The sequence below is a fragment of the Macaca nemestrina genome, chromosome 1, assembly GCF_043159975.1.
Source record: "Macaca nemestrina isolate mMacNem1 chromosome 1, mMacNem.hap1, whole genome shotgun sequence".
Lineage (NCBI taxonomy): Eukaryota > Metazoa > Chordata > Mammalia > Primates > Cercopithecidae > Macaca > Macaca nemestrina.
The window spans coordinates 23,743,317-23,815,405 of NC_092125.1; the positions used below are offsets into that span (position 1 = coordinate 23,743,317).

At 40.0% G+C, this 72,089-nt stretch overlaps 1 protein-coding gene and 1 long non-coding RNA gene across 3 annotated transcripts; one reads left to right on the forward strand and one right to left on the reverse strand.

Moving 5' to 3' along the window:
• Positions 1–2,909: 2,909 nt before the first annotated feature.
• LOC105492966 (transmembrane and coiled-coil domains 1) lies at positions 2,910–43,953 on the reverse strand. 2 transcript variants are annotated; one of them, XM_071074892.1, is made up of 8 exons: positions 43,821–43,953; positions 43,329–43,406; positions 34,592–34,651; positions 29,940–29,986; positions 28,168–28,235; positions 17,452–17,596; positions 6,333–6,369; positions 4,120–4,312 (listed from the first exon to the last, which is right to left on the reverse strand). In XM_071074892.1, exons 1-7 carry the CDS (start codon positions 43,888–43,890, stop codon positions 6,358–6,360), a joined length of 480 nt encoding a protein of 159 aa, XP_070930993.1. In that variant the 5' UTR covers positions 43,891–43,953; the 3' UTR covers positions 4,120–4,312; positions 6,333–6,357. The 2 variants fall into 2 exon arrangements, with proteins under 2 accessions (XP_011758659.2, XP_070930993.1); XM_011760357.3 differs by lacking the exon at positions 6,333–6,369 and having other exon boundaries at positions 2,910–4,312.
• On the forward strand, positions 21,649–44,990 carry LOC139357480 (uncharacterized). The gene is made up of 2 exons (XR_011610703.1): positions 21,649–22,047; positions 43,541–44,990. It is a non-coding gene; the product is annotated as an uncharacterized lncRNA (long non-coding RNA).
• The last annotated feature ends 27,099 nt before the right edge of the window (positions 44,991–72,089 follow it).

The window sequence follows — 72,089 nt, forward strand, 5'->3', positions numbered from 1 at the left end:
CATACTTCACTATTTCCAAATGTGTTGATTATCATCCTCTCATACTAAGCCGAATTTATCATGGCATTATCTAAATGAGTTTGCAAAGCAAAAGAAAAAAAAAATTGGAGAAACTGTTTTCAAGTCATGCAGGAAATACACAAGATGAGCCTTAGAACATCTTGTTATATCACTTAGCAAGGATGCTACCAACGACAACGAGGGGCATGCAAATAGACTCAGGAGCCAAATGAAAGAGGCTCTCACTGGCCAAAAATGGGCCAATTTGAGCATTCATAAGAGAAATAGCTTCAGTGGACTGAAGTACATCAAATATATTTAAATGCACGAATAGATAATGACATACACATTAATTATTCACTATTGGAGAATATTAATAAACAGCTCATTATTTTGAAGACCAAGGAGTTAAGCATTTATTCTTAATTTTCTCCCAAAAAGTAGATGAGGGGAAGTTTCTATCTAGAGGCATTTTAGATCATAAATGAAGGAATACTAGAATTAGAATACCATCATTTTTAATACCTCATTAATTAATAGACCAAAAACTCCTCACATTACAGAGACAACCAAGAGTATGAAAAAACTAGCATGCAATCACCAAAATCCAAACTAAGAAAAACTCTACAAGGTGAACAACACTTCTTCAACAAATATTGTAAGAGGGCAGAGAGATGCTGATAAACCAATAGGTGAGTGAACCCAAACCTGCAGCTTCAGCATCACCTGGGAATTTGTTAGAGATGCAAATTCCCAGACTCCACAGCAGGACTTACAGATCACCAACTCTGGAGTGGGGCCCAGCAGTTTGTGTTTGAACAAGGCTCTAGTGATTCTGATACACTCTAGTTTGAGGACCACAACAATAGAAGAAATTTAGGATGCGTATCAGCCAGCTGCAATATTCAGTACCTTATTTGGTTCCTTATTCCAAAAAACTGCCAAAACTTTTTACATCTATAGACAACATATAATATTAAGAAACTGTCCATTTTCTTAGGTGTAAAAATGGTATTAAGATTATACATATTTTTTAAAGCCCTAAAATATTTACAGATGATAAGATTTGCTTCCAAATAATACAGGAAGGGCAAAAGCAGGTGGGGTTACAGATGACACAAATTAGCTAGGAGCCAATAATTGTCAAAGGTGGAGGATGGGTTACCTAGGTGTTCTTTATTCATTCATTCTCTCCCTCTCTCTCTCTCTCTCTCTCTCTCTATATATATATATATATATATATGTATATATAATAGTATATTTTTGAGATTTTTTTATTCTAAAATTTTTTTTAAACTCAAACTAGAATAAATTAAAACAAAAGATTATGACTTAAGCAGAATTAATCCAAAAGAAGAGAAAGCATATAGTACTTTTACTTAAAGGGCAGTATTGAAATACATAAAATAAGTATAAATAGACTGAAAAAAACCTATTCCATACTAGTTGTGGCAAAATGCTTTTGTTTAAGAAGTAAGCGAGATCTAGATGCTCTATCAATTGTCTGATGTCATTTTAAGTAACTGGCCCCATTGGAGAAAATGACTTACCTGGGAAGAAAGAGGTCCAGTCTGGTCAAGGGCATATGAATACCTACACATATTTGTTTTCCAATTTCCAAACTAGCTTAGCTTTTAGAATGTAACCTGTTAATAAACTCAGGTTTACCATCATTTTTAAAAGTTTACCACTTTAGCATATTATGATTGCAACCTGAGTAGACTAATGCAGATATTATTAACGGCTGTTTTTTTTCCCTAGACAGGAGACAATCCATCTCTTACATAGGGAAAATAACCAAATTATGTGTTATGAGAGAGGTTCAGAGGCCTGTCTTGAAATGTCATCTCCAGTGATCTGGTGATGCTGTGGACCTAGAGTGTCATCCAAATAACTAGTCTTGAAATTTCTTCAGGACAAGAAATTTTTAAAAAACTAATTGTGAGGCTGCAGTAGCCCTTAATAACTCCCTGAATTTAATCGTTGTGATAGGTTTACTTCCTCTGTAATATATCTTTGTTATTGTGCTTTTAAGAATAGAGTGAATATACATAAGCAGAATGGTTTAGAAAAAAATTCAAAAGAATTTTTTAATGATATAGGGTGAATAGATATAATCTCTCCTTTTTAACTTCTCCCTCTTATTTATTCTTTAGCATGGAAACATAATTTGTATATGAAAACCTGGTCCATAAGAAATCTGATTAGAAAGCACCAACTTCAAAGCCTCAGGGTATGAGTGATAGAGTGTGCTATACATTCTCACTTTAAAAAGGTGATGGCAGAATTCTGAGGAGGGTTTCATGTTTTACTTTAGATATTTCGTATTTGTCATTATTGTTATTATAAGCATAATTTTCTTCATTATCATTCAAATTATTATTTTGCTTAGAGTGGTCAATGATATGGAGAAAAGACCATTAAAAGTCATCACCATCCATTATCAGACATCACTCTGATAAAAGTAGTCTCAAAATAGGGACTTCTGTTCCCTTTCATCTGCTTTGAGCTCCTGCTGTGTTCCCACCCATGTTGACTACTTTGTAAAAAGGAGAAAAAAAAGACAAAGTCCAACTTTAGAGAGCTCTAGTTGAGGAGATGAGGTGATGAGAAGAGAATCACCACATACCTATGAGGAGGCTGTAATAGAGAGCTTGACAGCCTGGACTATTCGGCTTTACACTGGTTGAATTCAAATCCTGACTGCCACTCAATAGCTCTGTGATGCGGAGCAAGTTACTAACCTCCCCTGCCCCAGTTTCCTCATCTGGTAAATGAAAGTAAGAACAGTAATTACCTTGTAGAGTTGTCTTGGGATAATCCTTAACTTAGATAATCCATAAAACACTCAAATTTATCCATATATACATCCATATATTTTATTTCTCTGTTGACCACTGTTTCTTCTATCCCATACCTTTGCCTTGGGCAGACTCTTCTTTTTTGTCCTTGAAATATAACCTTTAATAATTCAATTCTCTTAGTTTTATATGTCTAAACATGTCTTTATTTTGCCTCCAATATTGTGCATAAAATTCTAAGTTGACACTTATTTTCCTCAGCACTTTGAAGATATTTTTCCACTGTCTTCTGGACTTTACGGTGCTGATAAGAAAGAAGCTTGCTGTTGGTTTAACAATGATTACTTTGAAAATTATGTGTTTTTTTCTCACTGGTAGAATATTCACATTTAAGTAGACATTTGATGAATGTGCATATTTATTGATAAGACTCCACACAGGACTCCTAATTCCATAGATTATAGGGGAGGATCATGGTACAAACATCCTCCTCCCTTATGAAGGGGCATGGCAGAAACTGAAGGCTATTGTGACTAAAAGGAAGCTCTGCAAGATTAATAACATATAACTATAACCTTGCCTCCGAGGGGTATCTAAGACTGTCCCCACAAGAATCTGAGATACTGTAAGAGGATATGAAGAGAACAGCTGAGGACCCTTATTTTTATTTATTTATTTATATTTAATTTTTTTTTCAGACATCAGTGTTACCTGCCAAGACCCTCATTTTTAAACTCCCACGAGTTATTACGTTCCTTTCCACTCTTGCTTTCCAATTCCTACACTAGGACAAGTCTGTATTTTGAGTATATGAGTCAAGTATGGCAAAAACTACAGTAAAAACTTTTATTTTAGTCCTTCCTGGCCCATGCTAAAACTTACATCTAGAAATATGGCAAAACAAAATGAAACAGATCTCTCCTTGTACATAAAATAGCTAAAAATTTGGCCTCTTTATTGATCTTATGTCATATATTTGGCTTGAAATAAAACAACAACAAAACAAACAGTTACAATTAAGGGTTATACAAACTAAATTTTTCTTCTAAATCTCTAAATGCGCTTAGAGAGCAACTCGCAGGGCATACACAGGGCCTTGAGAGTCGGTCCCACAGAAAATACTTATGTAAATGAAACAAGAAGGATGCTATTTGCTTTTCATTACATAAATATCACCTGAACTTAACTAATCAATCCACTTATTTGATAAAAATCATCTAGGACCAAAAGCACTATCAAGTTTGCTGGGTGCCATTTTCACTCTAATCATACCCAAAAGGCCTAGAAATAATTCGAAACTAGAAAGAGGCCCAAGTAGTAAGGCTACCTGTGGCTCTTGCTGAAAAACATTTGCCAGTCTGATATGCGTGTGTCTAGAAAGAATGATAGAAACTAAAGAGTTCTGCTTGAGTTCAGGAGAACTTCCCAGAAGGAGGTGGTGGGCCAAGAAATCCACCTGCCTGCTTGGTGGCGGCTCGTGAAGGGGCAAGGCCGAGAATCTTCTGAATGTTCTGTGAAGAAAACAGAGTAAGGATAGGGTGTTAATATCAAATATACAGATGATGTATTTTATGTAGCTCTCAGGCAAAGGAAACTCATATAGATTAAAGGTATCATTATGACCTGCAATAGGATGATTATCACTATGTTAATTTTAAAAAGGCCTACAATGTAATGAAAATCACAGAACAGTAAAAGCCTTCCTTACCTGATGAGACCTTGGTCTACTAATGAAAGTGGTTGATTTTTTTCAAGCAGACAATGATAAAAGGAGATAATCTTTTTAACAAGAAGCATATGAAGAATATTCATTAGCTATTTCTTATGGGCATTTTCTTTGAGTATGGGTCTGCTGGCTGGATTTGTCATTACTGCACTGTCTATAATTTTCAGTTTCGGCCAGGTGTGGTGGCTCACGCCTGTAATACCAGCACTTTGGGAGGCCAAGGCAGGTAGATCACTTGAGGCCAGGAGTTCAAGACCAGCTTGGACAGGATGGTAAAACCCCATCTCTACTAAAAATACAAAATAATTAGCTGAGTGTTGTGGCGTACGCCTGTAGTCCCAGCTACTCGGGAGGGTGAGGCATGAGAGTCCCTTGAACCCAGGAGGCAGAGGCTGCATAAGCCAAGATTGCACCACTGTACTCCAGCCTGGGCAGCAGAGTGAGATTCTGTCTAAAAAATCAGTTTCAGTTTCTTTACAGTGTTGAAAGTACTTAGAAACCTGCAAAGCACTCTGAGTTCAGAATTCTCTTAAATTTTCAGCACCCCCCATCTTTTTCCATTGTTTCATCTACATCTAATGCAATTTTTAAAGAAACTCACTTTTATTCAGTTTTTAAAAATGTATTTCGTTCTCATAATAATGTTTGTTTTTTTTTTTTTTTTTTTTTTTTTTTTTTTTGAGGCGGAGTCTCACTCTGTCATCCAGGCTAGAGTGCAGTGGCGCGATCTCGGCTCACAGTAACCTCTGCCTCCTGGGTCAAGCGATTCTCCCTGCCTCAGCCTCCTGAGTAGCTGGGATTACAGGCGCCTGCCACCATGCCCAGCTAATTTTTGTATTTTTTTTTTTTAGTAGAGATGGGGTTTCATCTCTACTAAAAAGTTCAATTGGCCAGGCTGGTCTTGAACTCTTGACCTCAGGTGATCTGCCTGCCTCAGTCTCCTAAAGTGCTGGGATTATAGGCGTGAGCCACCATGCCTGGCCAAAACCCCTCCCCGCCCCCCCTGCTTTTTTTTTTTTAAGATGGTGTCTGGCTCTTGTCGCCCAGGCTGGGGTGCAATGGCATGATCTCAGCTCACTGTGACCTCCGCCTCCCGAGTTCAAGCAATTCTCCTGCCCCAGCCTCCCAAGTAGCTGGGATTACAGGCATGCACCACCACGACCAGCTGATTTTTGTATTTTTAGTAAAGATGAGGTTTCACCATATCGGCCAGGCTGGTCTCAAACTCCTGACCTCAAGTGATCCGCCCGCCTCAGCCTCCCAAAGTGCTGGGATTATGGGCATGAGCCACTGCGTCCAGCCAATGTAGCGTTTTATAAGAGGAAAAAAATCTTAGAGATCCTGATTATTTTTGCCCAATTCCTTCATTTTATATCTGAAGAAACTAAAACTCAGAAAGGTATGATGGACGGCTTATCCAGAATTACAAAGCTAAATTAAGAGCACAGTTAGAATTTAAACCTATTGTGTTTTGACCCTAAATCTAATGGATTCTCTTACACAGTAGTTTCTATGTTAAAGTTTTGCTCTTCAGAACAAACTCCATTCTGTGGTAGGCAGGTTTACATGCACTATTCATCCAGTAGTTACTGAGTACCTACTGGATACTATGAGAATATCCATTCCCAGGCTTCTCTGCAAGCATACACACCCTCAATCCTTCATCATGAAGAATGATGACTATTATGGATAAGAGTGTGTATTGAGGTAACACTGTTAGAATACAACAGAATGTTTAAATATGGAGGACATAACTTTAAGGACTCATCTAAATTATATTTACCATAAAATATTTCAATACATACATTCCACAATACTATAGCTCGTGCTTTAAGAAGACATCTGAAACAGGTGGAGAAAAAAATCAATCGTTAGTACATTAGGATACTTCTCCTTAGTAAAGATGGAAAATGGTGTGACTTTGTATTTCTTTTTCTGAGATGTGGTCTTGCTCTGTCACCGAGGCTGCAGTGCAGTGGTGTGGTCACAGCTCATTGCAACCTCCACTTCCCGGGCTCAAGCATTCTTCCCACCTCAGCCTTCCGAGGAGCTGGGACTACAGGCATGCCACCATATCCAGTTAATTTTTGTATTTTTAGGAGAGTCGGGGTTTTGCCATGTTGGCCACGCTGGTCTCAAACTCTTGGGCTCCAGTGATCCGCTCACCTCAGCCTCCCAAAGTGCTGGGATTATCGGGGTGGGCCACCATGCCCGGTCTACTTTGCATTATCTTTTTTTTTTTTTTTTTTTTTTTTTGAGGCAGAGTCTCACTCTGTCGCCAGGCTGGAGTGCAGTGGTGCGATCTTGGCTCACTGCAACCTCTGCCTCCCGGGTTCAAGCGATCCTCCTGCCTCAGCCTCCCAAGCAGCAGGGACTACAGGCGCGCACCACCATGCCCAGCTAATTTTTTGTGTTTTTAGTAGAGACAGGGTTTCACTATGTTGGCCAGGATAGTCTCGATCTCTTGACTTTGTAATCCACCTGTCTCAGCCTCCCAAAGTGCTGGGATTACAGGCGTGAGCCACCATACCCTACATTACTTTTATAATAAAAATAGCTCCTTAAAGCTCACCTCCAAAAAACCCATTACACAAAGCAGTAAAAAGACCAAATGATGTCACTAATTTGCAATTTCTTTAGTTAATTAATAAGTATTTCCTGAGCACCTACAATGTATTTAGCACTAAACTAGGCATTAAGGGAAATTGCTTTAAAGATAAAATTTGAAATAGTAAGACATACAGAATTAGCTGCTGATAAACATATTTGTCTAGTTAACAAATACAGTAATATAGCCTAGAAAAAATACACAAGGGATTCTTGCTCAGTTATTCTGAAGGGTCAAATAGATGAGTCCTTATAACTTTAGAGATTAAAAACCAACATAAAAATGTTGGATGCCCTTTATAGGTTTATTGCGATTTAAAGAAGATGATTAAAAAAATAAAAAATAAATAATATTTTGAAGAAATGAGAAACTGAACTGGTAGTCTGTTGAATTTCATTTACTAACTCAAAATATTTAAATGACTACTGAGGGTAAGCCACCGCTCTAGACAGGAATATCTCAAATAGCAATAGCAGCAACAAAAAAGTGTTAAAAACGAGACACTTCAGTAGCCACAGTCAAAGTACATGGAAATTCAGGCAACTCTATCCTTTCCTTGTGGCTCTTGCCACAGACCCATTTTGGGAACACTAAATTAAATGTATCAGTGTTACATTACGCAAGTATTTGTATTTTAACACAAACGCTCTGCATTTACTGCATGAAATTTTATCCTTTAGTGAAATTCTAAACTAATCTGTTTAAATTCCTATAGTCTCACGGGTGAAACCTAGGTCTTCTATTTTTCTCAGATAGATTTCCCCTGCTTTCCCATCAGTAAAATCTTTGTAGGAACTAAGTGATGGTCTCAAGATGCAAGAGCCACAGGTAAAAGGACCAGAGGTCACTAACATCTCTATAGTAGTAACATCCTACATTTCTACACACTTTAAAGTTTGCAAACAGTTCTAAGGACTAGATAGTAGTCCTTAGTTATCCCTGCTGTTGAGATGAGAAAGTTGATGCAGGGAGAGGTTACAAGTCAGAAAGTGAACTGATACAACTCAAAGTGCAGTTTTCCTTTATTAAGCCACCTCTCTGTAACAGACTGTTACCTTAGGAATAAGAAAGTCACATAAAGAAGTAAAAAATAAAATAAAATATCGTATAACAGGCCTATTTTTAAAAAATCACAATTACGTTGTTAAATGAGCAAATGCTTTCTCTCTCTCTCTCTCTATATATATATATACACACACACACATATATACACACACGCATACACACACACATATATATATACCCATGCACATATAAAATATAGTTGCTATGCAAAAAACCCGTGGAATGTACAATGCAAAGAATGGACCCTAATATAAACTATGGATTTGGGGGTAATAATGATATGTCAGCGTAGATTAATCAATAATAACAAACGTACCACTCTGGTGGAGAAAGTTGATAGAGGGGTGTGCTATGCATATGTGGGGGCAAGGCATATATATGAAGTCTCTGTACCTTCCACTCAATTTTGCTGTGAACCTAAAACTGTTCTAAAAAATAAGGTCAATAAAAAGGAATATAAAGTATTTAAGAATATATAGTAAGATAATAGTTGTATTAATAATAGTTGTATACTTTTTCTCATACCTTGCCTTCCCCAACTTTCTGAAATACTGCTAAGTGGAATACTTTTAAAATAAAGAAAAATATTCTTGTGGGTGCTATTTTAAAGTGAAGGTCATAGTATGAAGCGAAAAAAAAGAATAACAACAATAATAATGGTTAACAGTTACTGAGAACTTACACTCTGCAAGGCATTGTTCTAAGCACTTTATGTGTATGTTCTCATTTAAATCCTCACAACTTAATGAAGTGGACATTATTATCCTTGCATGCAGATAAGAAAAATAAGATACCAACTGTCAGGCTATAATTCAATAAATAAACTCACTGAATATCACACTGTATAACAGGCACTTTTGTAAATATTATCTCATTCCATCTTTCAACAATCTCATCCATTAAACTTAACCTGACTGCTTTCCTATAATCTCTCAATTTTTCTTTCTTTCTTGAGGTCAAGTCTTCAGGCCTTGTTAATTAGCAAGATTTAGTTTAGAAATATGCATTTAGGCCAGGACTGGTGGCTCACGCCTGTAATCCCAGCACTTTGGGAGGCCGAGGCGGGTGGATCATCTGAGGTCAGGAGTTTGAGACCATGGTGAAACCTATCTCTACATGCGCCTGTAATCCTAGCTACTTGGGAGGCTGACGCAGGGGACTCATTTGAAACCTAGGAGGCAGAGGTTGTAGGAGATCGTGCCGCTGCACTCCAACCTGGGTGACAGAGCAAGACTCCATCTCAAAACAAACAAACAAAAAGAAATATGCATTTAGCTAAAAGTTAGGAGTTTTAATATATAATAAAGATGCTATGAAAGAAAATACAAATGCAAAATATAGTAAGATGCAATCAAGTTTTGGAAAAATGTAAAACAATTATTTTGAATTCCTGTCCAGTCCTGTGTAACAGGGTAACAAATGAAGAGTGTATACGCAGAAGAGAAAAACAAAGGAAAACCATCTTCCTGTAATTGTGTCTTCTATTGGCAGGAAAACCAGAAAAATACCACCACAGGATTTGTGTTCTTTCCTCTTTACAAAGATTAAGAACCAGTGATCAAGAAGAGGAAGTTGTTGGTTGTTAACTGGATATTTTGGGATGACTCAGGTCAATGGCGATAAACACATTCTGTGAAATGTTATTCCTTAGTCATTTAGCTAAAATAACACACCTATGGCAATCTTCAGTTCACTCTGTTAGTTTCTCTCACATCTGGCAACCAGTCTTCACTTCCAATTAATCACAATATCTCATTAATTCCCGTAATACAATCTTTACTGTATCAACAAAGCTCTGTATAAAATCTAATCACCTCAAAACGACCCTTTTCAATATCACCAGGGCTCTCACATTATATCTAACTAGACTATTTCGGAAAAATAATGTAGAGATTAAATATTTACTAAAAAAAAACCCCGACAGTACAAGTTTGATATCACTGAAATATTATTGGGTTAGCAATCAGAAAACTTGGGTTATAGTGCTGACAAACTATACAATAAAACAACAGGAATGATCTTTTCATTTTACCAAGTCTCAATTTCCTTACTGTTAAAAAAAGAGGGTTGATTAGATCAATCATTTTCAGACCCTTAAAGCCTTTAACAATTCTTTTATTTTTTAACTTTTAAAATAAATTTCTATTCTTTTTTTTTTTTTTTTTGAGACGAAGTCTCACTCTGTCGTCCAGGCTGGAGTGCAGTGGTGCGATCTTGGCTCACTGCAACCTCCACCTCCCGAGTTCAAGCAATTCTCTTCCTCAGCCTTCCGAGTAGCTGGGATTACAGGCGCCTGCCACCATGCCCAGCTAATTTTGTATTTTTAGTAGAGACAGGGTTTCACCATCTTGGCCAGGCTAGTCTTGAACTTCTGACCTCATGATCCACCTGCCTCGACCTCCCAAAGTGCTGGGATTACAAGTGTGAGCCACCGCACTCGGCCCATCTTTTTTTTTTTTTTTTTTTTTTTTTTTTTGCACACAAGTCACAGAGATTAAAAGAAGCTTTTTGAAAAATAAAATGTGATGTAAAAAAGCCCAATACAGAAAACAAATAAAATAAGGTAGAAAACTGAAGCTCCCTTCTGGGTCCTTCTTAACACATATATTACAGAGTAGAAATAAACATTCTGAAAGGTAAGCACATCAAATCTGCACTAGAGTAATGTCACTTCCTTTGTAATGATCAGTGAATATTTTCTGTTTTAGGTTGACCAAAGGTCCTCTGTAATAGAGGTCTTTTCTGCTGGGGTCAGGGGATTAAATGACAATCTCTTTCTCTCCCTCTCACTTCCTCCTTCCTTTCCTCTTTCTCTTTCTCCCGTATCTTTCCAATGAAAATGTCCCTAGATCTCTTTTAGCTCCTTCTTTGAGGATCAATCAAGGAGAATATTCTGAATTTTAGTTTAGTACAGAGACAAAATGTTTTATTTTTTGAAAATCTCATAATGGAGGGAATAACCCCAGTCGGCACTGTGAAGAGTGTCTAAAACTCAGAATAAACTACAGTCTTACTGGTTCGAAGAACCAAAAAGCAAGGTTCAGGAAAACCACAGCTACTGAAAATAGAGAAAGAATCCTGGAAAACAGAGAGACAATGAAACAGGAGCCTCACATTTTGCGTATAAACTCTGCCCCCAAATCTCTGCTTAATTTTTTTTTTTTTTTTTTTTTGGAGACGGAGTCTCGCTCTGTCGCCCAGGCTGGAGTGCAGTGGCCAGATCTCGGCTCACTGCAAGCTCCACATCCCGGGTTCACGCCATTCTCCTGCCTCAGCCTCCCGAGTATCTGGGACTACAGGCGCCCGCCACCTCGCCTGGCTAGTTTTTTGTATTTTTTAGTAGAGACGGGGTTTCACCGTGTCAGCCAGGATGGTCTCGATCTCCTGACCTCATGATCCGCCCGTCTCGGCCTCCCAAAGTGCTGGGATTACAGGCTTGAGCCACTGCGCCCGGCCTTTTTTTTTTTTTTTTTTTAAGACAGAATCTTGCTGTCACCCAGGCTGGAGTGCAGTGGCGCAGACTCAGCTCACTGCAACCTCCGCCTCCCAGTTTCAAGTGATTCTCATGCCTCAGCCTCCTGAGTAGCTGGGATTACAGACGTGTACCACCAAGCACGGCTAATTTTTGTATTTTTGGTAGAGATGGGGTTTCACCATGTTGGCAATGTTGATCTCGAACTCCTGACCTCAAGTGATCTACCCACCTCGGCCTCCCAAAATGCTGGGATTACAGGCATGAGCCACCACACCTGGCTCTGCTTAATTTTTAAACTATGTGCAAGGCAGCCTATAAGCAGCCCAGTTAAGACTAAAATAACTGACCTGAGACTTCAGCTGCCATCTACCACAAAGGAGAGTTTGGAGTTTGAGTGCTGCTATGGTTTGAATGTTCGTGTCCCTTACAAATTCATATGTTGAATCCAAACTACCAAGGTGTTAGAAGGTGGAGGCTTTGGGAGGTGATTAGGTCACAAGGGTTCTGCCCTCTTTAATGGGATTAATGTCCTCTTTAAAAAAAGGTACCAGAGAGCTGCCCTGTGCCTTCCACCATGTGAGGATGCAGACAGAAGGCACTCTCTATGAAGCAGGCAGGAAACAGGCCCTCACCAGACACTGAATTTGCCTTGATTTTGGACTTCCCAGCCTCTGGAAGAGTAAGAAATCAATTTCTATTGTTTGTGGTATTTTGTTACAGTAGCCCTAATGGACTAAGACAAATGCCAGGTTAACTGCCTGCCTAAACAAAAATATCAACACTTCTTCCAAAGAATAAAAGAATCCAGAATCTCTCCAACCTATCATTTACATTATCCAGGATATGATCCAAAATTACTAAATATATCAAGAAACTGGAAAATAAACTGTTACTTAAGAGAACAGGCCGGGTGCAGGGGCTCACGCCTGTAATCCCAACACTTTGGGAGGCCGAGGCAGGTGGATCACCTGAGGTCAGGTATTTGAGATCAGCCAGCCTGACCAACATGGTAAAACCCGGTCTCCACTAAAATTACAAAATTAGCCTGGCATGGTGGTGGGCACCTGCAATCTCAGCTACTCAGGAGGCTGAGACAGGAGAATCACTTGAACTGGGAGGTCTAGGTTGCAGTGAGCTGAGATCACGCCACTGCACTCCAGCCTGGGAGACAAGAGCAAGACTCCATCTCAAAAAAAAAAAAAAAAAAAGAGAACAGGCAATGGAGTCCAAATTCCAAATGCTGGAATTAGCACAGAAGGTGTTTTTGTTTTGTTTTTCAGACAGGGTCTCGCTCTGCTGCCCAGGCATGAATGCAAAGGCGTGATCACAGCTTACCTCAAACCTGACTTCCAGGGCTCAAGCAATCCTCCCACTTAAGCCTCTATAGCCCAGCAGCTGGGACTACAGGTACATGCCACTGTGCCCGGCTAATTTTTGTATTTTTTGTAGAGACGAGATTTTGCCCTGTTATCACTTGGGCTCAAGTGAGCCTCCTGCCTCAGCTTCCTAAATGCTGAACAGGCATGAGCCACCACACCCAGCATAGCAGACAAGGTTTTTAAAGCAGCTAAATAATTATGGACATAAAATATGGCTCATAATATATTAACAAACAAGAAATCTCAGGAAGAATGCCAAATAAAGCAAAAATTCTGAAACTGAAAAATATAATACCTAAAATTCAAAAATCGTTGGGTGGGCTTAGGGTTAACACAGATTAGAGGAGTCTATGAACTTGAAGACAGATCAACAGAAATTATCCCATCTGAAGAACAGAAAAAAACAAGAGTAAAAAAAATTCAATGTAGCTTCAGTGTTCTGTTGGACAATACCAAAAAAGACTAATATATAAGCAACTGGTGTTCCAGAAGAAGAAGAGAGAGAGAATGAGGCAGAAAATAGTTAAAGAAATAGTGATTGAAATTTCCCTACATTTAATGAAAACCGTTAAGTCTTAGCAGGAAAAACTTTTAAAAAAATACCCTAGGCACATCATAGTCAAATTTCTGAGAACCAATCTCAAAGAGAAAATCTGAAAGTAGCTAGAGAAAAGTGACATTACTTACGAGGACACAAAGATATGAAGAACTTTTCAGAAACGATGGAGGCCAGAAAATAGGAGAAAGGCATTTAAAATGCTTAAAGGTTAAAACAAAAAAGCCAACCCAGAATTCTATGTCCAGTGAAAATATCCTTCAAGAATGAAGATAAAATAAAGATATTTTCAGATAAATGAAGAGTAAGAGAATTTGTCACCAGCAGACTTGTACTATTAGAAGCACAAGAAAGAAAAATGAAATTGCTTCATGCTATACCGTGAGGTAAAGATTCGGGCAATCCTTCTCAGTGACAAGCTTCACTTCCTGTTACATCTCACCAACAGCTCTAGATTCTGTAGTCCCTAGATCCATTACAAACGTTCATGCCTCCATGTTTCCTATGCCAAGAACACTTAAGAATGGAAAGCTGCCAGGCGCTTAGCACTTTGGGAGGCCCAGGTGGGTGGATCACCTGAGGTCAGGAGTTCAGATCAGCCTGGCCAACATGGCAAAACCCTGTCTCTATTAAAAATGCAAAAATTAGCCAGGTGTGATGGTGGGAGCCTATAATCTCAGCTACTCAGGAGGCTGAGGCAGGAGAATCACTTGAACCCGGGAGGCAGAGGTTTCAATGAGCCGAGATCGAGCCATTGCACTCCAGCCTGGGTGACAGAGAAACATTCTGTCTCACAACAACAACAAAAATAAACTCAGAATTGCTCTTTGTTGCTTAAAGTGAAATATATACATTGTGGTTTATTTTATTTATTTATTTATTTATTTATTTATTTATTTATTTTGAGACAGAGTCTCGCTCTGTCGCCCAGGCTGGAGTGCAGTGGCACGATCTTGGCTCCCTGCAAGTTCTGCCTCCAGGTTCACACCATTCTCCTGCCTCAGTCTCCCAAGTACCTGGGACTACAGGCGCCCGCCACTACGCCCGGCTAATTTTTTTTTGTATTTTTTTAGTAGAGACAGGGTTTCACAGTGTTAGCCAGGATGGTCTCAATCTCCTGACCTCATGATCCACCCACCTCGGCCTCCCAAAGTGCTGGGATTACAGGTGTGAGCCACCGCACCTGGCGCGTTACATCGTGTTTTATTAAGATATCAACCCAAGCCACAATTTTAAAATCTGAGACTTAACAAATTAAAGAGCAATATTCCACAGAGATCAAAGGATCTGTGCTAAACCAAGAGAGATCTGTATTGTCATTACCTTAGCTTTCACTAGGATAAACTCCTGCTATGGTTTGAATGTGTCCCCGAAAAGTTCATGTGGTGGAAGTTTAATCCCTCTGCCCTCATGAATAGATTCATGTCATTATCACGGGAGTGGGTTCCTTATCACGAGTGGCTTTGCTATAAAAGTAAGCTCTCTCTGGTTCTCGCTCTTGCCCTCTCACCATGTGATGTCCTCTACCACATTATGATGCAGCAGGAAGGCCCTCAGCAGATGCCAGCACCATGCTCTTGGACTTCCTGCAGAACTGTGAGCTAAATTGTCTTTATAAATTAGCCAGGCTGTGCTATACTGTTACAGCAATAGAAAATGAGCTAAGGCAGCTCTATTACAGAGACCATTTCAAAAATTTAAGTATATACCTCAGCTAAGCAAGAGTACAACTTATTGGTGGACATAATCATTTAGCTATTCAACAAACACTTCAAACTCAGCGTGTCTTCTAACCAACATACTCTTCTTTCTTCTATTCCCAACCTCTTAGTGCAACTAGTCCCCATTTGGTCACCAAAATCAGAAACCTGAAAGTCATCTTAGTTCTTCCTTTCTCCTTCACATTAAATCAGTAAGTTCAGCTGGTTTCCCCTTCTATTTATTTCTCAATCTTGTCCCATCCTTTTCATCCCTTTCTTCACTGTTATAGTTTATAACATAATGATTTTTTGCTAGACTATTATAATAGTCCTTGGTATTTCTGTATTTTAGTCATGCTCCTCTTATAGCTAACCTTCACAATGCAGTAAGTGCCAGAAAATATGTGCCAGAAAAGGAAGCCTTGAAACTTGATTGCGTTTAAAAGGAAGAAGAGGGAGGCATTCAGAAATAAGGAAAAACAGAAGCAAAAAGTACATCTGAGTGAGTGTAACATGAAAACTATTAAGCAAGCCAGAATGGGCAAAGTGCTGTATTTGTGGGGATATGATGGGATATGAATTGAGAAAAATATTAAGCAACACAATGACAAAGATCTTGGTGAGCCATGAACTATAATTCAATTTCCCATTGATTCTCACATGCGAGGGTGATAATGGTTTGAATCTGTGTCCCCACCCAAATCTCATGTCAAATTGTGTGGTTTAGCACCATCCCCCTTGGTACTGTTCTTGTGACAGTGAGTGAGTTCTCACGAGATCTGGTTGTTTAAAAGTGTGTAGTATCTCCCTCCTCTCTCTCTTATTCCTGCTCTGGCCATGTGACATACCTGCTCCCCTTCTGCATTCTGCCATGATTCTAAGTTTCCTGAGACCTCCCCAGAAGTTGAGCAGATGCTAGCATCATGCTTCCTGTACCAGCCTGCAGAGCCATAAGCCAATCAAACCTCTTGTCTTTATAAATTACCCAGTCTCAGGTATTTCTTCATAGCTATGCAAGAACAAACTAATACATAGGGCAACAAAAACTCTTCTGCCACAGACAGTATTCAGAAGGAGGGGAGAAAAAGAGAATCACTTGTGTAACAAATACTGAAAATGTTATGTTCCTATTTACTGCCTGTGCAAACCTTTCCACTACAAAGCCTGCCAAATGGCAGTATGTTCAGAAACTGAATAATGCCTTAAAATAAAGAATTATTCAGCCAGAGACCTTAATTATCTTTTTTTTTTTTTTCTTTTTTGAGACAGGGTCTCACTCTGCTGCCCAGGCTAAAGTCCAGTGATGTAATCAAGTCTCACTGCAAACTCAAATTCCCAGGCTTTTGTGACCTTCCCACCTTGGGTAGCTGGGACTACAGGCACATGCCACCATACCCAGCTAATTGTTAAATTTTTTGTAGAGATGGAGTCTCACAATGTTGCCTAGGCTGGTCTCAAATTCCTGAGCTCAAGTGATCCTCACGCCTCAGCCTACCAACGTGCTGGAATTACAGGCATAAGCCACAGCACCCCGCCACCCTTTCACTTTCATAGTTCCATCTCAAAAGCCACTTCATTCTCTAAACCTTTCTGCCTGAACCCTTCCCCACTAATCGAATGTTATAGCTCTCTTACGGGCCTTCATAACCCTTTTACTTCCTCAGTTCTCACTCTTTTTCACTATGAATGTCAAATTACCAAGTTGGCCAAATGTAAATTCTATAACCTAAACTTTATCTCTACTGCGAATAACCTAAAATTACCACATTGTTAAACTTACTTGTGCTCCTGAGCTGCTAAACGGTGCTGGTATATAACAAAGAAATGATACTGGGAAGACCAAACGCACTCTCTACTTTTGTAGCTTTAGGCAGTTGTAATAAAGAAGGAGCCTGAGAGCTCTAAGAATGGGATGTGGAATCCATGTTTGGTTTTATCACTGCTTCTCATCCCTAAGGATCAGTCATCTAGACCTACAGCCACTTAAAATGGCTTTTGGAAGATACACTGAAATTCTAGAATGAGCAACTGAAAGAACTCAGTAACAATGAGTAAACATTTCTAATATTTTAAAAGTAAAAGCTAATTGGTATGACAGCAAGGAAAAATATACATATTAAATGGTAGATGTGATCACTCACCTGTCGAATTGACATAGTACAGAGAATATACAGGAAAATGAAGGAACAGTCTGTGGTATCATCTCCCAGCAGATTTCGATGAGACAGTCCTTGGATGTAAGAAAGAGGGGTAAAAGGAAGCTTTGCCACCACTCTACCATCAAATCTAAAAGAAAAAAAAAAAACCAAAGAATTGTTATTTTTGGAAGACTGACAAGTTTCTTACTTCTAAAGAAGAATCTGGGACAGAAATAGAGCTTTAAGTCTCTGATCTCTGAAAAACAAAGAGAGGGTGACATGATAAAAATACACATGAACCTGATGTGCCACGATGTAAGGAAGAGCCTAGATTATTCTCATAAATCTTTTCTTAAATTAGTGGTTCTCAATTCTTTTGGTATCAAGACCCCTTTATATATTGACAAATTATTTAGGACCCTAAAAACTTTGCGTTTATGTAGCTTATAGTTGTTAATATTTACTGTATTAGAAATTTAAAATGAGAAATGTTTAATATTTATTTACATTTTTTGAGACAGAGTCTTGCTGTGTCGCCCAGACTGGAGTGCAGTGGCACAATCTTGGCTCACTGGAACCTTCGCCTCCCGGGTTCAAGTGATTCTCCTGCCTCAGCCTCCCAAGTAGTTGGGATTACAGGTGTGTGCAACCATGCCTGGCTAATTTTTGTATTTTTAGTTGAGACGGGGATTCATCATTTTGGCCAGGCTGGTCTCCAACTCCTGACCTCAGGCGATCTGCCTGCCTTGGCCTCCCAAAGTGCTGGGATTACAGGCGTGAGCCACCGCCTCCGGCCAGAAAATCTTTTATATCTTGTAAGTCATTTAATTATATGAAGTTGAACATGCATGAGACCTTAAACCAGCAGCAAATCTGAGAAAACTTCTGATAGTTCTTTTTTTTTTTTTTGAGATGGAGTCTCGCTCTGTCACCCAGGCCAGAGTGCAGTGGCACCATCTCAGCTCACTGCAACCTCTGCCTCCTGGTTCAAGCGATTCTCCTGCCTCAGCCTCCCGAGTAGCTGGGATTACAGGCGTGCACCACCACACCCAGCTAATTTTTGTATTTTTAGTAGAGGCGGGGTTTCACCATGTTGGCCTTGATGGTCTTGTTCTCTTGACCTCGTGATCTGCCCGCCTCAGCCTCCCAAAGTGCTACAGGAATAGAAGCTTGTTATAAGGAACAGAAATTGGTGTCTAGGATAATAAAGAAAAAAATTGGGAAGAGAAAAAGGAAGGTGCAAAGAGAGAGATGATTTACAATAGGTGGATTATTTCTTTAAGTGCACTTACTCTGTGACTCCAGAGGGTAGGACCACTGCTCACGAGTACAGATATAGGGAGGCATATTTTGGCCCAGTAAAAGGAATTATTTTCAAACTCTAAAAACTACTCCATAAAAGTACTAGTTATCTCAGAAACCACTAAGCTCCTCATTGTTGGAAATAAAGGATGACAAATTATCTGCTAGAGACATTACTGATGAGCTTTCTGTATTGGGAAAGAAGTTATATGTTAAATGACTTTTAAGATCTCTTTCAGGCCAGGCGTGGTGGCTCACGCCTGTAATTCCAGCACTTTGGGAGGCTGAGGCAGGCGGATCACCTAAAGTCAGAAGTTCGAGACCAGCTGACCAACATGGAGAAACCCTGTCTCTACCAAAAATACAAAATTAACCAGGCATGGTGGTACATGCCTGAAATCCCAGCTACTCGGGAGGCTGAAGCAGGAGAATCACTTGAACCCGGGAGGCGGAGGTTGTGGTGAGCCGAGATAGCGCCATTGCACTCCAGGCTGGGCAACAAGAGCCCAACTCTGTCTCAAAAAAAAAAAAAAACAAAAACAAAAAACTCTTTCAATTCTAATATCCTGTTATTTCAACTTTATGTAAATGATTCAGGAAGAGATGCCAGAAAGAACAATGAGAAATAAGTAGCTATATCTAGTCCTTTTTCTGGCAATCTGGGAGTTCAAGTCCTTCCCTTCTTAATCTAACCTTAGATTTTTTTCCTTAAAGCATCTGCCAGCTGTTAACAAATTTTAAGAGTGTAAGGTTATTTTTGTTTGTTTCAAACAGGGTCTTGCTCTGTTTGAAGCTGGAAAGCAGTGGTGCAATCATGGCTTACTGCAGCCTTGACCTCGTAGGCTCAAAGAATTCTCCTGCCTCAGCCTCCCAAGAGGGTGAGATTACAGGGGCATATCACCATGCCCAGCTACTTTTTTTTTTTTTTTTTTTTTGTAGAGCCGTGGTCTTCCTATGTTGCCCGGGCTGGTCTCAAACTCCTGGCTTCAAGTGATCTTCCTGCCTCAGCCTCCCAAATTGCTGGGATTATAGGAATGAGCCACCACTCCTGGCTTACACAATCTTTTAGTATCCCTTATAGTCTTCGCCAGGTGTGGTGGCTCATGTCTCATAAACCCAGCACTTTGAGAGGTCGAGGCGGGAGGATCACTTAAAGCCATAAGTTCGAGACCAGTCTGGGCAACATGGCGAAACCCTATCTCTACCAAAAAAAAAATTAGCCAGATGTCGTGGTGCATGTCTGTAGTCCCAGATACTCAGGAGGCTGAGGTGGGGATCACTTGAGCCCAGCAGGTTGAGGCTGCAGTGAATAGTGATCACACCACTGCACTCCAGCCTGGATGACAGAGCAAGATCTGGTCTCAAAAAGAGATGATCAAAGTTAAACTTGGAGAAATTATGTTAAAGACTGAATAACTTTTGTTCAATATAATCAAAACATGTATTAGACTTTTAATTTCATATGCCAGTTTATAAAAATAGATATACAGCCTTTAACTTCTAGGTACTGACAATCTAAGACACAATATTTTTAAAAAATGTACAGGGTACAAAGACCAGAACAAAAACATGAATACAGCACTAATATTGGTAAAATATATTACGTGAACCTCCACTAGTTTGGGAAAACAAAACAAGCAAATAAAAAGCTATTGTTTGCCAGCGTTCTGAATAAGAACGTTGATGAAAATAATATACATAAAAACGAAAAAATAAGGCTGGGAGCAGTGGCTCATGCCTGTAATCCCAGCACTTTTGGAGGCTGAGGCGGGTGGATCATGAGGTCAGGATTTCGAGACCAGCCTGGCCAATATGGTGGAACCCCCTCTGTACTAAAAATATAAAAATTAGCCAGGCGTGGTGGCACGTGCCTGTAGTCCCAGCTACTTGGGAGGCTGAGGCAGAAGAATTGCTTGAACGCGAGAGGCAGAGGTTGTAGTGAGCTGAGATTGTGCCACTGCACTCCAGCCTGGGTGACAGAGATAGACTCCGTCTCAAAAAAAAAAAAAAAAAAAACCGGCCGGGCGCGGTGGCTCAAGCCTGTAATCCCAGCACTTTGGGAGACCGAGACGGGCGGATCACGAGGTCAGCAGATCGAGACCATCCTGGCTAACACGGTGAAACCCCGTCTCTACTAAAAAATACAAAAAACTAGCCGGGCGAAGTGGCAGGCGCCTGTAGTCCCGGCTACTGGGGAGGCTGAGGCAGGAGAATGGCGGGAACCCGGGAGGCGGAGCTTGCAGTGAGCTGAGATCCGGCCACAGCACTCCAGCCTGGGCGACAGAGCGAGACTCCGTCTCAAAAAAAAAACAAAAAAACAAAAAAACAAAAAAACAAAAAAAAAAAAACGGAAAAAAAAAAATAGCCTTCTTTCCTGCCAACATATCCTTTTATAAGAAACCTGATTATAATGAAACTTTCATATAATTTTCCTCCTTGAAGATACTCTACTTGACTTCTTTGACTTATATAGCTTGGAAGACCTATATCTCTCACACACACACATACACACACACACACACACACACAGCATCTAGTATTTTATCTTATATTGATGAACTGCAAAAATAATCTGGCATTTCAATACTGGTCCAAGGTCTAATAACTTAATCACCAAATATTTGATAAGTGCTTATTATATTATTAACTCTATTAAGGATAACGTATCACATATGTTTGCATATAGCTTTGAAAACCTCCATTCTCTAAAAATTTCATAAATATCATAGCAGTGATATAGGCATTCTCTTCATCTTGTTCCCATCTTTACTGCAGTATCTTTGGTATTTTACCTTCAAGTATTTAACCCTCTTCTTGTTATTCTAATTCATTGCACATTAGAACTAGAGAACAGTGATAGAGAGAAAGGGAGGGAGGGAGGGAAGAGAATTTGGGAAAGATGACAATATTATTTGTCTGATCATATGATTATCTACCTAGAAAACTAGAGAATCAAATTAAAAGCTATGAGAGTTCAGGAAGATGTCCAGTTAGAAAATAAAATCACAAAAATTGATAACCTGCTGGGCATGGTGGCTCACGCCTGTAATCCCAGCACTTTGGGAGGCTGAGGCAGGTGGATCACTTGAGGTCAGGAGCTCAAGACCACCCTGGCCAACATGGTGAAACCCCATCTCTACTAAAAATATGAAAATAAGCCAGGCATAGTGACGCATGCCTATAATCCCAGCTACTCAGGAGGATGAGGCGGAGAATCACTTGAACCTGGGAGGTAGAGGCTGCAATAAGCCAAGATCGTGCCACTGCACCCTAGTCTGGTCAACAGAGAAAAAAAAGGTAACCTACTTACATACAGTAGTAGCAAACTAGAAAATATAAAATATTACTTATACTTATTTGGAAAGAAACTACAGAAAATATATAAAATAGACTTGGCAGAAATACCATCTTTCTGGATGGGAATACTAAAAATTATAAAGGTTATTTAATATCTCAAAATTAATGTACAAATTTAATAAAATTTCAGTCAAAACTCAGAAGGGATTATTTTAGAAGAAGCTGACACTTGATTGATTCTAAAATTCATTTGAAAGAATAAGTGCGCCAGGAACAGTGAACAACACAGTTAAAAGAGAGTAGGTAGTAGGCAACGATAAGAAAATAGTTTGAAAAACAGGCTGGGGCCAAAGCATGGAATGTCATGATAGCCAGGGTAAGGAGTCTCACTAAAATCAGTAATCAGAGTTGCATGGTGATAAGTGTGGACTTTAAAGTCTAAGAGACAGGGTTAAACCACAGCTCAACATTTACTAGCTTGGAGACCTTGAGCAAGTTAAGTAACTTAAGAGTCTCATGTCCTCATCTGTAAAATAAAGATTAGAATTCTTATCTTAGAAGACTGTTAAAAGTAAAAGGGAAGGCAGGGTGCGGTGGCTCACACCTGTAATCCCAGCACTTTGGGAGGCGGAGGCAGGCGGATCACCTGAGGTCAGGAATTCAAGACCAGCCTTGCCACCATGGTGAAACCCCGTCTCTACTAAAAATACAAAAATTAGCAGGGTGTGGGGGCAGGTCCCTGTAATCTCAGCTACTCAGGAGGCTGAGGCAGGAGAATCGCTTGAACCCGGGAAGTGGAGGTTACAGTGAGCTGAGATCACGCCACTGCATTTCAGCCAGGGTGATGCAAGGAGACTCCATTAAAAAAAAAAAAAAAAAAGTAAAAGGGTAATACATATAAAGAGTTTAGTACAGTCCCCAACATAGGTTACTATTTAATTAGTAGCAGATAATGTTACTAGGCAATGAGTAACAGGCTTCTGAGGATGGTTAACTTAACAATGTTGGATAGAGAGGACACACCTGAGGGAGTGCAAGCAGGCTACTGTGATACCAAGCAAAAAGTAATAGCAGAGGAGAAAAAAGGAAATGATCATTGAAACTAGGATGGGAGCTGGTGCTAGGATGAATGAGAAGAAAGGAGAAAGGGATGAATGGATGACTACACAGAAAAAGGGACTGTTAACTGAGAGGAAGAGAAGGTTGAAAGGGTCAGATTTAATCCAGTACATATCATTCAATTTGGGACAGGACAGATACGGGGTAATGTCTAGTGAAAATAAGAGGGAGAGGAAGGGAAACAAAAAAGTTTGAATTCCCGGTGATTAGAATTGAGTACCACTAAGACATATGGATGAGAGTGCTGCTTTCACAGAGAATACGATTGGTTCCAAGTAAGTTTCAAAGCCCATGGTTGACATTAGGGTTCATTCTTGGTGTTGTATATTCTATGGGTTTGGACAAATATATAATAACATGTTATCCACCATTATAGTATCATAAAGAATAATCTCATTGCCCTAAAGAATCATCTGTGCTCTGCCTAGTCATCCTTCCCTTCCTCCTAACTCCTGGCAACCACTGATCCTTTTCACTCTCTCCATAGTTTTGCCTTTTTCATACAGCAGGAATCATACAGTGTATAGCCTTTTCAGAAGAGCTTATTCACTTAAAAATACGCATTTAAGGTTTCTCCATGTCTTTTCGTGGCTTACCAGCTCATTTCTTTTTAGCACTGAATCATATTTCATTGTTTAGTTGTACCACAGTTTGTTTATCCTTTCACCTACTGCAAGACATCTTGATTCCTTCCAACTTCTGGCAATTATGAATAAATAAACATCTGTGTACAGGTTTTTGTGTGGATCTAAGTTTTCAGTTTATTTGGGTTCACTTTCACTTTTTATTCTACATAAGTGTTTAAATTTTTTAGAAGTAAGTTTTTATATATTACTCATATAAGAAAATCATTTTGTAAAACTCCATATATGATTTTCCCCCCATATATGATTCTGACGCACACTCCTGGTTAAGGTCCACTGCCTAAGTTTTGGGAAACTACTGATACATAATAAACAAGTTATTTCAAATCATCAGGGAAAAGATGATTTATTCAACTATGTGATATTGACAATGGTTAAAACCTTAGTAAAGTTGGAAACCAAATACCAAAATAAATTATAGATGAAACAAGTATTTAAATATAACAACTAGGCTAGGTGCAGTGGCTCATGCCTGTAACCCCAACGCTCTGGGAGGACAGAGGTGGGGATCACTGGGGCCCAGGAGTTCAAGGCTGCAGTGGGCAATGACTGCACCACTGCACTCCTGCCTGGGTAATGGAGTGAAAACCTGTTTCTAAATAAATAAATAAATAAAGTAAATAAATAAATAAATAAAACAGGAAAATTTTTTTTTCTATAATCTGATGAGAGGAATGCATTACTTACATAATGGAAAAGAGTAACATCTTCAACAACAAAAAATATTTACCAAAAAAAGAGTTTAATAGCCTCTATATGTAAAAAACTCTTGTAAATAAAAACATAAAAAATAAACGGCAAAAAAAAGAAGGCAGGGAGCAAGTGGAGGGAATGTACTAGGAACTTAAAATTGGAAAAACATAGTAAGTATATGAAAAGATGTTAAATCTCACACAAGTTATCAAAAAATGAAAAAATTTGAAAGAAATAATATTTTTCAACTATTCAATTGGCAAATATTAAGCAGTTATATCATAATTCCCAGTGATGATAAGTATAAGGAGAAAGATCCATTCACAAGTACTGATGGCAATAATCTAAAGATATAAATAAAATCTTTCTAAGGAACAATATATACCAAAGTTTAACTCAAGAAATACTAGGATATACCCTAAGGGAATAATAAGTATACACTGGTATACATATTATCTGAAAAATTCTATATGATGATTAACAAAAAATTAGTTAAACAGAGTACATCCTGGCCAGGCGCAGTAGCTCACACCTGTAATCCCAGCACTTTGTGAGGCCAACGCAGGCGGATCACCTAAGGTCGTGAGTTCAAGACCAGCCTGGCCAACATGGTGAAACTCGATCTCTACTAAAAATAAAAAAAATTAGCTGGGCGTGGTGGTGCACACCTGTAATCCCAGCTACTCAGGAGGCTAAGGCAGGAGAATGGCTTCAACCCGGGAGGCAGAGGTTGCAGTGAGCTGAGACTGGGCCATTGCGCTCCAGGCTGGGCAAAAACAGCAAAAAAAAAAAAAAGTGCATCCATTCAATGAACATTATAAAGACATTTCAAAAAAGAATATGTTATAGAAATATACATACCATGTTTTAAAAATTGCCCACAGATTTTTGTGTGGACAAAAATTATAGCAGGTTACAAAAATCATTCTTGTGTATTAAAGTTTATATCCAGCCTGGGCAACATAGCGAGACCTCATCTCTACAAAAAAAATTTTAAAAATTAGCCTGGGCCAGGTGTGGTGGCTTACGCCTGTAATCGCAGCACTTTGGGAGGCTGAGGCAGGTGGATCACCTGAGGGCAGGAGTTTGAGACCTGGCCAACATGGTGAAAACCTGTCTCTACTAAAAATACAAAAATTAATCAGGCATGGTGGTGGGAGCCTGTAATCCCAGCTACCTGGGAGGCTGAGGCAGGAGAATCACTTGAACCTAGGAGGCAGAGGTTGCAGTGAGCGGAGATCACACCACTGCACTCCAGCCTGGGCAACAAGAGCGAAACTCCATCTCGAAAAAAAAAAAAGGAGAAGGATAGATGAGTACTGAGCCAGATCTTTAGTATCCAGAATGTAACAAATATAAGAAGAGTATTTGAATAGTTGGAATTCTACCAATGAAGCTTACAGTTGACTATAAAACACTGCAGCATTTGGTTTGCCTGGTAATTCATGGTGATATGTATCTGAGAAATGAGATAAAGTATGACAGAGTGCAAGAGTACTGGGTTTAGAATTTTAAGATAAAAATCATGAGATGTCCAGATATCTTAGACAAGGTATTTATTCTTCCAAAGGTACCTTCCAGCTCTGAAGGTCTGTGATATCAATAATGGTTAGTTAAGTGTAAATTTTATATTAAAAACACTTTGGACAACTTTTCTAATCCCTCATCTAGATAAAAATGACCATTCCCCTTCTTTCTCCCTTACTGTACCTCACACTTATTTCTATTGTAATACCCATCAGTGTACTCATTTCTTTACCTGTCTTTTCTTCCTATAAATTTTTGATTCTACTAAGGGCAGGGATCACATTTTTTTTTTTTTTTTGGAGATGGAGTCTTGTTCTGTCACCCAGGCTGGAGTGCAGTGGTGTGATCTCAACTCATTGCAACCTCCGCCCCCTGGGTTCAAGCAATTCTCCTGCCTCAGCCTCCCAAGTAGCTGAGACTACAGGTTCACACCAACACACCCAGCTATTTTTTGTATTTTTTTTTTTTTAGTAGAAATCGGGTTTCACCATATTGGTCAGGCTGGTCTCGAACTCCTGACCTCAGGTGATCCACCTGCCTCGGCCTCCCAAAGTACTGGGATTACAGGTGTGAGCCACCGCGCCCAGCCATTATATTCTAATACCTAGAACAGTGCCTGGCACAAAGTACACACTTAACAGGTTGGAAGGAAAAGACAGGCTTGGGGAGGAGATGCAGGGAGAGGGAGAGTCAGACAGAAAGGAAGCTGGAGAAAAAGAGTAAGAGGAAGGGAGGGAAAGGGGGAGTGAGGAAAATTCTAATACCTGCAGTACAGTTCAGATGAGCTTTAGAAAGGTAATAAATGGACCAGGCCAGGCTCAACGCCTGTAATCCCAGCACTTTGGGAGGCCTGGGTGGGAGGATCACTTGAGGTCAGGAATTTGAGACCAGCCTGGCCAACATGGTGAAACCCCGTCTCTACTAAAAATATAAAAAGTAGGCAGGCATGGTGGCGGCCACCTGTAGTCCCAGCTACTCAGGAGGCTGAGGCAGGAGAATCGCTTGAACCTGGGAGGCAGAGGTTGCAGTGAGCTGAGGTCATGTCACTGCACTCCAGCCTGGGCGACAGAGCGAGACTCTGTCCTGAACAACAACAAAAAAAGGTAATAAATTACTATCATCTTTGGGTATTTTCTGTCAAACGCAGTTTCACAATTACTCTGGTCTGCTATATGCTGGTTTAGACAACAGTAATTTACCTTATCATTAAACAAGATTATAGTTATTAAGACTCTATTTTAAGAGGCAAAAGATCTTTATATGACTACCTTCATTTTGAAGCAGCATGTTAGTAAGCAGCTGAAAAACACAGGGAACATATTACATTCTCTACAGAGAACCCATAATGCCTAAGCCTTATGTCTTATACATAAAATACCCTCAATATTAAGAGGATAAAAAAGTTATTGTGTAATTATATTTTATAAAAATTAAATTCTGGCTGGGCATGGTCGCTCACGCCTGTAATCCCAGCACTTTGGGAGACCGAGGCAGGTGAATCACCTGAGGTTAGGAGTTTGAGACCAGCCTGACCAACATGGCAAAACCCCATCTCTACTAACATCTCTACTAAAAATACAAAAATTGTCCACGCATGGTGGCGCATGCCTGTAGTAACAGCTACTCGGGAGGCGGAGATAGGAGAATCGCTTGAATGCAGGAGACACAGGTTGCAGTGAGCCAAGATTGTGCCACTGCACTCTAGCCTGGGTGACAAAGCAAGACTCAATCTCAAAAAAAAAAAAAAAAAAAAAAACCCCAAAAAACAAAAATTGCCTTGACTGTGATAATTGTTTTGAAGTTATATAAGAAAATGTCCTTAGGAAATATATAGAGAAGTAATTATGGGAAACAGGGCATACAGTCTACAACATACTCTCAAATGATTAAGAAAAATACATAAATAATGTATGGATGAACACACATATAATAGAGAAAGAAAAGGGAGAAAAAGAAAAAAAGAAGTGAAGCAAAACATTAACAATTGTGAATGTAGGTAGTGGATATACTATCCTTGCAACTTTTCTTTAAGTTTGAAATTACGTCGAAATAAAATATTACCCAAAAAGTTCATGCTAACCTATTTACAAATATGGAGTAATAGTTATTAGTCAAAAGCATATAAAAGGACACTCACATAGAATTGAACATTCCCATTAGGGCAGTAAAACAAAAGCCAATCGCAAACATGGATTTCATTCGAACCTGTAATGAGACAAACAAATTGTCATTTTATACCAAAAAAACCACATCTAAAGCATATCTCAAAAGTTTTGGTTTCATGTCATTTTTTTAAAAAGTACTCCTTAGCAGTTCAAGACCAACCTGGCCAACATGGTGAAACCCCATCTCTACTAAAAATACAAAAATTAGCTAGGCGTAGTGGCAGGTGCCTGTAATCCCAGCTACTTGGGAGGCTGAGGCAGGAGAATCTCTTGAACCCGGGAGGCGGAGGTTGCAGTGAGCCGAGATTGTGCCACTGCACTCCTGCCCCGGGATACAGAGTAAGACTCTGCCTCAAAAAAAAAAAAGTACTCCTTAGCAAAAAGCTATAGTTTTATGTTGGCTAACCCACCCTTCACCTCCAATTCCTCTTCTTGCCACCCAGTGAGGAAGAATATTGGGGTGACTTTGTGGCCCAATTCTGGCCAATGAGTTAATAAGTACTGGCAAAAGGCCTCTCAGTAAGTAAAAGAGAACTATTGCACAGTTCAGGTGTCCTGTGTTAAATATATAGAAGTGAAAATCAAGCTATATAATTAGCCTATCTATGCTTTAGGAAGACATGCTCAAATAAAGCCTACTCTTAATAAATAATGAGGAAATTGGTAATGAAATCACTCTTCCTTATACTTCATGGTATGCCAGATAGTGAGAACAAAAGGTCTCTTAAAGAACAGAAAAGCCAGGCACAGTAGCTCACACCTGTAATCCCAGCACTTTGGGAGACCAAGACAGATGGATGGCTTGAGCTCAGGAGTTCAAGACCAGCCTGGGCAACATAGCAAGACCCCATCTCTACAAAAAAATACAAAAATAAACCAGGCATGGTGGCACACGCCTGTAATCCAAGCTACTTGGGAGGCTGAGGTAGGAGAAGCATGAAAGCCCAGGTGGCAGAGGTTGCAGTCAGTCGAGATAGAGCCACTGTACTCCAACCTTGGTAATAGAGCAAGACTCTGTCTCAAAAAAAGAAAAAAAAAAAAAAGACTGGGCAGGGTGCAGTGGCTCACGCCTATAATCCCAACACTCCAGGTGGCTGGGGCAGGAGGATCCATCACTTGAGCCCAGGAATTCAAGATCAGTATGGGCAAGATGGCAAGACCTCATCTCTACAAAAAAAACATTAAAAATTAGCCAGGCATGGTGTACTCCTGTAGTCCCAGCCACTTGGGAGGCTGAGACAGGAGGATCCCTAGGGCCCAAGAATTCACAGTGGCAGTGAGCTCTGATCGTGCTACTACATTCCAGCCTGGGTGACAAAGCTAGACCCTGTCTCTAAAAAAGAAACAAGAACACAAGACAGTAATAAAAGCCATTTATAATGTTCCAACTCCTATATTGGGATTACACATATCACCATAAAACCAAAGATTCAGCATTAACATAAGCAAGAAAAAGAAAATAAACTACTTCATTTGAAAACACAAGAGGGAACTAAGAACTGTGTGAAGAGGACAAATTATGACCTCTGAGACAGTCTTAAAAAGCTATTTATAGTATTAAAATGAAGTTTAAGAGCAGGAGCATATTTTCACTTCCATTTGGTCCAGGAACACCCATGATATTATTTATAGCCTTCACAAGTGATAAATTTCTGAAAAGGTGAGTGCAACGCACTTGATGTAAATCAGTCTTTTGCTAAAAACATTATGTGGTTAACCATGAAGTTATATTTAGGTCTCTTACCATTGATAGATCTCTGTTGTTATTCTTCAGTTTCTCTTCTTGTCTCTCTGCAATGAATTAATGAGATGGTTAATACATACAATGCTGAGCACAAAGCAGCTGTTAAATAAACTGTCACTGGTTGGTGATTACAAAAGTACTCTATCTCAATATCATTTAATAAGATGATGAAAACACCGGGGATAGTATACATTTTGTACTCAGAAGATTCAAATTCAGCAGAGCACCAAAATATTTCAATTTAAATAAATACAATCTTTAGAGTTTTTTTGAAATTACCTCTGGCATTAAATGTCTTAACTCTGTACATTAATATATATGCTTATGTTACACCAATGGGAATTGCTAGTTAATTTGTAAATACAATGATTGTACTTAGATGTCTCAAATTAGTTATCCTTCTCTTAAATTTTCTCCCTTTTTTCAATTTCTCTAAAATGGCATATAGTCTAAAATTATAAGCCAGTTGATAGGATGAACTTAAAATTCAGGTTCTAGCTGGGCAATGCCAGCACTTTGGGAGGCTGAGGTGAACACCACTTGAGACCAGGAGTTCAAGACCATCCTGGGTAACATAGCAAGACCCTGTCTCTACAAAAAATTTACAAATTAGCCAACCATGATGGTATGCCCCTGTAGTCCCAGCTACTGGGAGGCTACAGTGGGAGGATTACTTGAGCCCAGGAGTTCAAGGGCAACACAGAGAAACCCCATCTCTACAAAAAAACTTAAAAATTAGCCAGGCATGGTGGTATATGCCTATAGTCTGAGTTATTCAAGGAAGCTGAGGCAAGAGGAGTTAAGGGTTGCAGTAAGCCATGAACATGGCACTGTACTTCAGCCTGGGCTGACAGAGAGTAACCCTGCCTCAAAAACAAACATAAAACAAAACAAAACTAAAAAAGAAAAGAAAAGAGATACTTATCCCACTCAGACAAGCTTCAGAATGTCTGCCCGCCCTTTCCCACCCACCTTCTGGGGATATCTGCCTGGCATCATAGCTAGTTGAAGGGTTAGCCTCATGAAGATTTATAACATTCCTCTGTCCTACTACTGCTGACCCAAGAGGCAGTCAAACCATAGGCCTATGGCATAAAAAGATCGGCTGGACCAATTAGATTCCCCTCTCAGGAATTTATGCTAGAAAATTTTGGTAAAATAAATCAATTAACTATGGGAACAGAAATAGAAAAGTTACAATATAGTAATGGCTCCAAAACTTAATCTGCCTAAGAATTATATGGACAGCTTGTTTAAAAAAAGAAAAAGAAAAAAGTAGACTCCTGGGTCCCACATCCAGAGATCCTGATTCAGTAAAGTCTGGGAGTAATACTTGGAACCCTTCATTTTTCGTAAGTATCTCAAGCAATACTGATGTAGGTAGTCTATAGATCACACTATGAAAATACTGAGATAGAACCCCAGGACACAAGCATCTGGAGCGGATATTCCTAAGGGGTTGGCGGCAGGGAAGGACACAGGGAAGGTTAGGTGAAGGCAAAAGCTGAATGCCAAAAAAATTAGTGAAATCTTACAGTGAAGATCCCTGTCTGACTTTTTCTCAAGACTTGCTCTGCTTGTAGGACTTGCTTTACCACGGTTCCTGCCTTACTGTAACCACTTAGTTCAGCTTTGCCTGAGTTTCTCATCACGTATATCCTTCAAATAAACCCTTTATGACTTCTTTATTTGGAATGCAACAAAACAAACTATATAAAATTCATATGCCAAAAGTAAATTCATTTTTCTTCTATAAGAGGGAAATGCAAAATAGCCAAAACATTTGCTTCTGAAATTAAGAACTGGGAACATCAAATCTTCAATTAAAAAGCAAAAGACACTTCCACTGCAGATTCATGGTTCTTTCAAGGATGTTATCAAAGAGCTTCACCTAGTGAAATCAATGACATTTCGCTTCTCTGGAACACTGAATATTGCTGGCTGCTTCCCTCTTACTGAAAACTCCCTTCTCCCAATGCAGTGGCTTTACTCTTTATGCCCCCTTTTCCCCCAGATACTATATATATATTTGTAAATAAGCTCAAGTGAGGAATCTGGGCTAAGAAAAAGTAAGGGTTAGATAATAACAAAACCATAGAGGATCCGTACATAAAAATACATTTAATTGGTCCTATAAACTTGCTGGAGATGAACAGCAAATCTCATTCTAGGCTTAACAGCAGCCAATTCAAAGGAAAACAAAAATCAGTTTGAGCACAGTGTCAGTAAGATAAAATAAATCAATTACTTATGAGAACTGCTACTTTTCCTGACATTGAAAACTAATAGAAACAGTTTCCACAATTTCTTATCGAAAGACAATTGTGTAATGTTGTGGATGTTTTTTAATATATTCCATAGTAATACTATAACAAAGTGTATGATACCTGGCTGAATTTTTCATAATAAGCCTAACAATGCAAATGCCAAGGCGAAATACAGTAAAAGCATTTTATGAAGTCCAAAATAATCCAGTTTAGGTTTACAGATTTCTGATAGTCTGGCTTAATCTAAGATTAAAATGTACAAATCTAGAGAATGGATAGATCATCTTTCAAGCAATTCCTCATAAATATTACATCTCATAATTTCTAGTAAGATTCTGATAAGCAACTCTTCATAAATACTACTTCTTTTTTTTTGCAACAAAGTTTTGCTCTTGTTGTCCAGTCTGGAGTGCAATGGCACCATCTCAGCTCACTGCAACCTTCGCCTCCCACCTGCCGGATTCAAGTGATTCTCCTGCCTCAGCCTCCCAAGTAGCTGGGATTACAGGCATGCGCCACTATGCCTGGCTAATTTTTGTATTTTTAGTAGAGATAGGGTTTCCTCATGTTGGTCAGGCTGGTATTGAACTCCTGACCTCAGGTGATCCACCTGTCTTGGTCTCCCAAAGTGCTGGGACTACAGGCGTGAGCCACCACGCCCAGCCATAAATACTATTTCTTATAACTTCTGATGAGATTTTTTTTTTGGGTGAGCAAACAATTCAGGGTTGCACTCCATGTTAAGATCATTTGAATTCAGATACTCTGTGTTGCCAATTTAAGGACAGAGGATAATCTGCCTTCCATTCTTATATCCTTCCTATTCTTTATAGCAAAGGTACTTGAAAGAGTTGTCCATGTTCAATGTCTTCATTTTCTCACTGTCTGCATTCTCAATGTCTGCATTCTCTCCTTCAGCTATATGATCTGGCTTCTGTCCCCCATCATGCCACTGAAACCATTTTTGCTAAAAGCACTAATAACCTCCATTTCTTAGACATTTACCATCATCATCAGGTCCTTCCTCCTCCCTGACACTCTCCTCTCAACTTCTGTGACACTACTACTTTCCAACTTATCTGGCAATACTTTTTCAGAACTTTACTTCTTCTGTTGTTCCTTAAATTTCTGTTCCTCAAGACTCTTGGCCGACACGGTGGCTCACGCCTATAAGCCCAGCACTTGGAGAGGTTGAGGCAGGCGGATCACCTGAGGTCAGGAGTCTGAGACCAGCCTGGCTAACTTGGGGAAATCCCGTCTCTACTAAAAATACAAAAATTAGCCAGGTGTGGGGTGCATGCCTATAGTCCCAGCTACTCGTGAGGCTGAGGCAGGAAAATCGCTTGAACCCGGAAGGCGGAGGTTGCAGTGAGCCAAGATCACACCACTGCACTACAGCCTGGGAAACGAGTGACACTCCATCTCAAAAAAAAAAACAACAACAAAACAAGCAAACAAACAAAAAAGTACTTATCATCCTGCATAGTAATCACTTATTTTCTGGTCTATTTTCCTTCTCTAAACACAGTTCATAAAAATAGAATCTTTTTCTACTTTGTTTCTCCAATGCTGTTAGGGGTAACTGACACATACAGAGTAAATGTTCAATAGCATTTTCCCATAGAATTAAGTAAACAGACCACTTAAAAAACATCCAGGATCGCTATACTAACTGAAAAACTAATCAGAACAGGAACTGACATAATCTAATTGCATGGAATTCTCCCCTGGGCTGTAACAGCAGTGACCTAGGTATACAGACACAGTTTCTGAAACAAATACACAATCTCACAATAATTTTTTTCCTAATTTCAGAATCAAGAAACATCATAACATATAAAAACAAATCATATACAATCCCTATGAATTGCCTTTTGGAAACAGAATTACTTAAATTCTAAGTTACACTAAAAAACGAAAAACATATGATATGTTCATTATTTCTCCAAGTATATCAAAATTACTCAGAATATTTCCTACCCCTTGGTGGATTTCCATCACTAGTCAATACTCAGTAAGGAAGCCATGGAAACAACGAATACAAGTAAGACTTAAGTGGAAATAATCATCTCAGATATAAAAAAAATATGCTTTTACAAACTATGCCAAAAACCCTCAGCCAAGTTCAAAAGCCACAACTGTCATTTTACAAAACTCAAATTCCAAAGCTAAGAGCAAAAATAGAGGAACTGCTTAAATTTGTCCTGTATACCTCACGAAATGGGTAAGAATCAAGTGAGATAAAGAATGCACGTGCTTTATAAACCATAAAATCATAGAAATGTGAGTTATCACTATTAATAATTTTATTATAGTTTCGTTATCTAAGAATTAATTTTTTTCCAAGAAAAACCAAATTTCATTTTGACTAATATCTCATCTTACCTATTTTCTTTTTCTGTTGTCGACCAGCTGACTCTGTTATTGTTTCCTTCTTCTTTTCCACTGTAAACAACATAGTAACATAGTAAAAATTAACTGGACTATGCCAAAGAAACAAAGGATGCTTTATTACAGCTGAACCAATGAAAAAAGCTTGCAAGAAAGTTACACAGTGACTGATTATGGTCATGATTAAGTTAACTGGTCCACTCTCACAGCTACTGATGGTAAAAGGTAGATGCAACATTCTAAGAATGAAACAACAATTCTAAGCATCATTAATCAAATACCCATAAAGAATTGTATTGATACGATCATAATGAAAACAGACCATCAGCTGAGGATGATTACCTTAGCTAGCGTCAAAGCACAATTTTCAAATTCTGCTCTCTCAGATAACTAGGTTAATTGTAATTCCATTATCTTATGACAAATGGTAGAAATTTATTCACTCAGTTATTCGTTGCCTAAATAACTCTAAGCAGATGAAAAAAATATGCTCCCTACCTTCTAAAGAATACTTTAGTCAGGGGAGATAATCAAATGACAATTACAGTAATGTGACAAGATAGATATATGCACACTGCAGGAAAATCAGGAGAGCCAGAAAAGCTAAGACCAGCCAGACGCAGTGACTCACACCTGTAACCCCAGCACTTTGGGAGGCCTAGGCGGGCGAATCACCTGAGGTCAGGAGTTTGAGACCAGCCTGGCCAACATATAGTGAAACCCCATCTCTACTAAAAAACATACAAAACTGAGCTGGGCGTAGTGGCATATGCCTGTAATTCCAGCTGTGTGGGAAGCTGAGGCAGGAGAATCACTTGAACCCAGAAGGTGGAGGTTGCAGTGAGTCAAGATCGCACCATTCCACTCCAGTCTGGGCGACAGAGCGAGACTCTGTCTCTCAAAAAAAAAAAAAAAAAAAGACCAATTTTTCTGATGCATTTCAATTACTATCAAGATTACATAACAATAAGCTTTTGAAAAAGAAATAGTGGACCAGGCGCGGTGGTTTACACCTGTAATCCCAGCGCTTTGGAAGGCCAAGGCAGGTGGATCACGAGGTCAAGAGATCCAGACCATCCTGGCCAACATGGTGAAAACCCATCTCTACTAAAAATACAAAAATTAGCTGCGCGTGGTGGCACATGCCTGTAGTCCCAGCTACTTGGGAGGCAGAGGCAAGAGAATTGCTTGAACCCGGGAGGCAGAAGTTGCAGTGAGCCAAGATCTCACCACTGCACTCCAGTCTGGCGACAGAGCGAGACTCCATCTCAAAAAAAAAAAAAAAAAAAGAAAAGAAAAGAAAAGAAAAAGAAAAAGAAATAGTATAACGTATTTATATTATATTTTCTATCTTTAATCTCCTGTAAATGGACTAAGGTTATGTCAAAAATTGCCTTTACTTAGTTTATTTATATTACCTGTTACCCATATTATTTTAGTATGCTAATAGCAAACAGTACGGTATAAGTATCATTTCTAAAACCTACATTAAAGAGAATTAGCAGGTAGAACTCTTTCCCTTAGTACAAGAAGTCTGTCCCTGAATTCTAAAAGCAAAATTAGTATCACTGCTTTATCTAAGAATTGTAAAATTCAATTTGACTCCAATATTGCAAATGAAATTTAAAGGGTTGGCCAAAATAAAATATGTGATTTATGTGATTTGTGTGTGTGTGTGTGTGTGTGTGTGTGTGTGTGTGTATGTGTGTACAGTTTATGTATGTTCTGGGAGACTGAGTAACAGATACTGTTCTAGGTAAACAAAAAGATAAAGAGATAGGCCAGGCATGGTGGCTCACACCTGTAATCCCAGCACTTTGGGAGGGTGAAACAGGAAGACTGCTTGAGCCCAGGAGTTTGGGATCAGCCTGGGCAACATGGCAAGACTCTGTCTCTATAAAAAATTTAAAAATTAGGCCGGGCGCGGTGGCTCAAGCCTGTAATCCCAGCACTTTGGGAGGCCGAGACGGGCGGATCACGAGGTCGGGAGATCGAGACCATCCTGGTTAACACGGTGAAACCCCGTCTCTACTAAAAAATACAAAAAACTAGCCGGGCGAGGTGGCGGGCGCCTGTAGTCCCAGCTACTCGGGAGGCTGAGGCAGGAGAATGGCGTGAACCCGGGAGGCGGAGCTTGCAGTGAGCTGAGATCCGGCCACTGCACTCCAGCCTGGGTGACAGAGCGAGACTCCGTCTCAAAAAAAAAAAAAAAAAAATTTAAAAATTAGCTGAGTGTGGTGGCACATGCCTATAGTCCCAGCTACTCAGAAGGCTGAGGCAGGAGGAGCTCTTGAGCCTAGGAGCTTGAGGCTGCAGTGAGCTGTGTTTGCTCCACTGCACTCCAGCCTATGAGAGAGAGAAATCCTGTTGCCAAAATAAAATAAAATAAAACACAACATCATGTATACGGAAAGAGCGAGAGAAAGATTTTGAATGAACATACTAGTGAGAGATCATAAAAGAAAAATGTCAAATTTCACATTTTAAGATGTTATAAAAACAACATTTTATGTTGGGTGCAGTGGCTCAGGTCTGTAAGCCCAGCACTCTGAGAGGCCAAGATGGGAGGATTGTTGCAGTTCAGGAGTTCGAGATCAGCATGGGCAACATGGCGAAACCTCGTCTCTACCAAAACTACAAAATCAGCCAGCCATGGTGGTGCACTCCTGTGGTGCCAGCTGCTCAGGAGGCTGAGATGAGAGGATCACAGGAGCCCAGGAAGTCGACACTGCAGTGAGCCATGATTGGGCCACTGCACTCCAACCTGGGTGACACAGTGAAACCCTGTCTCAAAAAAATAAATAAATAAAAAATAAACATTTTTATTAAAATGTTATAAGGATAACATTTCAAAAGACAAAATGGATTTAGAAAACACTTAATGTTTTATTCTTTATCATTACTATTAAACAAAGAAACAAAAATATTTCTTTCCCACCCCAGAAGGACTGTAACACAACTACTTGGCATTTAATCGTGACTGCATAGAAAACAGGGCAATAAAAAGACAGAAGGCTACAGAATAGAAACATAAGACAATTTCATAAACATTAGTCTGGTCTTCTAGCAGACCAGACTGAGACTAGATAAACTGTTTTTAGGGATACATTAATCTAATGTTTTTCAAACTTCATGAGGTTGTGATGAAACCTTGGTGTGTTGATATTTATTCATCAGAATCTTACCTGACAACAAGAAGTAGAAATGTCAGAGTTGACAAAAATAAAAGATGTCTACTATGAAACGCATTTCTGTCCATGACCTGGTATTCCTGCATTCTGAATTCCAGAGTTCTGCCAAACAGTTTATAGATTGTTCTAAAAGATTTATCCTATTTTACCGTAAACAACATAACTCATACTTCACAGCAATTTATACTTAGTAAATGCTCTCAAATAAACAAATGTGTTACAAGAATCAAGTTATATATACTGTACTGTAATCTTTCTCATTTATTGAAGTATCCTTTCATTAGTATATATTATAATAGTAACACAATAAAAGGAGACCCACTGATATTCAGAGTACATCTATAAGCCCAGTGACCATCTGAGTCAACCAACTCACTACCTTTAAGGAAGCATTTTCTTTTGCTAAAGGCAGCTCAGTAGGACTGCTTTTTGGATATCAGTATTCTTTTAAAAATGCCAAGGACCAGATCAGCACAAGCAAAGTAACCTATATCAAATTCTGATTCAAACCTCTTTATATTTTTTGATGTTCTTCAAAAACCCTATAAACTTCCCTTGCTTAAATTCATACTAAGTATCAGAAGGAATTCTGTATTTGCAATTAAGACACTTGTTCAAAGAGGAAATTTACCGTATGTTTTTCCTTTTTAATATTCCTCATGCTAAATATAATAGCTGTGCATTTGATTATACATTCCAGAGACAGAATTTGTGGCCGCTCATTTTATATTGTACTTGCTATGGTAAACTCAACACATAGCAAGCAATCAAATATTTCAATTGATCATATAAAAAAAAAATAATACATGCTTACTGAGTTTTGGTAGATTATCCGGAGTAGAGGACCTAAGACCACAAGAAATGCCATGAGTCATTCCAATCATCAACCTACCTCATACTTACCTTCAAAGGAAGTATATGAAGAAATTATAGTAAAATTGCAACTATAGACGTGTAAACTGGCAAATGTATTACTTTGTTTTGTTTTTGTTCAAGATTGGATCTCACTCTGTCACCTAGGCTGGAATGCAGTGGCCCAATTTCCCATCTCTGCTCACTGCAAACTCCACCTCCTGAGCTCAAGCAATCCTCCCACCTCAGCCTCCCAAGTAGTTGGGACCACAGACACACGCCACCGTGTCAGGCTAATTTTTTGTATGTTTTGTAGAGATGGGGTTTTGCCATGTTGCCCAGGCTGGTCTTGAACTCCTGAGCTCAAGCAATCTACCTGCCTCAGCCTCCCAAAGTGTTGGGATTACAGGTGTAAGCCACTGCGCCTGGCCTCAACGGTATTACTTTTGCAGTGTACAGTGAAGGAGACTTCATTTATTTCTATAATGTAAATAATTAAAGACAAGGCAATATTGTAGATACCAGTGAAGCTCAAAATCTATAGGGCAAATCCATATTATATAAATATTTACGGTATGAGTATATTCAAACAAATTTGAAGCTAAATTTGTTTTGTATTTCATAAAACTACTCAATGATATAAACGACATGAAGAAATGTATACAGGGATGCCACTGCGTGCTGCTAACTAGCATAGGATCGATCATAGCAGAACAATTTTTCACAAAGAATACATGTCATGTTATGCTATACAGATAATTTATTCAATATACATTTATCAAGTATCTAATATGTGCCAGGCACTGCATTAGATACTGTGGATACAATGGCCTTTGTCCTCATAGAAATTACAGTTTTGTTGAGGAGAGACACATTACCATGATGACCATAATCATATATAGGTAAAACTGCAATTGTTACAAACACTCTAAGGAGAGGTATGTGGATAAATCATAAACTATGATAGGAAGATTTGGCCCCATCTGGGAGACTGGATAAGATCTGAAGAATGTGTAGGATTTTACTAAACAAAATGAGAAGGGAAAATTATTCCAGATAGGAGGAACAACAGATACAAAGTGCCTGTAGTAGGAAACCATAAGACTAGCCCAGAGGACAGAAAAAAGGCATGAATGAATAGAGAATAGGGAGCAAGAGAGAACATGATACAAGACGTAGCCAGGAGAAGGAAGGGTGGTGCCATACCGTGCTGGACCTTACAGGCCACATGTTCATCCTAAAGCAATTGTGAAGAAATTGAAAGGTTTTAAGAAGGACAAGTAACATAATCAGATTTGTGTTTTAAAACATTACCCTAGATGCATTATAGGGGACAAATTTGAGTGGGTGCAGGTGGACCAGAGAGGAGGTTACTGCAGCAGATTAAATGAAATATAATAGAAGTTTAGACTAGGTGGTGGTAGGAGAAATGGAGAGATGTGAAATGATCTGAAAACTAATCAGGAAAACAGGAATAGGGCTTGGTAACGGACTGCATATATGGGGCAAAAGAAGAAAGCATTCAAATCAATAAATGTTTATTAAACATTCACTATGTGCCAGTCAGTGTTCTAGGTAAACAGGATACATAGGTAACAACAACAAAGAACCCTGCCCTAGTGGAGTTTTCATTCTAGCAGGTAGAAATACACAACAAACAATAATATGATAAATAAGTAAATCATACAGTATATTAGAAAGTAATAAAAGCAACAGAAAAAAATAGAGCAGGGTAAGGAATATTAGGAGTAGGGGAGATTGGCAGGTTGCAGGGTTTTTTTGTTTTTTTTTTTTTTTTTTTAGACGGAGTCTTGCTCTGTCCCCCAAGCTGGAGGCAGTGGCATGATGTTGGCTCACTGCAAGCTCTGCCTCCCGGGATCATGCCATTCTCCTGCCTCAGCCTCCTGAGTAGCTGGGACTACAGGCGCCCGCCACCACGCCCGGCTCATTTTTTGTATTTTTAGTAGAGACAGGGTTTCACCGTGGTCTTGATCTCCTGACCTTGTGATCCGCCCGCCTCGGCCTCCCAAAGTGCTGGGATTACAGGCGTGAGCCACCGCGCCCGGCCTGCAGTTTCAAATAGAGTGGTCAACTTAAGCATCAGGGGTGATGTTGGAAAAAAGATTTGAATAAGGTAATAGGATTAGCCCAGCACATACTGTAGGGAAGAACATTTCTAGGCAGAAGGAACAACCACTAGAAAGGTCTCAGCACAGTATGGCCAGTATGTGTAAAGAACAGCAAGTTGGACAGTGTGGGTAAAGTAGGGTAAGTGAGAAGAAAGAGTATCAGAGTGGTAAAAAGGAAGCTCTGTAGGCCATTATAAGGATGCTGGCTTTTCTGCTGAGTGAAAGGGACATGACCTAATAGGCTTTTAAAAAGATTATTCTGGCTGTCATCTTGAGAACAGACTTCAGGAAGACAGGAACGCTTGTTGGAGACTGTTGCAATAATCCACCCAAAAGATCACAGTGCTTAGACCACAGTGGTTAACACTGGAGCTAATGAAAAATGGTCAAATTCTGGGTATCGGAAGCTCTCTGAACCTTTACTGGTTTAGGGTATTTCCCCAAAAAGGAGACCCCACAGTATCTGCAGACAAACTAGATGTGGGTTTTAAGAAGAGTAAAAGATAACTGCCCAAGAATTATGGCCTGAGCAAGTAGAAGGACAGCAATGCCATAGACCAAGATAAAGAAGGTTACAAATGACACAGGCTTAGACATGAGGAACAAGTATTCAATTTGGGACGTGTTGGGATTGAGATGTCCACCAAACATTCTAGCTGAGATAACAAATTCATGCATGGATATGTGAATCTTGCATTAAGGAGAGAGGGTTACATATATTTGGGAGTCACTGGCCAATACAGCTGAAAGATAAGTTCACCAAGGAAGTGAATGTAGAGAAAAAACCTAAATTTCATGTCACCCCCAACAACAGGAGGTCAAGAAATGAAACCAACAAGTAAACTGCAGAAGAATGATCAGTAAGGGCTGGGCACTGTGGTTCATGCCTGTAAATCCCAGCACTTTGGGAGGCCTAACCAGGAGGATCGCTTGAGCCCAGGAGTTTGAGATCAGCCCTGACAACAGAGCAAGACCTCATCTCTCCAAAATATTAGCCAGTCATGGTGGCGTGCGTCTGTAGTCCCAGCTACTCAGGAGTCTGAGGCAGGAGGATCGCTTAAGCCTGGGAGGTCCAGGGTGCAATGAGCTGTGGGGGGTGACAGAGTGAGACCCTGTCTCAAAAAAAAAAAATTAAATTAAAAAGTAAAAAATAAAAAAAGGATGACCAGTAAGACGGAGAGCAGCAAAACTGAGAGTATGGTATCCTGGAAGCCAAATTAATAAAGCATATCAAGGTTTCTGGTTTACACTACTGGAAGCATGGAGGTACCCATCACCAAAATAGGGAAATCCTGGAAGAGTATCTTGTTTGTGAAGGTAAAGATAAGGAGTTTGGCTCAGATATGCTGAGGTACATAATCAACATTGAGTAAATGAAGGAACAGTAAGCTGTAATTTTAAAAGCCTGAGTCTGGTCTCTATTCTTTGTTTGCTCTGTGATGTAAGTTGTCATTATCATCCTGAGGCTCAGTTTTCTTTCCTATGACATGGAAGTAATATTTATACGAGTGACCACAAATGGTTGCTGTGTGGATCAAATGTGGTAATTTAAGAAAAAAACTTCAAATCCCTATGAAGATATAAGAAAAAGTCACAGAATACAGAAAATTGTAGGAATTCTAAGAAACAAAAGTTATATTTAATCCTTATAAGGGAGAAAAGAACAGAGAAAACTAAATCAGGCCCATAAGGAACCATTCACCTTGTACCTTTAGCTGAGTCCTGTGGAATTCCTGCTTTATTTCAAAGGTAACAAACCCTTCTTGTTTTTAATCTTTTCCTCAAACACCTCTTCAACTTCCTAACCCAACTGAAACTTGGCTTATCTCTGAAGACACCACTTACCTTGACACCAGTCATAACGACCTATTATCCTCCAAACATGCCTTAAATGTTAAGATTTCCGTATTTTTGCTCATATGTTATTTCCTTTACCTGGAATTTCCTTTCCCCATTTCATTCTCTATCCAAATTCCAACTATCCACAAGGAACTGCAAGGCCATTAGCATTATGAAGGCTACCATGGTTCCGCACAACTGAATGAAACCTCTTCTTTTTTTTCTAAAGACAAGTCTCACTCTATTGCCCAGGAGGCAGTGTAGTGACACCATCGTGGCCCACTGTGGCCTCAACCTCCTGGGCTCAAGGGATCTTCATGCTTCAGTCTCCCAAATAGCTGGGACTATAGGCGTGTACCACCATACCCAGCTAATTTTTTTTTTGTAGAGATGAGGTCTCCCTATGTTACCCTGGCTGGTGTCAAACCCCTAGGTTCAGTCCTGCCTCAGCCTTCCAAAGTGCTGGGATTAACAGGAGTAAGCCACTGCGCCAGGCTGAACCTCTTTTTAGAACCACCACAGCACAAAACATGTATCTGCCACGTCCCCCACTTCTCTCTAGTTGGTATTACACATTTTGCATAAAAGTCTTCTATTTCTAAATAGGCTTCAAGTCAGGTTCATCTTTCTACCAGCTGGTGCTCTTAAAATATTTACTGTGAACATGGACTTAATGAGCTTGACGTGTTGAAATTATTTCTAATGTGTTGTCATACTCACATTTTTTACTCTGTTTTTCCACTTCTGCCTTCAGTCTCTTGTACTTGTCTGTTCTGTAAACCAGGACCCAGGTTATGCCTAAAACATTAAAAGCAACATGTTAATAGAGAAATGACTGGAACGATCACAGCAAACTATTAGAGGTTACTGTTGGAGAAGGAGGGATTCCAACTTTTTGCTTTGTATTTACCCATAGTTAACTTTTTTCAAAGGCTAATACAACTGACTCTTCAGCCAAAACAACAGTAACATGATGTGAAGGTGTCTCCACAATTACACAAGTGAAATCTACCTGAGACCAAAGAAAACTCGGCAATCGACTCCACACTCCCCTCCCGCTCCTGTTCACGAGTTGCCCAGAGATCCCCTGGAGTAGAGTAGATGAGCGTCTCTAGCAAGTAAGGCTCGCGATCTTTCCCCTGGAGGCACAAGGGACCCCGGGGCCCTTCCTCCCGGGGACTGATCAAACGTCTGAGAAATAGCCGCTCTCACCTTCTGCGAGCAAAGCCGTGCATACAGAGATAAAAACGATGAGGAGAGTGTCTGCGAACATAGTGCTCATCTCGGACCTTCGTCCCTGCACTCCCACCCGCCAGGGGGAAAGCGCTCTAGAGCCAGTAAAAGTGAAGCGAAAACGCCTTCCGTAGAGTCCACCACCACCGAGTAACAGACCAACTCTGACAGCCCGAAGACAGCACTTCCGCTTCCGGGGCACAGCACCGGAAAGGCTCGTGTCTGAGAACGGTGTGGCCACGAGAATCTAGAGGAAACGAACCCGCAAGTCACTGGAGCTGAAGGCTGGTACTCAGGCCGAATCTCGCGAGAATTAGAACTATTTCAGACCCAGAGCAGGATAGCGGCGGCGGCGAACTTTGCCCGGTAGTTTTTACTGATTGGGGTGCTGGCGCGCGCCTTTTTCTCGGCCAGAATCCAGTAATTGGGATAGTCTTGGCTTCCACCTCAGCCGCACTTCTGTGATCGTAATATTAGTTTAGCTTGGGTTTGCCGTGAAGTAAGAAGTCTGACTTCCGCAAACGTACTGAACGCCTGGGTGTAGGTGCCAGGGCAAGGACGTGCAGCTGGGGCCGCGAAATGAGTTAGTTGTGGGCCGCTGGCCTCAAGGAGCGAATGTCAGCGCGAGGAGAAGCAGCTTGTGCATACGCTTTGATAAGGGTTTTAATAGAGGTATTACCACAGTGCTACGTGACACGGTTGAGAGGTTGGTCAGAAGAAACTAACGAAAAGAATTGAAGTAGTGCCTTAAGGGGAGTAGGAGTGCTTTTGGAGAAAGCAAAGGACTTTCTAGGCAAAGTGGAAGTCAAAGCACGGATGCCTGAAAATTCATAGTGTGATAGTGCAGTGAGTAAGTAATGTGTCTAGAGAAGGGGTCATAAATCCAGATGCCTAGATTAGGGAGAGAATATAAATTACGTTATGCAAGCTGAGCCTAAAAAAATGGTGGAAGGTACTATGATGGATAAGGGAGCATTAAGTTCATCTGAAAGGAGAATTTGATACCCAAATCCAACGCATTTCTCTAGGAGAAAGAGCATCCAGTTTCTGAGATGACTTCGTTTCTCAGGAAAATCCAGAAATCCTGGGTTTTATGTGAAACTTCAATTTATACATGCTGGTAACTAATTAAATTTTTAAAATGCCTCAGCAGCGTGGTTTCAGCCATTGTAGACGGTTTCAGCTTTTTCAGACTGGGGTGTGTGTGTGAGAGAGAGAGAGTGAGTGAGAAAACCTGGAAGCTGGCGCCGGGCGCGGTGGCTTACGCCTGTAATCCCAGCACTTTGGGAGGCCGAGGCGGGCGGATCACAAGGTCAGGAGATCGAGACCATCCTGGCTAACACGGTGAAACCCCGTCTCTACTAAAAATACAAAAAATTAGACGGGCGTGGTGGCGGGCACCTGTAGTCCCAGCTACTCGGGAGGCTGAGGCAGTAGAGTGGCGTGAACCCAGAGGCGGAGCTTGCAGTGAGTTGAAATGGCACCACTGCACTCCAGCCTGAGCGACAGTTCGAGACTCCGTCTCAAAAAAAAAAAAAAAAAACAACCTGGAAGCTGGCTGAGCTGTATCCTCTTGTACTTCCTATCATTGGTGGGTTTTGTTTTTTGTTTTTTGTTTTTTTGAGATGGAGTTTCACTCTTGTTGCCCAGGCTGGAGTGCAGTAGCACAGTCTCGGCTCACTGCAACCTCTGCCTCCAGGTTCAAGCGATTCTCCTGCCTCAGCCTCCCGAGTAGCTGGCACTACAGGCACCCACCTCCACACTCCGCTAATTTTTGTATTTTCAGTAGAGAGGGGGTTTCGCCATGTTGGCCCAGTTGGTCTTGAACTGCTGACCTCAGATCCACCCACCTCGGCCTCCCAAAGTGCTGGGAATACAGACGTGAGCCACCGTGCCCAGCCCTCATTGGTTCTTTTAAACCCTACTGTACTTAACTATGTAATTCTCCTAAACACTACTTTTGACCTTTTTTTAGCTTTATGTGCATTTCTTGTCTCCTAGGCTTAGCAGCAGAGACCCTATCTTCTTTTTAAGAAATATTATTGAGCTTCTATTGTATGTCAAGAACAGTGGTAAGCACTGTAGGGTCAAAAGGATGGTTAAGAGAATATTCCTGACTTCCAAGGGCCCAGGGAGATTATACAATATAATAAGATTATAGGTATTATAGAGATTCTTATAACGTTGAGGAGAACAAGATGTGTTCTTCCTGGGGAGTTGGAAAGGTTTACAAAAAGATCATATTTGAGCTACACGTTGATTTGAGCAGTTCAGACAAGGATAGATTTTTATTCACCTTTGTATCACCCAAGGTAAGTACTGAGATAACAGTAAGAGCATGATCTTGGAAATCGACCTGATTTTAAATTCTGGCTCTGCCAGTTACTTGACAGCAATCCTAGAACCTGTTGTTTAGCATCTTTGAGCCTTAAAGATGGTGGTAGCATCAGCTGCATAAAATTGTTATGAAGATTGAATGAGGAAGAGTATATTATAAAGCATTTCAAGCAGTGCTTGGCACACACAATTCATCAAATTCGACATGCTATTCATTGTAAGATGCATCATTATTTTACTACTAAAAAGGAAAAAATAATTAAACCATGACACACCGTTGATTGTAAGATGAATCCCATTCAGAGATGTTAAAATATGAACAAATAAGAAAATATGAAATATATTAATAAGCAGTTAAGTTATTCCTGTGTAAATGTTTGCAGCCATGGACTGCTAGGATACACTTCTAGGGTCATGATGTCATGACACTATGCCCCTTGTTTAAGAACAGTGCTAGAGACAAGTTCAGATAACATCTTTTCTAGATTCAACTAGTTTTCTTTGTCATATTCCCAAATTCTCTAAGCTCTCAGTTGTACTATCTAATTTTTAGATTTCAAAGTTTTCCCCATGAGGACCGCTCTCCCAAAGCTCATGACCTCCTCCGGTCTCTAGTACAATAGCAAGACTTTTGTCCTGGGACTTAATTTTACTATTCTCTTGAACCCACATGTTTTTTCTAGTTTATACTTGATGTTGTGGTACATCTTCAAGTAACTTCCTGTGAAAGGTGAATGGGAGCTAAGCCTGTTCTTATGTTATTAGTAGAATTAGTAATAATAATATTGCTGCTTTGGGGTTTTGTGTTGTAGAGACAGGGTCTCTGTTGCCCAGGCTGGGTCTCAAACTCTGGGGCTCAAAGCATTCCTCCTGCTTCAGCCTCCCAACATGTTGGGAATACAGGAATGAGCCACCATGCCCAGCCAATACTGTGCTTCATTTATTTTTATTTATTTATTTAGTTAGTTAGTTATTTTATTTTTGAGATGGGATCTCACTCTGTCGCCCAGGCTGGAGTGCAGTGGCACAATTTTAGTTCACTGCAATCTCCACCTCCTGAGTTCAAGCAATTCTCCTGCCTTAGCCTCCTGAGTAGCTGGGTTTACAGGCATGCACTGCCACACCCAGCTAATTTTTGTATTTTTAGTAGAGGCAGGGTTTCAACTTTTTGGCCAGGCTGGTCTTGATCTCCTGACCTCAGGTGATTCATCCACCTCGGTCTCCCAAAGTGCTTGGATTACAGGCATGAGCCACCATGCCCGGCCCAATACTGTTCTTTAAATACACAGTACTAAGCTAGGTATTGTAAAAGACTGTAAGAGAATTATAAATCCCTGCTTACACTCAGGTTTGAAACAATATGAACTTTACCTTTCAATTTTAGTCCCACTACATGTAAGCTACCTTATTTTTAGCAAGTTATTTAATTTATCTGAGCCTCATTGTTTTAAATCTGTAAAGTATAAGTACAAATATCTACCTTCAAGAACTACTGTGAGGTTTTTATAGGGTTGAGAACAAAGTTCTGGAGTCAGACTACCTGTCTTCAAATCCTGGCTTCTCCATTTAACTAGATGTGCAGTTTCAGGCAAATTACTTCACTATACCATGCCTTGGTTTTTCTGGAGTGTAAAATGTCATAATAGTATGTAAATTTAAAGGATTTTATTTTTTTTTAAAGTATGTAAGGAAAGTGTTTAGAAGGTCCATGGTCTGTCTGTTCTTGTTACATGGCCAGTAACACATTACTGTTATGTTCTTTTTACTGGCTATATTCAACCACTGAGCACATAATACTTGAACTAATTTTCTTTTTTTATTCATTTTCCCTGTGCTCATTTCTTCAGTAGCTTCAGTTACCATTTATCTGCTGATAATGCATAAAATCTTATTTGAGCCCAAGTTCTTTCCAGTTTCAGGCCTAATAGCCGCCCACTGAAAATTTCCATTTGGATATACCAAAATCAATCTGTTGTGTTCTTTTCCCCAAACTGCAATATTCCCTTATTCTCTTAATGAGTAGCACCACCATCTAACTGGTTTTCAAGCCAAAAATAAGGGAACTATCCTCAGTAACTCCCTCTTTATCTCACATGTTTACTTTGCAAGTTTCATAGATTTCCCCCTTTTCATATCTTTTTTTCACATCTTTCAGTCCCCTCTAGTACACCTCAATTCAGTTCGTCATTATCTCCACTTGTATTACAGCTTTCTAACTGGTCTCCACTTGTATACCCAATTCTGTCCCCTTCAGGCCATTCTTCTCATTTAGGCAGTAGTGATCTTTGTGAAATACAAAGATGACTGAGTGTGGAAGATTGGGAAGAAGAAGGAGTTAGGGGCAGCTCCCAAACTTTTTTCTTGGGTACCTGAACAAATTCATATCAGAAAACAGGAAAGGAATCAGGTTTTTATGAGAAGATTTCTTTCCCACTGGGCTAGTAGGACTAGATGAAGACCTTCAGAAACCCTGGGCACTGAGAAGATCATGAGGTCTCTTCCCAAATATAATTAAAATACTAAGGTGAAATATATTTTTAATTATTATTTTTGAAATCTTATTTTTTCTAAATGTTTTCCCTCTGAGTCCATGTGTGTATGCCCTAAATACATGTTTCATCTGCTGGTTGGATAATCCTGTACTGTTGTGTTTTTTTTTTAGAGACAGGGTCTTGCTGTGTCATCCAGTCTGGAATGCAGTGACTCGATCATAGCTCACTATGACCTTGAACTCCCAGGCTAAAGCAGTCCTCAAGCAATCCTTCCACCTCAGCCTCCTGAGTAGCTAGGAGTAGCTGATTAGTGTGTGCAACCACGCCCAGCTAATTTGTGTATGTGTGTGCATGTGTGTGCATGTGTGTGCACGTGCATAGAGCTATGGGTCTCACCATGTTGCTTAGGCTAGTCTTGAACTCCTGTCAAGCAGTCTTCCTGCCTTGACCTCTCAAAGCAGTGGGATTATAGGTGTGAGCCACTGCTCCTGGCTGAGCACTGTTTCTTTAGGACAGAGACTGTGTTCATTGTTGCATCTTCAGCTTTTGGAACATGGTCAAGGACAGAGAAGTTGCACAATTTGTATTTATTGAATGAACGAATGATACCTTTGGGAGAGAAGATAGTGGGTTGGAGAAATATCTTGAAAGAATTGGAAATTTTAGGTAGACCTTGAAGAAAAGGTGAAATTCAATTAGGACACAAGCAGTGATTAAAAGCATTGAGTTGGGAACAAAGTGGTAGGATGTGGGAGTTAGTGTGTAGTAAAAACAACTAAAATATAGAAAGAGATTATATATTTGATAGAAATAGGATTGACTAAAGTGAATCCAGGTTGTATCTGTAAGAGGTCCATGGTTGAACTTTATTTTTTTTGTTTTTGAGACAGGGTCTCACTCTGTTATCTAGGCTGGAGTACAGTGGCATGATCTCAGCTCACTACAGCCTCCGCCTCCCAGTTTCAATTGATTCTCCTGCCTCAGCCTCCCATGCAGGGATTACAGGCCTGCACCACCACACCTGGCTAATTTTCGTATTTTTAGTAGAGACGGGGTTTCACCATGTTGGCCAGGCTGGTCTTGAACTCCTGACCTCAAGTGATCCACCCACCTCGGCCTTCCAGAGTGCTGGGATTACAGGCCTGAGCCACTGTGCCCAGCCAACTTTATTTATTTTTGAGAAGGGGTCTTGTTCTGTCGCCTAGGCTGGAGTGCAGTGGTGCAATCATGGCTCGCTGCAGCCTTGGCCTCCCACCTCAGTCTCCTGAGTAGCTGGGACTACAGGTGTGCACCACCACACCCGGCTAATTTTTGTATTTTTTGTAGAGATGGTGTTTAGCCATCTTACCCAAGCTGGTCTCAAACTCCTGGCCTCAAGTTATCCACCCATCTAGGCCTCCTACAGTGCTGGGATTACAGGGATGAGACACCATGCCCAGACTAATGGTTGAACTTCAGGAGAGCCATACATCTTCTCCTGATAATGCATGCAAAACTTCATGTGTGCATTTTTTTCTGAGTTGAAGTTTTGTAGTATTCATCCAATTCTCAAAGGTGTTTATAAACCAATAAAGGTTAAGAATCATTTATGTTGTGCATTTGAAAGACTAATAGAAAGGCTTAAGATTAATGCTGTAGCAAATTAGTCTTCAAAAATTTTCTACTACAGCACTCATTAGGAACAGAAGAGAGGGAATGAGACCCTAAGATTTAGAGATGAAGTCTGAAACTTAGGACTTTATATTTATCCTAACATCCTATGTAAATGTTACTATTATGGGACTGGTATTAATGCTTCCTTATAAAAAGATATTCCACCTCATCAGTGATCAGGGAACCATATTTGGGACCAGTCTGTTCAATGGGCAAAAATTAAAGAGGCCATCATATTGGAAAGGAAGAGGTAAAATGATTTGTTTACAGACAATATGATGTTTTATGTACAAAACCCTAGAGATTCCACCCAAAAAACCCTGTTAGAACTAAAAAACAAAGTTGCAGGATGTAAAATCACACAAAATTTAGTTGCATTTCAATGTAAAATTTAAAAAGGAAATTTTAAAATTCCATTTACAATAACATCAAAACTAAAATACTTATGAATAAATTTAACCAAAGAGGCAAAAAACTTGTATACTGAAAACTATAAATGTTGCTGGAAGAAATTAAAGATACACAAATAAGTAGAATGATGCACTGTGTTCATAGATTGAAACACTTAATCTTAAAATGTTAATACTACTCAAAGTGATCTACAGATTCATTATGTAATCCCTGTCAAACTCCCACTGACGTTTTTCAGAAATAGAAAAATTCATCCTAAAATTTATATGAAAACTCAAAGTACCCCAAATAGCCAAAACAATTTTGCAAGAGAACAGAGCTGAAGGTCTCACACTTCTTGATTTCAAAATTTAACTATAAAGCTACAGTAATCAAAACACTGTAGTTGGGCGGGTGTGGTGGCTTACACCTGTAATCCCAGCACTTTGGGAGGCTGAGGTGGGCAGATCACGAGGTCAGGAGATCGAGACCATCCTGACTAATGTAGTGAAACCCCGTCTCTACTGAAAATGCAAAAAAAAAAATAGCCGGGCGTGGTGGCGGGCACCTGTAGTCCCAGCTATTCGGGAGGCTGAGGCAGGAGAATGGTGTGAACCTGGGAGGCAGAGCTTGCAGTGAGCTGAGATGACACCACTGCACTCCAGCCTGGGCAACAGAGCGAGAATCCATCTCAAAAAAAAAAAAAAAAAAAAAAACCACTGTAGTCCTGGCATAAAGACAGACATATAAAATAAAGAACCCAGAAATAAATCCTCACATATATGATCAATTGATTTTTGACAAGGCTGTCAAGACCAGTCAATCAATGGAGAAAGGATATCCAGTTTTCCCCATTTCTACATGTGGAAATCCAGTTTTCCCAACACCATTTATTGAAAAGATAATCTAAATGATAAATCTAAATATCTAAAAAATAAATAATCTAAAAGATATATGATCTAAAAATATCCAGTTTTTTTGGCCACGTGCAGTGGCTCACACCTGTAATCCTAACACTTTGGGAGGCTGAGATGGGTAGATCACTTGAGGTCAGGAGTTCAAGACCAGCCTGGCCAACATGGTGAAACCCTATCTCTACTATAAATGCAAAAATTAGCTGGGTATGGTAGCGGGCACCAGTAATCCCAGCTACTCAAGAGGCAGAGGCTCGAGAATCGCTTGAATCCAGGAGGTGGAGGTTGCAGTGAGCCAAGATCATGCCACTGCACTCCAATCTGGGTGACAGAGCAAGACTCTGATTCAAAAAAAAAAAAGATATCCAGTTTCCCAACACCATTTATCTTTTCAATAAATGGTGAATTTTGCACGTGGATAATCCAGTTTTCCCAAGATTTATCTTTAAGATAGCCACAGGCAAAATTAACTCAAAATGGATCAAAGACTTAAATGGAAGTGCTAAAACTCTTAGAAGAAATCGGGAAAACCTTCATGACATTGGATTTGGCAATGATTTATTGAATATAACAGCAAAAGCAAAGGCAACAAAAATAAATTGGACTTTATCAAAGTTAAAAATTTTTATTCATCACAGGATACAACAGAGCAAAAAGGCAACTCATGGAATGGGAGAAATATTTACAAAGCATTTATCTGGTAAGGGATTAAAATCCATTATAAAAACATTTTAAAATCCTTCAACTTACTAAAAAAAAAAAATTCAAAAATGGGCAAAGGATTTAATCAAAGGTTTCTCCAAAGAAGATAAACAAATGGCCAATAAGCCCATGAAAAGATGGTCAACTTAACTAATTAGGGAGTTGCAAATCAAACCACTTCACACTCATTAGGATGGCAATTATTAAAAAAACAAAACAGGGCCGGCTCAGGGGCTCACACTTGTAATCCCAGCACTTTGGGAGACCGAGGTGGGTGGATCACGAGGTCAGGAGTTCAAGACCAGCCTGACCAATGTGGTGAAACCCTGTCTCTACTAAAAATACAGAAATTATCTGGGTGTGGTGGCATGTGCCTATAATCCTAGCTTCTCAGGAGGCTGAGGCAGGAGAATGGCTTGAACTCCGGAGGCTGAGGTTGCAGTTAGCCGAGATCATACCACCGCACTCCAGCCTGGGCAACAGACTGAGACTCTGTCTCAGAAAAACAACAACAACAACAAAAACAAGTATTAGTGAAGAAGTGAAGAAAGTCAACCCCTTGTGCATTGCTGGGGTAAATGTAAAAATGATACAGTCAGGATGGAAAATCAGTATGATTGTTCCTCAAAAAATTAAACATAAGGTCAGGCACAGTGGTTCACGCTTATAATCCCAGCATGTAGGGAGGTTGAGGCAGGTGGAGCGCGTGAGCCCAGAAGTTTTTGATCACCCTGGGCAACAATGGCAAAACCCTGTCTCTACCAAAAATACAAAAATTAGCCAGGTGTAATAATATATGCCTGTAGTCCCAGCTACTCAGGAGGCTGAGGTGGGAGGATCACCTGTGCCCAGGAGGTTGAGGCTGCAGTGAGCCATGAGGATGTCACTGCACTAAATAAAGAATTACTATAGGATCCAGCAATTCTACTTCCAGGTATCTACCCTAAAGAACTGAAAGCAGGGACTTCAACAGATATTTGTATATCTATGTTCATGGCAGCATTATTCACAGTAGCCAAAAGGTATCCCAAGTGTCCACCAATGGATGAATGGATAAAAGAATATTCTTGAAACCTTAAAAACCTGAGCTAGTTTTTCAAGTTAACTTTGGAATGCCCTTGGCTGAGAGAAGGGTTCCATTCTGGTGGCTGTGGGGTGGGGGGCAGGGGGTGGTTGTGCTTATAATTTTATTTTTGGTTTACACAGGTATCTAGTCATATACATTGGGACAAAAAATGGGGTATCATTCTGCCTTGAGAAATTCTGACATGTGTTATAACATGGAGGAACTTTGAAGATACGCTGAGTGAGATAAGCTAGCCACAAAAGAACAAATAGTGTATGATTTCTGTAATATCAGGTGTAAACTAAAAGCATCCAAGACAGATCTCAATCCATTTAGGAAGTTTATTTTGCCCGGGTTAAGGATGTGCCTGTGATACAGCCTCAAGTGGTCCCAAGGTGGTGGGGGTACAACTTGCTTTTATACATTTTAGAGAGTCATGAGACATCAATCAATACATGTAAGATGTACATTGGTTTGGTCTGGAAAGGCAGGACAACTTGAAACTGGGGCTTCCAGGTCATAGGTAGATTTTAAAATTTTCTGATCAGCAATTGGTTGAAAGAGTTATCAATAGAAAGGAGTGTCTCAGTTACAGTAAGAGGTTGTGGAGACAAAGGTTTTATCATGCAGATTAAGCCTCCAAGTGGCAGGCTTCAGAGAGAATAGACTGTAAATGTTTTGTATCAGACTTTAAGAGTCTGTTCTATCAGTAACTCCAAAAGAGAGCAGGGTATAATTAGGCATATCCAGCTCCCCACTCCCATAATGACCTGAGCTAGTTTTTCAAGTTAACTTTGGAATGCCCTTGGCTGAGAGAAGGGTTCCATTCTGATGGCTGTGGGGGGCGGGGGGCAGGGGGCGGTGGTGCTTATAATTTTATTTTTGGTTTACACAGGTATCCAGAGTAGTCATATACATTGGGACAAAAAAATAGAAAGGTGGTTTCTTAGGCTGGAGGAGGGGAGAATGGAGAGTTATTTTTAGATACAGATGGATTTATTTTTTTTTTTTTGAGATGGCATCTCAGTGTCGCCTAGGCTGGAGTGCAGTGGTGCAATCTCGGCTCACTGCAACCTCTACTTACTGGGTTCTCCCACCTCAGCTTCCCAAGTAGCTGGGATTACAGGCATGAGCCACCACACCCAGCTAGTTTTTATATTTTTAGTAGAGGCAGGGTTTCACCATGTTGACCAGGCTGGTCATGAACTGCTGACCTCCTGTGATCTGCCCGCCTCGGCCTCCCAAAGTGTTGGGATTACAGGCGTGAGCCACTGCGCCCGGCCTAGATACAGAATTTCAGTTGAGGAAGATAAGTTCTGGAAATGGATGGTGGTAATGATTGTATAGCAGTGTGCATGTACAGAATGTCTCTGAACTATATACTTAAAAATGTTTAAAATGGTAAACCTGATATATATATATATGTGTGTGTGTATATATATGTTAAAGAAATGTTTAAAGTTGGCCCATATCTGGAGGATACAGATTATCACAATATCTTAATCATTGCTGGTAGGAGTGTAAATTGGTACAGCCCTTTTGGAACAATTTGGCATTATCCTGTAAAGATAAACATTTGCATGCCCTTTGACCTGCCATTTTGTTCCTAGGCATATACATAAAAGAAACTTTTTTTTTCTTTTTTTGAGACAGAGTTTGCTCTGTTGTCTAGGCTTGAATAAAGTGGTGCAATCACAGCTCATTGCCTCCTTGATCTTCGGACCTCCAGCTATCCTCCCACTTTACCCTGCTAGTAGCTGGGACTACAGGTGCATGCCACCATGCCCAGCGAATTTTTTTTTTGGGGGGGGGTAGAGGCAGGGTTTCACTATTGTATTAGTTCGTTTTTATGCTGCTGATAAAGACATACCCAAAACTAGAAACGAAAACAGGTTTAATTGGACTTGCAGTTCCACATGACTGGGGAGACCTCAGAAACTCAGCAGGAGGCAAAAAGCACTTCTTTTTTTTGTTTTTTTGAGACAGAGTCTCGCTTTGTCACCAGGCTGGAGTGCAGTGGCGTGATCTCGGCTCACTGCAACCTCGGCCTCCTGGGTTCAAGCAATTCTTCTGCCTCAGCTTTCCGAGGAGCTGGGACTACAGGCACACGCCCTCATGCCCAGCTAATTTTTGTATTTTTAGTAGAGACAAGGTTTCACCATGATAGGCCAGGCTAGTCTCGATCTCCTGACCTTGTGGTCTGCTCACCTCAGCCTCCCAAAGTGCTGATTACAGGTGTGAGCCATCGCACCCGGCCAAGAGCACTTCTTACATGGCAGCGGCAAGAGAAAAATGAGGAAGAAGTAAAAGTGGAAACTCCTGATAAAACTATCAGATCTCGTGAGACTTATTCACTATCACGAGAATAGCACAGAAAAGACTTGCCCCCATGATTCAATTACCTCCCCTTGGGTCCCTCCCACAACACGGAGGAAATCTGGGAGATACAATTCAAGTTGAGATTTGGGTGGGGACACAGCCAAACCATATTAACTATCTTGCCCAAGCTGGTCTTGAACTCCTGGGCTGAAGTGATCCTCCTGCCTTAGCCTCCCAAAGTGCTGGGATTACAGGAATGAGCCACTGTGCCCAGTTCAAAAAAACTTTTTAACAAGTATCAGGTCGTGCATACAAGAGTGTTCATGTGAGCACTCTTTATAATACCAAAACCTGAAAACAACCCAAATGCCCACTAACAGGCAAGGGAATAGACAAATTAATTAGAAGCTCCTGGAGGACGGGGACCACCTCTACAAAAAATAAAAAATCTGTACCCATCTCACACAGTGTCCCAGGGCCCTGCGGGGCAGTGGATGTGTACCTATAAATAAATAAGGCTATATTTATATCCACTCCAAGTGAATGTACCATAATTATATGCCATAATGTGGATTAATCCTATCAATATAGTATTAAGTGAAAAGCATATGTCCTTAAAGATTACATATAAAGTCAATAACATCTAAACACCCCTGCCCCACAAAAAAATCCACTGTTTTTGAATATATTCACATTAAAAGAGAAAACCAGAGAATGATGATTTCAGTAGTGTTACCTTGGAATAAGGAAGAAGCTGGGTGATACAACTGAAGATCAAAGAGGTGAACATGAATGGAAATTCATTTCCTAGTTTTCATGTTGGTGGTAATGTCATGGGTATTTGTTGTATTACTTTAAATGAATAATGAATGAATGAATGAATGAGGGTCTTTTTTTTTTTTTTTTTTTGAGACGGAGTCTTGCTCTGTCGCCCAGGCTGGAGTGCATGGCCGGATCTCAGCTCACTGCAAGCTCCGCCTCCCGGGTTCACGCCATTCTCCGGCCTCAGCCTCCCGAGTAGCTGGGACTACAGGCGCCCGCCACCTCGCCCGGCTAGTTTTTTGTATTTCTTAATAGAGACGGGGTTTCACCGTGTTAGCCAGGATGGTTTCGATCTCCTGACCTCGTGATCCGCCCGTCTTGGCCTCCCAAAGTGCTGGCATTACAGGCTTGAGCCACCGCGCCCGGCCAAATGAGGGTCTTGAATGCAACAACAATGAGAATGTGTCATGAACCAAGAATAATGATGTATCTAATTCTATGCATCTGAGCTCAAAATTTTTTTCATTTTTACTTTCTGTATCTGATATAAATAAGGGGAAAGATGGTGGGGGAGGAGTGATGTTTTAAATTACTCATCATCAAATAAAATGGATACTCTGGAAAAATGTGTCACATTTCTCCTGTGGTTTCTAGTACCCTCTGACCAACTGCCACTTTTGCCTGGGCATTTAAGCATCCCAATTTTAGGAGATTGGTGATAGTGGAAAGTCAGTGAAACATTTTAAGCTTGTATAAGAATTTTGCAAAACAAGCAGTGTTTCTTTAAAAAAAAAAATTAGTTTGGAAGCCTTATATCAGATAGATTCATTTGGGAGAGAAATCACATTCAGGGAAACCAACTATTAGGCTGTCACCATAACAATTTTTAATGAGGAATCCCTTGACCAAGTAAGTAGTATCAGCAGAAATTAAGAAGAAAGAGCAAATCCAAGAGCATTGGTGGTTCATAGAATTAAAGATATCGTGGTTCTTAGAATTAAACAAGATGTGCCAGTTATAAACAAACAAAATAATTAAAAGATGAAGTGAATAAGAGAATACATCAGCAAGTCTAAGGTTTCTATCAGGGGCATTTCAAGATCTTATATGACCTTATACAAGTCTCTTTAGAAAAAGAATACATAATTAGGAGTCAAAATTAGGTACAAAAGTAAATATTTATTTAGAAGGGGCTAATGCAAATGAGCAGCCCACTCATTTGTTTAATTTTAACAAATGTCTGAAGTTTAATGTTATTAACTTCATGGTAAATTTGTCTCTGGATTTTAACCTGATACTGTGACAAGCTTACCATAGAGTGGTTGGGAAGACCTCCTTCACTGGGAAAGGAAAATATAAAAACTTCAGTTTGACTAAACTTTCATGATCTTAGAGTCAGAAAGAGGTCTTAGAAAATGCATAAATACCTAAATAAATCCACATTCCTTTTCTCATGCATGAGTTGAGGCAGTCTTAATAGAAGCCTAAAATCTGAGGTGACCTTGCACATTACAAATACACACTGTCGTGCTTACTGGATATTCCCATGATACATTGTTGGCCAATAATCCACTTTTGCTCACTGTTTAAACTCTTACCTTTCACCTTAGTGATTTACTCTGCTGCCAAAAAGACACTGATTTTATTCACATAGAAACACAAATACCATAAGCAATACTGTTGAATGTTCAGAGCTTCAGGTCCCTGACTCTAGGCCTTTTCAGGAGCTCCATCTCAAATTGACCTACACATCTATCACAGGGCCTGTTCTATAATGGATACTCAAAAATATTTGCGAAAGAGATGAAATGCATGCTCTGTATATGAAAGCACAGGAGACCAGGCACAGTGGCTCCTGCCTGCAATCCCAGCAGTTTCAGAGGCTGAGGCAGGTGGATTACTTGAGGCCAGGAGTTTGAAACCAGCCTGGGCAACAAGATGAAACCTCGTCTCTACTAAAAATACAAAAATTAGCAGGGCATGGGGGTGGGTGACTGTAATCCCAGCTACTTGGGAAGCTGAGAAACAAGAATCGCTTGAACCCGGGAGGCGGAGGTTGCAGCGAACCAAGATCAAGCAACTGCACTCCAGCCTGAGCAACAGAGTGAGACTGTCTTGTAGGAAGGGAGGGAGGGAGGGAGGGAGGGAGGAAGGGAGGGAGGGAGGGAGGAAGGAAGGAAGGAAGGAAGGAAGGAAGGAAGGAAGGAAGGAAGGAAGGAAGGAAGGAAGGAAGGAAGGAAGGAAGGGGGGGCAGGGAGGGAGGGAGGAAAGGAAGGAAGGGGAATTTTTCACTTTCTCTTAGTGTGGTACAGATAACGTATGCTTTCCCAGTTAGAGGGAAATGACTCTAAAAGGCTAGCCAAACTTCTTTCATTCACTTCAATATGATTCTCTCATTTTTCTGTGGTCTGTTCTCAGTGTTCTCTCTTGAACCCCATGGGAATCATTTTTTTCATGTGTTCTGAACATGGAGAAAGGTCAATTGACTAATTCAGATAAAACCTCCTGAAGTGACAATACCATAACGATCTTACCTCAATGTGAGGCCTGATCTTCAACTTTGAAAGTTTAGAAAATTCATTATATGGGTTCATATGATAGTGATCAGCCTCCAAATTTAATTGAAAGAAAGTGACTTTATCAATGGCATTAAGACTAATGCTTACCACATAGTAGGTGCTCAGTAACTGTTGGTTAAATTAATGACTAAAAGAAGAGACAATTACATGAAAGTTGGTTGGAGATAACAGATACTTTAGTATATACATAGAGGACTTTTGAAAAGCTGGAAAAATAGGTCAAACTTTGAATTGCAGATAAACACAAATCCAAACTTTATTCAGAAGACAGTAGGAATGGGGCCTTTGAAGATTTTAGAGCCAAAAGAAGTGACATGATCAAAGTGGCGCCTTAGGAAAATTAATTTGGCAGTACAATTCAGGATGGATGGCAGGTTAGCAGACTATTATTGAAGTATAGGCATATAGAAAACAAGAGCCAGAACTGGGGTGTTATTGGAAAAAAAAAAGACAAATACAAGAAACTAGAAAACTAATTCACGGGACTAATTTGACATGGTTTGGAGGATAGGAAAAGAAGAGAAACGATGAAAATTATTCGTATTTCTAGAGTAGCAGATGGAAGAATGGATCTGTAACAACAACAAAAAAACATATAAGCTCAGCTTGGTCTTGTATGCTCTTTGTCAATGTTTTTATTTATCCCCTTCGTTAAATCCCTGTCCAATTCCCTTTTCAGAATCTTTCCTACCTCTCTCACATCATTTACCACATTGGACGTCATCTCATTTTTATTCAATAACCACACTTCTTTCTTCTCAGACATGTAATTTATGGTAAATTCTCTCTCTTGCCCTTGTGTTTTCATTTTGGACAGTTTCTAGTGTTTTCACTAATAGAGTGTTACTTTTATCCAGTGTATTTTTCAGCTAAGAAATTGTAGTTTTCATTTCTAGGAGTTCAATTTGGGTCTTTTTAATATCTTTCCTGTCTCTACTTAACCATATTTAGTCTTTCCTCTAGCTTTTTCACAATATGAAATGCAGTTATAATACTGTTTTATACTGTTTTTAACTACATTCCTTTATCCAAAAATCTCAACTAACTCCAAGTCGGATATGTATCAGAAAAAAACCATATAAAGGCACATTATAATCAGATTGCTGACCACTACTAATGAAGAGAAAATTGAACAACAGTTAGAAGAAGTAAAGATTAGCCGATCATGGTGGCTCATACTGTAATCCCAGCACTTTGGGAGGCTGAGGCAGGAGAATGGCTTGAGCCCAGGAGTTCAAAACCAGCCTGGCAACATAGTGAGACCCTGTCTCTACAAAAAACTTAAAATTTTATTTTATTTTATTTTATTTTATTTATTTATTTTTTTTTTGAGACGGAGTCTCGCTCTGTCGCCCAGGCTGGAGTGCAGTGGCCGGATCTCAGCTCACTGCAAGCCCCGCCTCCCGGGTTCACGCCATTCTCCTGCCTCAGCCTCCCGAGTGGCTGGGACTACAGGCGCCCGCCACCTCGCCCGGCTAATTTTTTTGTATTTTTTAGTAGTGACGGGGTTTCACCGTGTTAGCCAGCATGGTCTCAATCTCCTGACCTCGTGATCCGCCCATCTCAGCCTCCCAAAGTGCTGGGATTACAGGCTTGAGCCACTGCGCCCGGCCAAAAAATTTAAAATTTTAATAATTAGCCAGGTGTGGTAGTCTTGGCTATTCAGGAGGCTGTGGCAGGAGGATCGCTTGAGCCCAAGATTTTGAGGCTGCAGTGAGCTATGATCACACCACTGCACTCCAGCCTAGGTGACAGCAAGATACAGACTCTTAAAAAATTAAAATTATAAATAAATAAATACATGTATATGCATTTGATTCAGAGCTTCAAAATATATGAAGGAAAAACTTATAGATCTGAAGGAAAAATAGATAAATCCACATTTATACCTAGATAACAAGTAGACAGAAAATCCACAAGGACATAAAAGACTTGAAAAATGTTATTAGCAAAATGGATTTTAGATCTAAATGTAAAAAAATGAAATCATATAAGCCCTAGGAAAAAAACAGGATGAATTCCTTTAGAACTAGGAGAAAGGAAAATCTTTTCTTAATTATTATTCAAAATCAGAAGAAATCATAATAAAGGCTGACAATTTTTAAAACATAAGGATTAAAGTAAAAAACATTTGCATGGGTGTAGAAAGCACCATAAGCATGGCAAAATACAAATGAAAAACAGAAGATAATTGCAGCTTGTACCACAGACAAAAGGCTGATTTGCCTTAAAAACTGAGATGATTAGGCCGGGCGCGGTGGCTCAAGCCTGTAATCCCAGCACCTTGGGAGGCCGAGACGGGCGGATCACGAGGTCGGGAGATCGAGACCATCCTGGCTAACACGGTGAAACCCCGTCTCTACTAAAAAAATACAAAAAACTAGCTGGGCGAGGTGGCGGGCACCTGTAGTCCCAGCTACTCGGGAGGCTGAGGCAGGAGAATGGCGTGAACCCGGGAGGCGGAGCTTGCAGTGAGCTGAGATCCGGCCACTGCACTCCACACTCCAGCCTGGGCGACAGAGCGAGACTCCGTCTAAAAAAAAAAAAAAAAAAAAAAAAAACCTGAGATGATTACACTAAAAGTATGATAGGACAATGGATAAAATTCACAAATAGTTCACAAAAAAAGATAGCAAATGTTTCTTAAATATATGAAAAGATAATTGAGCTCACTCGTAGTAAGAGAAAGTCCATTGAAAGCAACACTAAGACATTCCTTAGCTATCATTTTATCTCAACTATCAAACTGTCAGAAATCCAAAAATGTGACAGCACATTCTGTTAGCATGGCTGTGAATTATCAGCCACTCTCATACATTACCAGTGGCAATGCAAAATTATACAACCCCATGCAAGAGAATTAGCATTATCTAATTAAATTATATATGCCAATGAACTTTCAGGAAACTACCTTGAGGAGACATTTCCATATATAAAAATATATTTCAAAGATGTTTCATTGTAACATAATTTGTGATAGCAATGGATTAGAAACAACCTAAATGCCCATCAGTATGGGATTATTGAATAAGCTCTAGTATTCACTAGTTAACTCAGAGCTTGAATTTAGCATCACTAAACCTGACATAATGTGCCTTCTGGTAAGATGTATTATGAAATACATAGCATTACCTATAAAGAATTCTTGTCAAGCTCATTTTCATCTGAATTTAATCAAGATTTTAGGCTTAACTCCTAGTTTTCAAGAAATATAGAGGATACAGGGATTAGATAGTGACACCAGGAAGAAGTAATTAGACAAATCCAGAATGTGGTGCTTTCCACAAGAAAATAGGTCTACTCACTTCAAAAAAAAAAACCAATGTTACGAAGAAAAAAAAGTGAGGATATGTTCTAGATTTTATAAGCCTGAAAAGACAAAAAAGTGCTATGAGAGAAACTTCATTAGTTCTTGTTCATATTAAGCATGTATAAGAAATATTTTGGGGACAATTGGGGAAATTGAAATACAGACTGAAAGATGATTTTAGGGAATTCATATTGTGGTTATATAGGGGTATGTCCTTATCCTTACAACAGGCATATTATAGCATTTAGGGTGAAGTTTGATGTCTGCAGTTTATTTTAAAATGACTCCAAAAAAGTGAGAAAAAGCAGATATTGCAAAAAATGCTAGTAATTATTGGATCTAGGTGATATAGGCTTGTTCATTGTATTGTTCTCTCAACTTTTCTGTTTGAACGTTTTTATTAAAATATTGAAATTTTTCACTATTATTAGTCTAAGTGGAGGTTTTTTCTTCTCTATCTTGTAGGCACTTTGTGAAGCCTTTCAATCCGAGGACTTTCACCTTTCTTTACTTCTAGGATATTCTTGTCATTTCTCCAGATATTCCCTCCCCTCCATTTTTTTTTCTGTCTTGGATTCATGTTGCATATATTGGTTTCAACATTACCATTTCCTGACTCCATATGGTTTTTCTTTTATGTTTTACCTTAAAAAAATTTTTTTAAAAGGTTCTTCGTAGCGTTTCCGACCTTATTTCCCAGCTCACAAGTTTGTTCTTTGGATTTACTCATTTTTCACATACTCCTTTCATTGAGTGCTTTTCTTTCAATCATTATATGTTTGAGTCCCAACATAATTTTCTTGTTCTTTTTTCCTTTTCCCAATATCCTCTCTTAACTCTTTAAGGATATTTAATGTTTGCTTTAAATTCTTGTTCTCTTTGGTCTATTAATTCTCTGTTAGAATATTTCATTTTGTTTTTCCTGTACAATGCCTGTACTCCTCAGATGTTTCGACTGGAGCATCTCCTATTATCTGCCCATCACCCCCACTTCACCCCCTATTGGGGAACTCTGCCCCTCGTGGAAGCTTGCTTCTCTGCTCTTCTGTCTCCGAAGAGCTGCCTTCTTGCATTCACTTGAGGTGAAGCGAGGTGGGGAAGGATCCAGAGGAAACAATTGGAGCCAACTAGTCTGCCTGCACCTGTAATTACCTTACCTCCTCCAGGTTCTTTTCTTCTTCTTCTTTTTTTTTTTTTTTTTTTTGATGGAGTTTTGCTCTTGTTGCCCAGGCTGGAGTGCAATGGCACAATCTCGGCTCACTGCAACCTCTGCCTCCCGGGTTCAAGCGATTCTCCTGCCTCAACCTCCCGAGTAGCTGGGATTACAGGCATGCACCACCATGCCTAGCTAATTTTGTAATTTTAGTAGAGACAGGGTTTCTCCATGTTGGTCAGGCTGGTCTTAAACGCCTGACCTCAGGTGATCTGCCCGCCTCGGCCTCCCAAAGTGCTGGAATTACAGGCGTGAGCCACTGTGCCCAGCCCTCCTCCTCCAGGTTCTAACACTGCCCCAATATTGCCCTGACACTAGCCTGGTGCTGGTATTACTGATATTTTTCTTCCACACAGTAGAGAAAGTGTAAGCAATGATGTGCCCAGTTCAATGTAGGGGAGAAAGAAAAAGACAAACACAAGTAAATTCTCATCTGGAATATCTATTTTCATGACACTGGCGCTCTTACTTGTTCAGACTGCCATTTCCTTCCATTCAGAAACTGGTAAGACTCTTTTTACTCCCAAAGGTTTCTTACAGTAAGCATCCTCACAGCTGGGTTGAAGGGGGAAGACATGGTAATTTTCTGTCTTGTCCCCAAAAGGTCATTTTTGCAAGATATTTTACTTTTTTTTTTTTTTGTCCACTCAGAGACAGAGCCTCACTCTGTTGCCCAGGCTGAAGTACAGTGGTGCAATCTTGGGCTCACTACAGCCTTGAATTCCCAATCTTAAGCTATCCTCCCACATCAGCCTCCTCAGTAGCTGGAAATACAGGCACACACCACCACTTCTGGCTAATTTTTAAATTTTTTTGTAGAGATGAGGTCTCACTATGTTGCCCTGGCTGGTCTCGAACTCCTGGGCTCAAGCAATCCTTCTGCCTTTGCCTCCCAAAGTGCTGGGATTACACGTGTGAGCCACTGCACCTGGCAGTAATTGTTTTTAAATGCAGAATAATCTGTGCATATGCTACGTGTGTGTGTGTGTGTGTGTGTGTGTGTGTGTGTGTGTGTGTTATGCATAGACTATCTTAAGAAAACATGAGAAACCAGTAAGAGTGACTGCCTTTGGGGAGGAACAATGGAAGACACATGGGAAAGATTTATTTTTTTCCTGTATACTCTTCAGTATTATTTATTTCTTTTACCTTGTGCACATATTACCTATTCTCTGTCTATATGTATTTTTTTATTTTACTTTACAATTTTTCTTTACCATTTACTGAAACCTAAAATAACTGGTAAATGGGAGGAGTGGGATGATGTTGGAAGATGATAAATTTAGTTTAGAGAAGTATTTAAATATGGGTTTGTTACTTGCATATATAGAAACATATAAAAGTAAGAGTTTAAAAATGTTTGTTCTAGTCTTCATTTACCTAAAGGCTTACATGTTGCCTATTTAAAATTGGTCTAAGGGTTACAGAGAACTAAAAATTAGATTGGATCTAACAGTTACGCTTTTTGTGTTTCTAAATGATTTTATACTTTTCATCATGTAATCTGCCTTTTCTATGAACTTTGCACCTCTGGCCATACCAGGTTTTGTTTCTGTGACTTTTCATTCCGACCACAGATGTTGCTGTTACTCTTGCATATATAACCTATAAACATGCTGAAATAGCCCAAATTTTTAAAATTGTATATAATTTAAGATTTCTTCCTGAAACATGGTAGACCTTGTCAGTCTCCTGCCCACCTTTGGGTCTGACTATTGTATTTATGCCAGCAACTTCCCAGGTGCTGAAGATCTTCTGGCAACAGAAGCCTCTGCCCCTTTAGGGAGGCCAATCAGCAAATGAAGAGAATTAAGGTCTCTTGGGAAAAGCCCTGAACCAATGACTGGCAGAGTTGGGTTATAAACACCCCAACATCCTTCCCAGGTGGGATAACTCAGAAATACTTATTTTCACTGACTCTCAGAGTTCCGTTTAACCACAGTGACAACTGGCTTCATAACTTGGTGGCCTTCCCTTCCCTTTTTCAGTTTCCCACATTCTTCTACTGGTATTTTCTGGAATCTCCTCCAAAATAAACTATTTACACTCAAATCCTTATCTCAAGGTCTGTTTGTGGGGAATCTGAATTAACACATAAGAGCTGAAATCAGGTGAGATATACTATCCTAGATGCTTTTAGAGCTATCAAATATCAGAAGAGAAGGAGGCCTTAGGGATTGTTTATTCTTTTGTTTTCTTTTCATTTGTTAATGATTTCATTACTTTCATCCCAGAGAAGCTAAGGAAGGGATTGTTTATTCTAATCAAGCCATATTGCTCAGTATGGGATGTTTGTAGGCCTGGCATGGTGGCTCATGCCAGTAATCCCAACAATTTGGGAGGCTGAAGCTTGAGGATCCCTTGAGGCTAAGAGTTTTGAGACCAGCCTGGGCAACACAGGGAGCCTTCTCTCTACAAAAATAAATTAATTAATTAATTAAAATAAATAATGGGAGGTTTGTAAAGTGATTTTCTATAAACAGATGCTTATTTTTAGTGCACTTGCATTATAATAGGAGAAGTAATGTTTTGCCTATTAATTCAACAAGTGTGTATGGGTGTGGGATTACTATGTAAGGTGTCCTGTTAGGCTCTAAAATTGATACAAAGATTAAGAAAGTGACCTTGCCAGGCACAGTGGCTCACACTTGTAATTCCCAACACTGGGAGGCCAAGGTGGGCAGATCGCTTGAGCCCAGGAGTTCAAGACCAGCCTGAGCAACATGGCAAAACCCTGTCTCTACGAAATATACAAAAAGTAGTTGGCGTCATGGCATGTGCTTGTGGTCCCAGCTACTTGGGAGGCTGAGGCAGGAGGATCATTTGAGCCCTACAGTCAAATGTTGTAGTGAGCCAAGATCATGCCACTACACTTTAGCCTGGGTAACAGAGCCAGACCCTGTTCCCCCCATCCCTTTCACCCCAAAAAATGACCTCTTATCCTAAAGGCATTCATAGGCTAGTGCTAGGGGAAAAAATTCTGCAAGGTAGAATATTCAGAGGTGCATGCAAAATGCTGTAGGTGTTTTAAGGAAGAAAAAAATTCTATGCAGCTAGAGAGAATCACAAAGAAGGTGGCATATAAATTTTAATTTCAATAGGTGTGATGAGAAAAGGTCCTTTCGATGAGGGAAAGCACTGGGTGTATTTAGGAAATGGTAAGCATAGCCTCATTACTGGGGTGTTGGTATGTACAAGGAAAAAGTGAAAAATAAAACCAGAAAGGCTTGAATACCAGACTAAGGAATTTGGTCTTAATTTGGTAGGTTTTGAAGGCCATCAGAGCTTACTTTTAAAACAGGCATTAGAGGCTGGGCGTGGCAGCTCACACCTGTAATTCCAGCACTTTGGGAGGCCGAGGTGGGTGGATCAGTTGAGGTCAGGAGCTTGAGACCAGCCTGGCCAACATGGTGAAAACCCATCTCTACTAAACATACAAAAATTAGCCAGGCGTGGTGGTGCATACCTGTAATCCCAGCTACTCAGGAGGCTGAGGCACAAGAATCGCTTGAAACCGGGAGGTAGAGGTTGTAGTGAGCCAAGATTGCGCCAGTGCATTCCAGCCTGGTGACAGAGCAAGACTCTGTTTCAAAAAAAAAAAAAAAAAAAAAAAGAAGAAGAAGAAGAAGGAGAAGGAGAAAGAGAAGGGAAGCATTAGAGGGCCTGGTGGAATAGAAGATAAAAGAAACTTGCAGAGACATGTTAGAAGTTTCAAAAATAATAGAAGAAAAAGTGGATATCAATGGAAAGCTTGAAATTCTCTGTTCTTTCCTGATTGAAAGAACTTAGACAACCCTCCTTAATTTGAATAGATATCTTCTGATATATTATTCTGTGTCAGTATGGATTTTGGGATCTGTAACTAAGTTTGCTTAAAGTAGAGCACTGAACAATAATCAAGGCAATGATTTAAGAAATAAACTGGGCACAGTGTGTATGCTTATAGTCCTGACTACTCAGGAAGCTGCCGCAGGAGGATTGCTTAAGTCCAGGAACTCGAGTCCTGCCTGAGTAACATAGCAAGACCCTATCTCTGAAAATAAATAATAATACATTTTAAAAATAAACAAATAAGATTTAAAAAACAGTAACACTTCAAGGAAAGAAAAAGGACCTTAAACACTTACACACTTCTGGTGAGAGCTGAAATTGGGTTAAACATTTAAAAGCAATATAGCAGGATGTAGCAGAGGCTTTAAAAACATGTATACCCTTTGGGACAGGTGCAGTGGCTCACACCTGTAATCTCAGCACTTTGGGGGGCTGAGGTGGGAGGATCACTTGAGTCCAGAAGTTAGAGACCAGCTTGAGCAACATAGGGAGACCCTGTCTCCACAAATAATAAAAAATTAGCCAGGTGTGTTGGTGCACACCTGTAGTCCCAGCTAGTTACTTAGGAAGCTGAGGTAGGAGAACTGCTTGAGCCCAGGAAGTTGAGGCTTCAGTGTGCTATGATCATGCCACAGCACTCAGCTTCAGCAACAAAGAACCTGTCTGAAACAAATATACATACCCTTTGATTCAATAAAAGAAAACAATCACGCAGATGGTCCAAGAAGCATATTTGAGGGTGTTTTTACATTCTTACCTAATTAAAAAGAAAGAATGTGTAAATTTTTTTTAAAAAAAAGCACTGGCCGGCTGGGCATGGTGGCTTACGCCTGTAATCCCAGCACTTTGGGAGGCCAAGGCGGGCAGATCATGAGGTCAGGAATTCGAGACCAGCCTGACCAACATGGTGAAATCTCGTCTCTACTAAAAATACAAAAATTAGCCAGGTGTGGCTGCGCATGCCTGTAATCCCAGTTATTCAGGAGGCTGAGGCAGGAGAATTGCTTGAACCGGGGAGGCAGAGGTTGAAGTGAGTCGAGATCACATTGCTGCACTTCAGCCTGGGTGACAGAGTGAGACTCCGTCTCAAAAAAAAAAAAAAAAAGCACTGGCCAAATACAGTAAATTTACACAAGGGAATACTTTTCAGTGTTAGTAATGATATAAATGCATATTAATTGCATTGAATGTTCACCATACATTGTATCATCTTGGTTCATTGGTAAATATGTGTTAGAACAGCTTTTGCTTCTTAGTGCAATCTTGCAATTGTGGTGACTTGGTTAATGAAACCTTGGCTTGAAAAGACCTCTTTTGGCCGGGCGCGGTGGCTCAAGCCTGTAATCCCAGCACTTTGGGAGGCCGAGACGGGCGAATCACGAGGTCAGGAGATCGAGACCATCCTGGTTAACACGGTGAAACCTCGTCTCTACTAAAAATACAAAAAACTAGCCGGGCGAGGTGGCGGGCGCCTGTAGTCCCAGCTATTCGGGAGACTGAGGCAGGAGAATGGCGTAAACCTGGGAGGCGGAGCTTGCAGTGAGCTGAGATCCGGCCACTGTACTCCAACCTGGGCGGCAGAGCGAGACTCCGTCTCAAAAAAAAAAAAAAAAAAAAAAAGAAAAGACCTCTTTTAAGTCAAAGTAATCTACATATGAAACAATCCCTATCAAAATTCCAATGGCATTTTTTTGCAGAAATAAAATAATTCATATAAAATCTCAAGGAATCTCAAATAGCCAAAACAATTTTTTAAAAAAAGAAGAGCAAGGTCAAAAGATTCAAACTTCATGATTTCAAAGCATGTTCCAAAGTTACAGTAATTAAAACAGTGTGGTGCTGACATAAGGATGACAAGTAGACCAGTGAAATAAGGCAACCAAGAAATAAATCCTCCCATAGGTGGCCAAATAATCTTAAACAAGGGTGCCAAGAACACTCAATGGGGTAAAGACTGTCTTCAAATAGTGTTGTGAAAACTGAATCTTCACATGTCAAGGAATTATGTTGGGGTTGGGTGCTATGTTTCATGCCTGTAATCCTAGTTCTTCATATGACCAAGGTAGGAGGATTGCTTGAGGCCAGGAATTCAAGACCAGCTTGAGCAACATAGGGAGACCCCATCTCTCCCAAAAAAAAAAAAAAAATAGGTGGGCATGGTGGCACACACCTGTAGTCTCAGCTATTTGAAAGGCTGAAGTGGGAGGACTGCTTGAAACTGGGACGTCAAAGTGTCAGTAAGTGGTGATTGTGCTACTGCATTCCAGCCTATGTGACAGAGTAAGACCCTGAAAAAAAAGACAGACAGACAGAAAGAGAGAGAGAGAGAGAGAGAGAAAGAGAAGAGGATAGAAGAGAAGGGAAAAGAAGAGAAGAGAAAAAAAAGAAGAGAAGAGAAAAAGGACCTTATATTTAGGTCCTTACATTTAAGGACCTAAAACTAATAAACTCCTACAAGAAAATGTGGGGGGAAGCTTCATGACATTGGACTTGGCAATGATTTCTAGGATATAACACCAAAAGCACAGACAACAAAAGCAAAAATAGACAAATGGGACTACATCAAACTTAAAAACGTTTGTGTATCAAAGAACACAATTAACAGAGTGAAAAAGGCAACCTACAGAATGGGAGAAAAAATTTGCAAATCATATATTTGAGAAGGTGTGTTAAAGCAAACTAAATGTGGCCTGAGAAGGACTACATACTTCTATATTTGGGTTCTGATAACCTAACTTAATAGGTGGACAAGATTGAAAACCTAACTTAGCAGTATGCACCTGTAACAATAGCTGAGTCTTGGCCAATCCCAGCAACCATACTTCAACCACTCATACACTGCTGAATGTCCAAACCGTATTCAAGTAAGTCAAATGCTGAGCTGTAACCAATCCAGTTGTTTCTGTACTTCACTTCTGATTTCTGTATGTCACTTCCCTTTCTTTGTCTATAAATTTGTTCTGACCATGAGGTATCCCTGAAGTCTCTCTGAATCTGCTGTGATCTGGGGGCTGCCCGATTTGCAAATTGTTAATTGCTCAATTAAACTCCTTTAAATTTAATTTGGCTGAAGTTTTTATTTTAATAGGTGTTAATATCCAAAATATATAAAGTACTCCTATAATTCAACAACAAAAAGTGATATAACTCCATTATAGAATGAGCAAAGTACTATGGAAAACAGTTTGGAGATTTCCCATAGAACTTAGAACTACCATTTGACTCAGCAATCTCATTACTAGATATATACCCAGAGGAATATAAATCGTTCTACCATAGACACATGCACGTGTATGTTCATCACAGCACTATTCACAATAGCAAAGACATGAAATCAACCTAAGTGTCCATCAGGGGTGGACTGGATAAAGAAAATGTGGTACACATATACCATGGAATACTATGGAGCCGTAAAAAAGAATGAGATTGGTGTGGCTGGCAAGATGGCCGAATACGAACAGCTCTGGTCTGCAGCTCCCAGTGAGATCAACATAGAAGGCGGGTGATTTCTGCATTTCCAACTGAGGTACCCGGGTCATGTCATAGGGACTGTTTAGACAGTGGGCACAGCCCACGGAGGGTGAGCCGAAGCAGGGTGGGGAATCACCTTACCTGGGAAGTGCAAGGGGTCAGGGAACTCCCTCCCCTAGCCAAGGGAAGCTGTGAGGGACTGTGCCTTGAGGAATGGTGCATTCTGGCCCAGATACTACACTTACTCATGGTCATCACAACCCACAGACCAGGATATTCCCCTGGGTGCCTATACCACCATGGCCCCAGTTTCAAGCAAAAAACTGGGCAGCCATTTGGGCAGACACTGAACTAGCTGCAGGAGTTGTTTTTTGTTTTTCCATACCCCCATAGCGCCTGGAACGCCAGTGAGACAGAACCATTCGCTTCCCTGGAAAGGGGGCTGAAGCCAGGGAACCAAGTGGTCTAGCTCAGCAGATCCCACCCCCACAGAGCCTAGCAAGCTAAGATCCACTGGCTTGAAATTCTGGCTGCCAGCATAGCAATCTGAAGTTGACCTGGGATGGTTAAGCTTGGTAGGGGGAGGGGCGTCCACCATTACTGAGGCTTGAGTAGGCAGTTTTCCCTTCACAGTGTAAACAAAGCCACTGGGAAGTTTGAAATGTTCATCGCAGCTAGCCAGACTAATAAAGAACTAATAAAGACTAATAAAGAAGAAAAGAGAGAAGAATCAAATAGACACAATGAGAAATGATAATGGGAACATCATCACTGATCCCACAGAAATACAAACTACCATTAGAGAATACTATAAACACCTCTTCACAAATAAACTAGAAAATCTAAAGAAATGAATAAATTCCTGGACACATGCACCCTTCCAAGACTAAACCAGGAAGAAGTTGAATCCCTGAAGAGACCAATAACAAGTTCTGAAATTGAGGCAGTAATTAATAGCCTACCAACCAAAAAAAGTCCAGGACCAGATGGATTCACAGCTGAATTCTACCAAGGTACAAAGAGGAGCTGGTACCATTCCTTCTGAAATTATTCCAAACAATAGAAAAAGAAAGACTCCTCCCTAATTCATTTTACCAGGCCAGTATCATCCTCATACCAAAACCTGGCAGAGACACAACAAAAAAAGAAAATTTCAGGCCAATATCCCTGATGAACATCGATGTGAAAATCCTCAATAAAATACTGGCA

Excerpts from the sequence above, each read along its gene's own strand:
- LOC105492966 (XM_011760357.3), bottom strand. The coding sequence starts at position 43,890 with ATGAGCACTATGTTCGCAGACACTCTCCTCATCGTTTTTATCTCTGTA. Across the intron at positions 34,652-43,328 it reads GGAAAAACAGAGTAAAAAAT|TGGAAAAGAAGAAGGAAACA; the intron begins GTGAGTATGACA and ends TGTTGTTTACAG. Across the intron at positions 17,597-28,167 it reads ATGGGAATGTTCAATTCTAT|ATTTGATGGTAGAGTGGTGG; the intron begins GTGAGTGTCCTT and ends TTTTTCTTTTAG.